This window comes from Lycium ferocissimum, chromosome 4, assembly GCF_029784015.1.
Source record: "Lycium ferocissimum isolate CSIRO_LF1 chromosome 4, AGI_CSIRO_Lferr_CH_V1, whole genome shotgun sequence".
Taxonomy (NCBI): domain Eukaryota; kingdom Viridiplantae; phylum Streptophyta; class Magnoliopsida; order Solanales; family Solanaceae; genus Lycium; species Lycium ferocissimum.
Window position 1 is genome coordinate 15,152,781 of NC_081345.1, and position 72,089 is coordinate 15,224,869.

General features: G+C 36.0%; 1 protein-coding gene, 2 long non-coding RNA genes and 1 other non-coding gene across 13 annotated transcripts; all 4 read right to left on the reverse strand.

The window, feature by feature from the left end:
• Positions 1-1,251: 1,251 nt before the first annotated feature.
• On the reverse strand, positions 1,252-1,324 carry TRNAK-CUU (transfer RNA lysine (anticodon CUU)). The gene has a single exon. It is a non-coding gene; the product is annotated as a tRNA-Lys (tRNA).
• A 6,912-nt stretch (positions 1,325-8,236) lies between these two features.
• LOC132054387 (uncharacterized) lies at positions 8,237-26,881 on the reverse strand. Its single transcript, XR_009414281.1, has 2 exons — positions 26,649-26,881; positions 8,237-8,341 (listed from the first exon to the last, which is right to left on the reverse strand). It is a non-coding gene; the product is annotated as an uncharacterized LOC132054387 (long non-coding RNA).
• Positions 26,882-55,573: 28,692 nt separating this feature from the next.
• LOC132054388 (uncharacterized) lies at positions 55,574-57,326 on the reverse strand. Its single transcript, XR_009414282.1, has 4 exons — positions 57,272-57,326; positions 56,687-56,756; positions 56,479-56,593; positions 55,574-55,965 (listed from the first exon to the last, which is right to left on the reverse strand). It is a non-coding gene; the product is annotated as an uncharacterized LOC132054388 (long non-coding RNA).
• Positions 57,327-57,658: 332 nt separating this feature from the next.
• Positions 57,659-62,775, reverse strand: LOC132051604 (uncharacterized). 10 transcript variants are annotated; one of them, XR_009413784.1, is made up of 6 exons: positions 62,397-62,760; positions 61,001-61,470; positions 60,662-60,717; positions 59,068-59,476; positions 58,552-58,704; positions 57,659-57,910 (listed from the first exon to the last, which is right to left on the reverse strand). XR_009413784.1 is itself a non-coding variant. In XM_059442752.1 (6 exons), exons 3-6 carry the CDS (start codon positions 61,019-61,021, stop codon positions 58,645-58,647), a joined length of 546 nt encoding a protein of 181 aa, XP_059298735.1. In that variant the 5' UTR covers positions 61,022-61,218; positions 61,399-61,470; positions 62,397-62,761; the 3' UTR covers positions 57,659-58,644. The 10 variants fall into 10 exon arrangements, 6 of the variants coding, with proteins under 6 accessions (XP_059298735.1, XP_059298739.1, XP_059298736.1 ...); XM_059442752.1 differs by having other exon boundaries at positions 57,659-58,704; positions 61,001-61,218; positions 61,399-61,470; positions 62,397-62,761; XM_059442756.1 differs by having other exon boundaries at positions 57,659-58,704; positions 59,197-59,476; positions 62,397-62,761.
• Positions 62,776-72,089: the final 9,314 nt, after the last annotated feature.

Here is a 72,089-nt window from a genome sequence, read left to right on the forward strand (position 1 = left end):
ACATTCATATTTATAGGCTTTACTGCATACTATCACATTCACTTCAGAGAATAGATCTGTATTTGCAACATTTATCAAAAGTTTTCATTCTTCTGGAATAAAACATAATTATCTGAATGTACCTTAAGCATATCAAATCGTGATAGCTTATAACCTCGTTTAAGATATTGCTACTACGGAGCAAATTGAGGCATGCATATTTAATTTAGAGAATTTTTTTTTCTTACATATCTTCAATTGCAGCCACAACAAGCCCATAAAAATACTCCCACTTCTGATGGTTATAGAAATAAATAAATTTAATCATAACGAGATTTAATAAATATTACCACTTCTGGTGATCATATATTTCTGGCAAACTTTCATTCTTAACCATGTAAGGAATACGAAATCAATATCATAATTAATCCATCTTATTAGTATTGTTCTTCGGGAACAATTGTAGGCATGACCCACTAAGTGAATCAATTAAGTTCCTCATATTCAATAGCCAAAATCGATACCTGTCTCCTAGATATTTGATATTCGTTATCGTTGAGGCTGGTTTTTAATGTAGAGCGGAGCAATTTCTCATCCCAATCATAAGGCAAGGAAGTGCTCACGCCTTTTAATGCTCTCCTGGAGTGTTTCTCCTTTCCACCTTATTCATACATGGATCCAAAAACAAGGAGAAATAGTCAGATAAAAGCATGATCTTGATACTTATGTTAATATTGAGAGGAAACAGTAACGTCTACTCATCTGTCCAATTAATACATCCTGCATAAAGGAAACTTTGATTTTCCTTTCTTCAAATATTTTTAAAATAAGTATTTAAGGCAGAATCTCATGCTGATAATGTGTTATAAAATAAAGGCTATAAAGTAAATACCAAAAACAAGTATGTAGAGCGAAGCTGATTGTATATATAAATTCTTCAAATGGCCACTATTTATAAGAGAAATATATGCTTGATTGCCAAACCATTTAAGGAAACTTGGTGGCCACGTTACTTGGTCTCCAAGTTCCTTGTTGGCCAAGTCCTTGTGGACATCCACCAACAAATGTTTACAACAATAACAAAATTTAGTTGATTTGATCAAACTCTTAATTATCAATAAAATAATTAAATTATAATTACCAAAGAAATATTGCAATTTTTTCCTCAGCTTATAAGATATGTCTATTTCTTTTTTCAAATAGTGAAACAAATTATCTAGTTAAGCTTTAGAAATCAATCAGGAAAAAACATCACTGCCAGAAAAAAACCATCGCCCACCGTGGGGCTCGAACCCACGACCACAAGGTTAAGAGCCTTGCGCTCTACCAACTGAGCTAGACGGGCTTTTGTTTGTTGCTTAGAAGTATTGGTGTTATTAATTAATATATTTCGTGCAAATTAGTTTACACAGGTGATTTTATCATGGATCTTATCTTACTTCGTAAAAACCTTTCTATCTACTAAGAAATTAAATATTTACCCTATCTTATACGCAAATATTGTTTGAGTTTGGAGAAAGTTGAAAACTCTATATGACCTACAATCTTACTTTCCATGTTTCAATTTACCCACTACAACAATAGTTAGGTAGTCAAAAGGTTTTCTTTTATCATAATTTCTTAAATTTTGCTACATTATAGACGATGTTCATATGAGTTTTGTGGGTTTTGGGCTGAAAAACAAGAAAAAAGAATTCAATATCCTCTATTTATTCCGTTCTCAATGGTTGGATGTTGGCCAGAACACTTTGGTTTATTAGATAAAGCGCATTGGTAAGTGCGCTGAACGACACGATGTTCTCATATAAATAGTACCATCGATTGAAGACAATTATTTTTTAATAGGTTTAACAAAAAATGGTAATAGTTTATCTAGAAATCTAGAAAACCTACCAACGTCGGTCAGTATGTCCATAAATTTTCTTTTTAGTAATTTAGTGTACCTACCGGAGTCGGTCGGTATGGTAAAAAAAATCAGAATTAAAAAAGACCAACAGACTTGGTTCGGTTTTCTCCAATTTAAAAAGTGTTTTCTTTAATAAAAAAGTCTATTGAGTCAATCATTTTTTATTTTTTTCAGGTCTTGTGTAAGAAAAAAATAGATGATTGGTACATTTACCATACCTCAATGTTTTGGATCCACACGCTTCATTCTGACAACCCATTTTCTATCGATAAGTCCCTAAAATCGATTGTTGTAGTCGGTTAATTGGTCGATTTTGAACTTTTTTTAATAATATGAATTATATTGTTGAATCTCTTTATAGTTAAGTATACTCATAACTCATTCACCGTGCAAGTGTGCATTTTATTTTTGAATCACTAGGTATAAAAAAGTTTGGCTTCGCCGCTCTGCCACTGATGTTAAGCACTCGTTGTAATTCATGGTAAACATAAAACATTATTTGCATTCAAGTTAAAATTTGTTGAGTATAATAGTACACATTTAAACCGCAAAATTCAAAAACCACAACATCCTAAAAAAAATTTGCTTCAAGGCAAAGTTGCATGACGTATGTTATCATGATAGTTTTTATGGTAACGCAGTGAGCTCTACAAAATACATTTGTAATAGTAAAAATAGCTTGTAGTCTTGTAAATTGTGAAGAAGATGGATAGTAAAAAGATAAAATAAATTTGATGAAGGGCCAAGAATGCAGCAAAAAAGTTAATTCTGACCTAACCAACCACCCATATCCTACCATCTCACATTTTTATTTTCGAGTTTTGTGTTATAAGATCTACAAATCCAAGAGTCTCACAAAGTCATTAAACACTTCACGTCCAAACCCCCCCTTACCCCACCTTTAAAATATATATATATATATAGAAAGAGAGAGAGAGAGAGGAAAAATATAGAAAATCCTTTGGATCTACTTACGCTCTCACCCTCGACAAAAAAATACTGGTGCTTTTAGAGAGCCATTTTTAACCATGAGAACAAGAAAGCATGCCAAGATTTCCGCTCTCGTATATGTTGTTGAATTAGGAAAAGTTTCTTGGGACGTGTTTGCCAACTCAATCAGTCACCATGGGATGTTAACACTTTCCCCATTGAAGAAAATGAAGACCCACAAACACCATTTCTTTCACAGCCGCCATCTTCTTCTAATTAATCAGTCAGTCCATTAATTAATCTTTAGCTATTTTTCTTTCTTTAATTCTCAGATCTATGAATAAATATTTCTTTCTTTGAAATGTCGACCCTTCATTTTGTTTTGTTTTTTCTGTCTATGTTTTAGGGTTTTATTTGTAACACTCACTAGGGTTCACTAAATAATTTCAATCCCACTATTTTTGTCGTGTGTTTAGCCTTCTTTATTCGATTCTCCATAAATAATTTCAATCCCTCTATATTAAAGATAACAATTGGGTACCAATACTCTTGATCATGTGATATTTTGCCTCGACTCTCCATAGTTTTATTCCTTAGTTACCATATTTAATTTTCCTTAGTGTCACATCAATGAATGAAATGAAAGAGACGATCAATTGTTCTAAATGGGATAACTACTTCAAGAGTAGTGTTGTTGTGGATGTTTCTGTTGATAATTTTGTTTATGTTAAGAAAATTAAGCAAGACAAGGAAGATGATGTAGAGATGGAGGAGCTAGGGTTATTAATGGACGAGAAAAATAATGGTGATAATAATACAGCTATATTGTGCAACAACTCCACCAATGAGAAATTAGAGAAGAAACATGAAGCTATAGTGGATACTGGAAGTCTGCGACGCTGCCCTCGTGCTAAAAAATCATCATCTTCTTCTTCTTCTTCCAATCCTTACGAATACTCCTATTAGTTGGGTTTTGGTTCGTCATGGGGCAAGAAAAGAGGTGCAAGGAGGAATAATAATGCAATGCCGGATTGTGAAGATGCTGAGCAATGTTCATCTTCCAAAATGGATAATGAAGAATTTGATGACTATGTTGAAGACGAGGATGATGAAGAAGAAAATGGCAAGAAGAGACCTCAGAAGCCAATTAAAGCTAGGTCACTCAAATCTCTAATGTGAAATATTCTACAACATTATGTTATGTTAGTGTTTTTTAGCATTGAGTATCATAAGAAAATGTTGTTAGCGTTTTTTGGTAAGGTCATTTTTAGGGTATGGTAGATTATGGTTTCATGATTAGAGTGTTTTACTTAAGAAGATATTAGCTTTACTTGACATGAGTGAGAATTTTTGGTGTAATTCGTGTAGAGCTTTCTATTGTGCGGGTCAAATTCAATTAAGGATAGAATTGTAATTTTCAGTTATAAGGATAAAACTGTCATTTCGGACGATTAGGGCTTTGTTTCAACAGATAATTTTGCTGTTTGAATTGCGGTCTTATCGTCACCGAGCTTTGTTAGGCCGCACCAAAATTGGTAATATAGGACTCTTATTTTCATTTTCTCTAGAATAGAGTTAAATACTCGGAGTGATTATGCCACTACTTTTATAACGATTAGAAATATTACATTAATAAGTAACTATTGTATATTATTAAAAACAAAAATATATTTGGTCTTGTATAAATTATCGGGTGAAAATCATTTACACTCCCAATTTTGCTTAAAGATTAAAAAATCATCCAATTTTTGAGCAATTAACATTCTCCCTCTCATATCTCAATTAAATTTTTCCACGACCAGTAGGTTCAGGGTTCGAGTCACACCAGAAGATTTTGTAACGAGTTCCTAGAAGACTATTTTTTTTTTAATCAACGTCCACTAAACATGATGTTTAGTGGTAATTTATTAAAATAAAGAATGTCTAACTGAAATTAAAGTAAACCATATGAACCACTGGTTTACAGAATCAGAAAAACTGAAAACAGAACTACTACAAGCAATTATCTATTGTAGATCCCTGGACCTTGACCTGATACCATCTCACACACCTACAAAGTTCTCTCCAAGTGCTATGTGTTGACACCTAATTTTTGACCTCTAATAATTTATTTTAACTAACCAAAGTCCTCGAATATTAAACGGAGTGAAATATGTATTTTTTACAAGTCAAAATGATTTAGATAATATTTTGTCATTTATTTGGCAAGGTACCTTCTATAATACTATGAACCATTTGGGAAATTAACCTACATATTTTGCAACAATTATGATATATTTAATCAGGGGGATAATTTAAAATAACTATTTATTTAATTGTTTGAATTATCAAGAATTAATTGGCAAGCAGTTTACTCCATTTAATCCAAGAAATCTGATTAATTAAATGAATCAATCATTTTACCCCTTAACTCTTGATTTTGCATATTTAATGTTGCATTGGTACAATTTATTAGAATTAGTCATAATTGATCAACTGTTTAATTGTGATTAAATTTCATAAATAGCTAATGATGGTTACTTTTGAAATAATCAATTGCTAGCCAATTATGGCCATATTTGAAATAGCCAATCTCATGGCTTAATTCAATTAAGGTCACTTTTGCAAAATTAGTTTCTAATTAGCAAATTCATTTTTATGTGGTCCTCATTTAAATGTTCAATTAATAGACATTATCTAAATTTGGCTATTTGTTAATCAGTGCATATGTGCCCGTCCATATACATATATATACAGATATACACATGTGTATACATATACACATGTGTATATGTAATGACCCATTTCGTTGTTACTGTGAATTTCGAAGGAAGACGACAACTAAGGCCCCTTAACAGTGTCTCCACCTATTCACATCCTGGAAACCTTTCAAGCCAAACCAAGATCGTCGTACGCATCATGTGAGGAATAGAAACATGGGCGAACAGACAGAACTTGACAGCCATAGCGGTCGTATTGATGCTACAACGGTGACGCTGTAGCGGTATACTAACCACCATAGCGGTAAACGCCTATGACTGCACAACCGCCATAGCGGCATATTGGCCGCCCTAGCGGTAAACTTGCCGCTGGGGCAGTATCACACAGTGAATTTTCCTATTTAAAGAGTCATTTCAGGAATTGTCCCATTTTTCATAACCCTAAATTCCAGCCACCCAGTTCGGTGGGAAAGCTCAAAAATGAGATTTTTAGTCCAAATAAGTCCTTCTAACACCCTCCAACCCTCCTCCCACCTAAGAAATTACTCCTAAACATATTCACTTAGAGAATCATCAAGTGGGTGTTTCAAATAATCTAGAGTTGAAATCATCTAGTGGGTGTTTCAAATAATCTAGAGTTGAAAGAGTGATGAGGTAGCAATATTTCCCCCTAAATTTTCTCTAAGCCACCTCCCATGTTATTCACCAAAATTGAGCTAATAACCTAGACCACTACACTCATTTTCCTTCATAAGATATGTTTGTATGGATCTTGGAAATGGGTTCTTCCCAAATATAAGCTTGAAAATGGGAAAATCTCTTAAATAGGTATAGAAGAAAACTAGAGGTGGGTGAAGACCCCCAAACCTCCCTATTAATCCAAAGCCCCTAGGAACGATTCAAATGGAAAGCATTAATCTTAGGTAACATGGTTGTCTCCAACCTATTTTGTGCGGATTACGATGTGGCGATCGATTTAAAGAAATCAATGGAAGTTCGTGGCACCCGCTTGGCCACGAGGTAGGTTATGGCTTCCCTTTGGTAGACTCCGGTTAGTTTTCGTATCGTTGTGATAGAAGGAACGGGGAATGCATGTGTAGGAAATCGGAGATTTAGGATGGAATTCTAGGTTGGTATTATTGTGTGACTTGTTTGTTCGGGCTTGTGGCCTGTAGATTCCTTAGGTATTAATGCGGTTTTCCTTGATCATTGGTGGATTTATGTGACTTGGGAGTAGCGGATAGAACCGGTTTGTGTCTAATGATGAAAACTTCCTATAATATGTGACTGAATGAGTTATGTTATTTAGGGTGAGTCTAACCGTTAAACGAGAGGATAAAATGTACCCACGGTTGTGATTGGGTCCTAAATTTATATGACGGATAACTTCGAGTGTGGAGTGAGATCCTTGTTCTGAACTAATAGGTTGAGGTAAGAAAGTGGTATGGCGTGTACCAACTGATTGACCGATATGTGTGTTGGGACTAGTCGCCCCGCTATATGTGTACCTTAAATTGTTCTATTGTCCCGACTTGATGTCATGAGGAATTGGTAGCTATTGAATTCTACTTGGTCGTCTTAATTTGGATAGTATTGGCATACCCATTGTTGGTACTTGGGTTATTGATGTATATTGGCATACCCACTGTTGGTATTGTGATGTGATACGTTGTTGATGTACCCCATTGTGGTACTTGTGATATTGAACTTGATTGATTTACATATGCATTGCACGCATTCTCTCATATTCATGATGCATGGCCGATACCTGGTGATGATCCGGTAGTTGATTGAGCGAAACTGATATTTTGATAAACTCTTTACTTGAGTAATTGTGAAAAGGCCGATGTTCGAAAATCCATTCAGGAATCGTTGATTATATGAAACCGATATTTGACAAACTCTTTTACTTGAGTGATTGTGAGAAGGCCGATGTCCGAGGTTCAATTCCAGAATCGTTGATTGTATGAAATTGATATTTGACAGACTCTCTTTTACTTGAGTAATTGTGAGATGGCCGATGTCCGATGATATATTCCGGCATGCCGATTCCGATGATATCCCGGAATCGTTGTTAGTGCATGAACTCTGCAGGTCCCCTAGGGTGGTGCCGGTGAGACTCCCCCTATGAACAATTAGCCAGGGTCCTGTCTGTCTATTGGGCAAAGATCCGGGATGGGTGGCACTTAGACTTTGCGAGTCACGCTGGGTTGTGCTACCGAGATGTCGATTTTTCTGTCCGGAGTACATGTGTACACCTCATTGCATGGCATGACATTGCACTCATACCATTATTGCACTACATTACATTATGACTTCATTGAGATGTTGACGATTGATTGTGATGATTGGATTGGATCGGCTATACTCTGTCACACCCCTTTTTCCACAAAAGTGATCTATATGTTAAGTTCAAAAGGGTTTTCAAATCGAAAGTGACCAAAATGTGGTTCAAAAGGGATTATTTCAGAAATAACAAGAGTCGCCACTTGACAATGGATTCGGTGTGCCAAGTCACCTTTAAAATAGTTATCCCTTTTACGAATAGGTTTGACTCTAAAACTGATCAGCGATAAAGATTCTGGTTAAGGAATTCTGTTGACCGAGGGAAAGGTGTGAGGCATCCCTCGAGTCCCGTGGTTTAAGAACGGTCGCTTTAATTAACTCGTTTTAGCTTAAATAGAAACTCAATCAGGTAACCTCAAACAACAAACAAGCACGCGCACCAAGAAAAGTTTGAAAATAAAGTCTGAATTATTACAACCCGAAATAAAAGAAAAAATGCGAGAAAATAAACCTAAACTACGCTATGCTAAACTATACTAAGCTATCCCGACATCCCGGGGTCTTCTCCACAAACGGCCTCCATTTTTTTTTTCACATTTTTATTTTCTTCTGGGACATCCCACCCGGGAATGAATATACAATATTGAAAGCAAGTAAAAGAAAAACACACAAACAATTTAAACGAACCTAACGTTTGCCTACCCAAAATGAATGAAATAAACCGACATTGAAATATTTGTATCATAATTCAATCCGAAATTAAAGCCCCTGCCCATTTAACATACATAGAGCCCGTTTGGATTGGCTTATAAGTTGGCTTATAAAGTTTGTTTTATTTTTTGAGTATTTGGTCAGCCGACTTAAAGTCATTTTGTGCTTAAAATAAGCTCAAAAAATAATTGGACCCATTTAGCTTAGTTTATCTAAAGCGACTTATAAGGCGAAAACAACTTATAAGCCAAAAAAAATAAGTTGGACTACCCCAACTTATTTTTTTTGAAATTATAAGCAAAGCTGTGACTTTAAGCTATAAGCCAATCCAAACGGGCTCATAGTCTATTACTCACTTTAGCCCAAAACAATTTAATAGCTCCTAATTAATTATAGTCAAAGCACCAGTTCATCCGAAATAGCAGCATAATGCTATAACAAACAATTCTTTTCTCAACAAACCATCATTGAAGAACTATATAGACTTAATCAAATCATTTAATCAGTTAACTTGAAATTTGAGATCTAATCATGAATATCAAGGCAATAATAGGAGAAGGATTGAAATGGACTTTCACAATGAGTCTCGTGATTTAATTGCAGATTTCCGACAATTTGTACAATGACCAAGATTGCTCCGCAACGTAACAAAAAATACTATAACACCGAATCGCCGACAGAAAGCCGCTAAATGGAATCCGGAAACTCGACTGGAAAACCCATTAAATTTCAACTCAACGTGACTGAAAAATTAACTGGTGAGGTGGTTGAATGGTAGTGTATTAGGGGTTGTTTGGACAGAAATAAAAATGGGGGGCGGTTTGGTTGCTGGGTTATAGTGAAGGGAACAGTGGTGACCGATGGATTGTTCAGGGGTGGTGGTGGTGTAAGGGCGATGGGGTCTGTTTGGTGATTATTTTTTTTGCTAGGTTTTTCCGGTAGGTGGTGACGGGTTGGATGGAGGAGTGATGGTTTCGTGGTGTTGGTTGTTTCCGGTGAACTCAAAATGAAGAAGATGATTTTTGTTTTTTGGAGTCTGTCCGTTTCTCTCTCTATTCTATAAAAAATAACCCCCCACTTTTTGGAGTCCGGAACAAAAATGGCTTAAATTTTTTTTTTTTAAACCAAAATACCCCAATAAAAAAAAAGTTACCAATGTACCTTTAGCGCGATATTTTACTTGCACTAAAGCACTTGACCGTAACGGTACGTTAATTCTTTAGCGCGAAAAATGCGTGCTAAAGGAGTTGTGTTCTCTCCCCTATAACGCAGTATTTTAATGCGTTATAGATAGATGGATTTTAGCTATAGCGCATTATTTTACTGCGCTATAGTAGTCCGCCATTTTCCATTTCACTCCTTTTTACGTAGTTTAGCCGTATATTAATCATGTTTTGATACTCCGAACTTCAATATTTTATATAGAACCCTACTTATATTTGTACAATTAATAAGATAGGCTCAATACATAAAGAATACGCAATACTTTGGATTGTCGTTTTAGTGGTTGAAAAGTGCTCGAAGTCTTTTTTTGTTTGAAGACTTGTAGTCATTAGCTTTACGTTATTTATCTTTTAGGGTTTCGTCTTATTTTTAAATTAATGCTTAACTTTATTTCGAACGTGTCAGCTTTTTTTTTTTTTATCAATTTAGGATGTGAAACTATAAACAATAATAAAAACTAAGATAATATATATAAATATGCAAAAAATATATAATATTTACGATAAATTGTATAATACTAATGTATATACACTATCGTGGATGGGTCTCACATGTAGTATGCCGGAGACTATCCCTAGGCCTAAGGCTCATGCCATCCCCACCGCCCTCGCCATTGTCTCCATCGTCCTTCTTCCTCTTAATAACCGGACGCTCCAAGTCATGATCATCTCCTCTTCCCCTAGCCCGTGCGCCCTTGACTAGAACATGCTTCTTCTTGGGATCTGTTCCCGCTGGCACGCTCAGAACCTCAGGCTGAGCTAGGTCTGGAGACTCAACCACTTCCTCGTCTGGAGTCGCCACCTCAGGCGCCGAAGGATGAACCTGAAAAGTATATAATAATTAGTACCATTTCTTATTTATATTGAATACATTAACGTTATTTATTTAATCAAACTTGTGTGTCAACGGGCGCACGAGTAGGCTCTGAGATGGGTCCGTAGGCTCCTCGGATGGGTGTGGTGGTGAATATGAGGTAGTCTCCTGGACGAGATGTTGTTCGAAGTCCAAGTAAAGGTTATAAAAATTAAATAAATATTTACCTTATATTGAATAAAAGTAGTTTTAAGTAAAAAACTTACATGCGCCTCAGTAGTCTCATGAGAAGACACCTCTGCCTCGGCAGGCTGACTAGAATGCTCCTAAATGGGTCACTCCTGTGGACCCGCTGGCGTCGAATCCTAAAATATCAAAATAACGAAATAATAAGTAACATACATATTTAAAATAAGTACTTTAAATAATCAAATATATATATTAAATATTGACCTTATGTTGAATAAAAGAAATTTTAATAAAAAGCTTACACGTGGCTCGGTGGTCATATGGGAAGACACCGCCGGCTCGACGGACCCATGAGAAAACACACGAGTGGGTGGCTGCGGTGGACCGGGCGCCGAATCCTAAAATATAAAATATTACTAAATAATGAGTAACATATATATATATATATATATATATATATATATATATATATATATAAATAAATAATTTAAATGAACAAAGAAGCATTTTAAATACTAATCGGGATCAAAAACTCATCGAAGTCAAGAATCCTGGGTCCCTCTAAATTCCTCACAGGCCGCTCATCAGCTAATGAAGCGCGTAACGCCGCCCAATCAACGTTATCACGCTCCTCCATGTATGCATTCTGGCTCGGCTGTGATGACGACCGGGTATCTCAGCAAGCAAGAGCGTCGGCGTAAACGTAGGTGAGTCCCCAGGTGAGCTACCACCGGCACCGAACGCAGTCGGCAGATGGACTAGACCGTGAACGCCTTCGGAATGGGATCGGCCTCATCCGCCTCATCTACCGGATGGTGTCCTCTGCCACCGGTCCTGCGGCGGCGGCACCGCGGCCTCTGTCCTGCACGGCGTCCCCTCGGCGACACGGCGTCCTCTGCGGCACGGCCGCCTCCTCCTCCGGGAGCACCCGGTCCTCCTCCTGGCGCTGCCTGATACTCAGCCTCCGGAACAGGCTCCTCCCTGCGCCTAATCTCGCCTGCCTGCCGGATACCATCCTCCGATATCCGTACCATCTCCACCGCAAGCCCGGCAAGCCCAGGGTAAGGCATATGCTCTAACCCCAACATGCGTAAACGCTGTACGGCCACCAGCTGCATTTGTGTTCAACAGAAGAAAAAAAGTTATTTTTTAAAACGTAACATTCAATGCGATTAATAAATCTAAATACAATAAACTTACCAATGTCTCGTACTGCCCGGCGAGTGCTGAGTATCCTACATCCCTAGGGGGAAGCAAAGCTGGGTTGCCGATCAATCGGCGTGTGATACGATGATACCGAGCGCATGTAATGCGAATGGGAGTCAAATGGCCGACGACGACAAAGTGCCTAACATGTTCTCCCAACGGTGGGCCGAACATGCATGAAAGCCGAAAATCATCATCAACGGCGGCCGATCGTCCCGCTGGTAGTGTCGGAGCTCGCGACGGACGTGAGGGGGTATACTGCGCGCGCGCCCAAACGTCGTAAGACACGCTCGGGCATATGCTCTTCTACGATGTCCGGGTGTATCAATGGACACCGCGACATCCAAACCCCCGACCTACCCTACGGAAGGCCGCAAACCATCTAATATAGCGCGTACGACGTATATATAAATAGCCGCATAACATATACATACAAATCGGTGATCACCAAGTCGAAAAGACGTTTAATTAAATTATTAATGTAAATTTAAATTGTTTTACCGCATCGTCCGTCATGTGATCAAGCTGGTCCGGAATGGTAGAATACTGTGGTGCATATCCACATCCCGATCAAAACCCGCTGTCCACCTCCTCGCATAAGGCATGTCAATGTCGAGGTGATGCCTAGGTACGGGCTGAAAAGGCAGCATCCTCTCCCATGCCCATAACTGTACAGCGATATTAGAAAATACGATTTTTAAGTCGTCTTTTCAAGAGTTTTGTCTACATTAAAGGAAGGCATACTTAAAATATTACCTCGGAGAACAGAAAAAAATTCACACACATCTATGACAACTCCAATAGATGCTCGGCACAGGCATCTGTAAAGATACGCCAAAACAGCCCCCCCTCCCCCCCGAAACCGTAGTCTCCCGGGCGGTCCGGATGCTCCAAGAAAACCAAATAACGTGGGCCGACAAAGGCACCCGATGAATTCGGAACAAGATGCCCCCGAATATAATAGCGGATACAAACGAGCATGACGATCAACAGCATCCTGCGGGGTGCCGTCATCAACCGGATCAAGACCCTCCAAAAAAGTGCAGAGTGCACTAATCCGAACCCGACTACGTCCCCGAAAACGGCCTGGGCAACAGGCACGAAGTGGGTGAGCCTAGTCAACTCTGTCGCCCACGTCTGACCAGGAGGAGGCTCGTACCGAGTGTATAATGGCTCTCCATCTACTCGCAATCCAAATAGGACCTCCACATCCTGAAGTGTAATCGTGGCCTCACCAGTGCGAAGATGGAAGGTATGTGTCTCTGGCCTCCACCGCTCAACCATGGCTGTAATGAGCGCCCAATCATGCTGTACTCGACCAACGGACACGCAACGGTAGATGCCTCCCCGAAACAATATCTCCAAGACGCGAGGGTGTGGGGGGTGCTCGCGTAAAAAGAGCCCAAGCTCTGCGACCTACGGGGCGGAGCCTAGTAGATATCCCTATAGTACCGACCCATAATAAGTACGATCTATGATTGTCTTGTAAAGACAATGCGATCTATCGAGAGGGTCCGGGTGAGCGAAGGCCCCGCGTGAGCAACAGGCCCCGGGGGAACATTCGGATCCATGAAAGAGTCCGGTCTGTACAAAACTAAATTAGTCATTATTCTTGAAATGAAAGATAAATTATATTAACTAATTAATAATTTGTAGGGAATATGTAAATTATGTAGTATTATATCTTGTGAATAATTAACATGGATATGCAGTAAATTTAATATGTGATAGTAAGGACACATATGTGATGACAAAGACTTTTTTGAGAATCATCTTAAGTTAATTAGTTTGAGAATCGAAATTCAGCAGTAATATTTGTTTAGAACTCTATTTTGAATATGTGATATATTTTTAGTTGACCAAATAACCAACACAGCTACGATAAAATTAGACTAAAAGAGTATATTCGTCGACCACATATTTTTCTACATACTTTACATTTTTATCGTTAACTTATATATTTATGAAAAAAAGTACTTTAACTATTCTTTTTTGGATAATTTTTTTTTTTAACATATATATATTCATGCTTTTAAAATTATATAGATAACAATTCATAATCATTTACAACTTATCTGGATGGTTGATTCAATGCTATTGTATTATATTATGTTTTTAATTTAAATACAATGTTTGTTTTGATTGTTACTTTTTTAGATAATCTTTACATTTTTATCGTTAACTTATGTATTTATGAAAAGAAGAACTTTAACTATTCTTTTTTAGATAATCTTTTTTTATTTAACATATATATATTCACGCTTTTAAAATTATATAGATAACAATTCATAATCATTTACAACTTATCTGGATGGTTGTTACCTATTGTATTATATTATGTTGTTAATTTAAATACAATGTTTGTTTTGATTGTTACTCTTTTAGATAATTTTTATGTAACGACGAAAGGTCATATTTTATGTAACTATTGATTTGGTCCTATACAATATGACACAATACGAAAAATGTCAAAATAATACATAACAATCATCCAATCAAAGTGTTAACAACATAATAATTCATTACCAATCAATTTCTTTCAATTCATAAACAATATTTAACAACTAATAAATTCATAATTAATATTTAACAAAATAATAATTCATTAACAATTCATAAATAATTAAAAAATTAACAACTCATAAACATATAACAAATTAACAATTCATAAACATTTAACAAATTAACAATTCATAAACATTTAACAAATATTGAATTAAACCAAAAAAAAAAAAAAAATCGAACAGGTAAAAGCCAACGCCGGAATCGAAAAAAGAACAACAAAAAAAAATTGTTTTTTTTTTTTTGAAACATAGCAAGGATTAAATGTTAAGCATGCTTAGAATATAATGTATATAACAAAATGGGATAAGGCATCATTACCCCCCTCACCTAGTAGCGTTTTTGCTACGACACACCTTACCTAATGTTTGGTCCTATCACCCCCCTAAACTATTTAAAACCGTAATATTTTACCCCTAAAATGCCGATGTGGCAAGGAGAGTGTGTTTCACTCTCTTTGAGAGAGTGAAAACATAAAAAACTGAAAAACTTAATTTTTTCTTAAAAATTTGTATTTTCTTAAAATATGAATATAAATATAGTTTTTCACATTTTAAAAAAATAATTAATTTTTTTCAAAATTTTATAAAAAATCAGTTTTTTTTTCAAATTTTGACAAGAAAAACACTTTTTCCGATTTTTTTTTGAAAAATAAAAGTGTCCTAAGAAAATGAAATCATGAAAATCAAGATCTTTTAAGACATTTTTTAAAAAAATAATCAAGCTTTCCATATTATTAACAAATCCATTTTTCCATATTTTAAAGAAAAATCAGTTTTTAATTCGCATTTTCGCTTTTTTTTTTTTAAAACGGGTTTTAAAAATGAATTTTTTAAAAGAAAAATGAGTTTTTTTAATTCGACTTTTCAGTTTTTTTTTTTTTTTTTTTAAACGGTTTAAAAATAAATTTTAAAAGAAAAATCGAGTTTTTAATTCGCGTTTTTTTTTTTTTTTTTTTTTTTAAAAAACGGGTTTTAAAAATAAATTTTTTAAAAGAAAAATCATTTTTTAAATTCTCGTTTTCAGTTTTTTTTTTTTTTTTTTTAAAACAGATTTTAAAAATAAATTTTTTAAAAGAAAAATCAGTTTTTTAATTCACTTTTTTTTTTTTTTAAAACGGGTTTTAAAAAAATAAATTTTGTAAAAGAAAAATCAATTTTTTATTTTTTTATTCTTAAAAATTGACACGTAAGCCGAATATTAAAAAAATAAAAAATAAATGCACATGTGGCAAGGAGAGTGTATGTCACTCTCCCATATGAGAGTGGGCATCAGCGTTTTGGGGGTAAAATATTACGATTTTAAATAGTTTAAGGGGGTGATAGGACCAAACATTAGGTAAGGTGTGTCGTAGCAAAAACGCTACTAGGTGAGGGGGGTAATGATGCCTTAATAATAACAAAAGTTCATAGTAAAAAACCTTAATCGAAGATTTTTTGTAGAGTTATTTAATCGAGTTCTACGCCGCTTTTCCCCAAAATTTGAACTTAGAATCTTGCTCCTCGACTTGAATATCCGAGAATCTAAACTTTCCGGACGAAATTTAATAGAAAGTGGCGTTTTTGGAAGTGGGACCACCTCTTTTTCTCCGTCAATGGCGGTTTCCTTTTTTTTTTTTTTAAAGCATTTGGGAGGGGACCGGTGGTGGAACCCAATCGGTTTATGTTGAAGAAGTATAACACGAGATTTTACTACGCTATAGTATAACGCGATAAAATATCGCGTTATAGGACACCCAGAAAACTCGGCTTTTCGCATTTTACCGCGTAAAGTGCTTAATGCCGTTATGGTTAAGTGCTTTAGCGCAAAAATACTGGTAAAGGTACATTGGTAACTTTTTTTTTTGTTGGGGTATTTTGGTTCAAAATTTTTTTTTGACACCATTTTTGTTCCGGACCCCACTTTTTGTTATGCGTGTGTGTATATATATTTCTATATAAAAAAAATATGGAACCACCCAAAATAATATTCCCCCTTCCATTTTTTGTCACGTGTCCTCTCCTCCTTTTAATATCTGTTTTTTTCTTTCTTGTGCCCTTTTCGTGTGATGTGTATATTGTGAAGAAAAGTGGAGTAGTGAGCAAGAAAAATCCTAGTGGGCCCCACGTATGGAATGTGCTCAAGGTGTGATGGTGTATATGTGCAGATGTATGAAAACGTGTATTGTAAAAGGCAAAATACATCAAAATACCCCTAAACTATACCCAAAATGTCGATATCACACCTAAACTATACGAGCGACCTATTACACACCTTAACATCTTAAAAGTGAATTTAATTCCCCCTGCAAGCTGATGTGGCACAAAATAAAAAAATAATTAATAAGTGGCGCGTTTTTTATAAAAAATTATTTTTTTATTTCATTTTTTATTAAAATAAATATTTTTGTAACCCCCTCACCACCCTCCTCCCCCACCCTCCCTTACTTCTTCATCCCTACTCCCTCTCTTATTGCATAACCACCATTGTTTCCAATGAGCTTCAATATTTTCCGGTGAACTTCCATTTTTTCTGATCTTATTTTTCCGGTCACCAAATTTGCATCTAATCTACCTATAAAATAATAATGAGCTTCAATATTTTCCGGTGAGCTTCCATTTTTTCCGATCTTCTTCATTTTTCGATCACCAAATTTGCATCTAATCTACCTATAAAATAATAATGAGCTTCAATATTTTCCGGTGAGCTTCCATTTTTTCCGATCTTCTTACATTGCACGAACTGCCCTTCAAATGGGAAATGAAGAAATTGCACGAACTGCCCATTGGCAATGCAGACATTGCACGACTTCCCTTCAAATGGGCAATGAAAAATTGCAGGAATTGCCCATTGCAATGAAGACATTGCACGGCTGCCCTTCAAATGGGCAATGAAAAATTGCACGAGCTGCCCTTCAAATGAAGACATTGCACGGCTGCCCTTCAAATGGGCAATGAAAAATTGCCTAGGCCACTTTCATACGGGCAACAATTAAGAAATTGCACGAGCGCCCTTTGGGGGTGGTGGGAAGGTGGTGAAATGGGTGGTGGTGCAAATTTGTGTAGTGGCGGATATGGTTATGGTGAAATTGGTGGTGGGGGTGGTGGGTTTTGTAATGAGTGTAGAAGAAAAGGAAAAAAGAAAATAGTGCAAATTAAAAAAGAAAAAGAAAAAGTACTTGAAAATAATAAAATTTATTTTATTTCCACGTGGCGCTGACGTGGCATGCGCGTGTGGAACACCACACGCTGTGAAAGTGGTATAATACCTTGCAGGGGAGGAATTAAATTCACTTTTAAGATGTTAAGGTGTGAAATAGGTCGCTCGTATAGTTTAGGTGTGATATCGACATTTTGGGTATAGTTTAGGGGTGTTTTGATGTATTTTGCCATTGTAAAATGGAGTGGGAGGAATTAGTTTGTTGGAAGGAATTTTATGAGGTGGAACTTTTTGGTTGGTCCATTTTTTTGTCTTTTCTTTGTTTTAATAAAAATCAAAATACACTTATAAGAATATTAACCACCTAATTTTAGACTAAAAAAATACAAACTTATACATTTAAATCCGATAAAAAATAAAAGAATATTTTTTGAAATTTTCTCTTTATCTTAAATATGACTCTATTTTTTGTATTATATTTTTTTTATTTTCACAAAATAAAAACAACTAAAATGAGATAAATTCCAGAATAGCAAGATTAAGCCGAAAAAAAATATTTAATGTTAAAAATCGTGTAAAACAACTCGGGGAGGGTAAAAAATTATGTGTCTACAACCTGTCCTTCTGTGGTTGGGAACACGAAGAGTTTTCAGACAAAGACGTAGACGACGAGACAAATTTTTGACCCGACCATTATTTGGAGGAAGAGAATGGAACAGAACAAAAAAGTGTGACCGAGCCCTGGTCTTGGACATCTTACATATCCCGGGTTATAAGGGAATCAGATCTCGTGTAGTTCAAAAGGTAAGAAGGATGATGGAACATACTGAGTTGGAGAGTCGATTGAGGTCCTGTCGAGGTTCCCGTCCGCGGCTCCTGTTATTACATCAAAATGAAAACAAAAGTTAAAAAAAAAATACAAGTACAAGATCCTACTATGCCGCTTCTCTTGAATATTGACTTGAATTTTCATGCTTTCCCAAGTGGTGAGATAAGCGTTCTGATCTCGAAAGTAAACCCTATTCTTCAAGCGAAGCTCCTGCTACTTCTGACTGAACTTGAAACCAACTAAAGGTATACCCTATTCTTCAGGCGGGCTCTTGAACTTGAAATTGAAAGATGTCCCTATTCTCCAAAAGTGTTCATGACTTGCTTCCCATTCGTCAGCCAGGTCCTGACTTTCTTCCCATTCTTCAGGTGGGTCCTGACTTGCTTCTCATTCTTCCGGTGGGTCTTGTATATCACCAAAGACAAACAATACGAAGAAAATTTTTATGTCCCAGTTTGCACCAGGAAATTTTTTTGAGTGTTAGCAAAATCATAAACTATATGTAATGCAATTCAAAGATGAAAGTAATATCAAATGTACTAACTAGGAAGTGCGTCTCCCAGGGGTGAATCTGAAAACTCAAACTAGAAAGCGCATCTCCTAAGAATAATGAATCCAATTAGGAAGTGCATCTCCTAAAAGCTAAATGTAAAAAACCCAGACTAAGAAGTGCGTCTCTTAAGGGCTAAACTGCAATATTCTGATGAGGAAATGCGTCTCCTAGGTGTTATGGTTTAAATTAGGAAGTATGTCTCCTAAAAGCAAAAACCTGAAAGACCCAAACTAAGAAGTGTGTCTCTTAGGGGTTAAAAATGAATTACTTTGACTAGGAAGTGCATCTCCTAACAGCAAAACTCGAAAGACCTAGACTAAGAAGTGTGTCTCTTAGGGATAATGGTTCAAATTAGAAAGTGCGTCTCCTAAAAGTAAAAACTGAAAGATCGAAATTAGGAAGTGCGTCTCCCATGAGTTATGATTCGAATTAGAAGTGCGTCTCCTAAATGAAAAACTGAAAGACCTAGACTAGGAAGTGCATCTCTTAGGGGTTAAACTGAAAAACTCGACTAGGAAGTGCATCTCCTAAGAGTAGAGCTTTGCATTAGGAAATGCGTCTCCTAAAGTCAAAAACCTGAAATATCCAAACTAGGAAGTGCGTCTCCTATGAGTTATGGTTCAAATTAGGAAGTGCATCTCCTAAACATAAAAACTGAAAGACCCAAACTAAGAAGTGCATCTCTTAGGGGTTAAACTGAAAGACTCGACTAGGAAGTGCGTCTCCTGGGAGTAGAGGTTTGCATTAGGAAGTGCGTCTCCTAGAACCAAAACCTGAAAGACCCTGACTAAGAAGTGCGTCTTTTAGGGGTTAAACTAAAATACTCTGACTAGGAAGTGCGTCTCCTAAAGAAAAACACGAGACCCTGACTAAGAAGTACGTCTCTTAGGGGTTAAACTGAAATACTCTGACTAGGAAGTGCATCTTGTAGGAGGAAGACTTGAAATACTTTGACTAGGAAGTGCGTCTCCTAGATGTAATGGTTTAAATTAGGAAGTGCATCTCCTAAAATCAAAACCTGAAAGACCCAGACTAAGAAGTGCATACTAAGAAATGCGTCTCTTTAGGGGTAAACTGAAAGACTCTGACTAGGAAGTGCATCTCCTAGGAGCAAAAACTGAAAGACCCGGACTAAGAAATGCTTCTCTTAGGGGTGACAGTATTCATAATTGAAAATTTGATCATTTTTGTTACTTTCAAACCTATGTTGTGACATTGCCTTTTGCATCGGCAAAAATGAGACATTGTCCCTTTTGAAGCTTTGAACCTTTGATTTGAGGATAACATCCATTCCTGTTTCAAACAAAGAAAAATTGTGAGTTTTAAAATGTGGTGGTTGGTTTGTGTCCTTGGTTCTGAAGGTGATTGCTCATGCACTTGTCCTATTTAGCTGTGATTTCAAATAGTCAGTGCTCGTTGTCAGCTTGTTGGACCACTGACCCAAACTCTGGCTACCGGAGTGACTTTCAGTAACTTTAAACAAAACCACCACCAACACGTCTGTTTCATGGTGCCCATTAATTCAAACTCTACTGATCCTTTATATTTTCATGAATCCAGAACCTATTAACAAACGATAACTCATCGGGTACTCTACCCCACTTTGAATCATGTTACCTTGATGTGCTAGCCAAATGTCTTGCTTCGCAATTGGAAAAGCTAGTAGCAAGTTTTGAAATCCTTTCTCCACTCGTTCTAACGTGAATTGACTCAACGAAACAAAGCAAAAGAAGTAAAAGATATAGAAATGGAAAGAGGCAATATTCAACAAGAAATATCCCTTATTGGGAGAAAAGGAAAAAAGGACATTTATCTGAATGTGGTAGCTGGCCCCAATGGTCATGACATGCATTTGGATTGAGCGGCCTGATCTGTTCAACCAATCTATCCTTTAACTTTTGTTGTGCTCTCATAACTTGTTTTGACACCAGAGTTTCATATCCCGACCTTTTCAACATGTTCATGACTCTCATATCCGAAGAGTTTTTACCACTAAGCCTATCTCATTTGTTTGTCTCTCGTCTTACCATCGCCTTACGGTGCCCGTGAGGATTTTCACGAATAAAACTCTCTCATTTTCCATTCTCTTAACTCACCATCGCCTTATGGTGTCCGGGAAGGTTTTCATCAGTAAGACTCTCTCATTTTTAATTATCTCAACTCACAGTCGCCTTATGGTGCCTGTGAAGGTTTTCACTAGTAAGACTCTCTCATTTTCATTTTTTCTTCCTCTTCCCTTATGCTTATGCAGACAGGTGATGCTTGTTAGCAAATGTCTCATACTCATAGCGTGCTTAGCCTTGACATTCTCAATGATTGATCTAAAGGTCTTTTCTTTGGTTGTAACGTGGCTTTTGGACAGGGTTGAAAAGAAAGGATGGCGTGGAAGCTCGAAGACAACACAAAAATAATAGGGGTGAGACTTACAACTTTTGAAATCGACTCAAAAGGAAAAATAACTTCTGTCCTAGTTTCTTTGAAACGGAAAATTTTGAATTTTCTATGGTTGGACCGAACCACAGAATAGGGTTGCCTACATATCCTGTCAAGATAAGAATCAGGTCAGATGTAGTTCCGACAGCTCATTTTTTGTGTTTTCTCTCTTTGTTTTTTTTTTTTTTTTGTTTGTGTGATTTTGTTTCCTTCTTTCTTTTTCTTTTCGTTGTCCTTCTCTTTTCTTTTTTTTTTGGTTTTTTTTCTCTTTTCTGATTCTATTTTGATTCCAAAAGAGGGGTATGAAAGAAAATAAAACTAAGGCTCAACAAGGGTAAGAAATGGTGACACAACATTTAGATAGCAGAATGAAATGCCTTCGTCATACCAATCCTTAAAAATGTCAAAGTACAAAACACACAATTTGAGAATGAGAAATGAAAATCACATGGCATCTCTTCACAACAAATGCATTGTTGGATATTGTCTCTCACTTTTCTTTCATATTTGTCTCTACTTGTTTCCTCAAATGTTCTTCTTCACAATTTTCAAGTTTTGGCGCATATGTCCCTTGGCTTTTAACTGGCTCTAAACCCTCCCACCAGATAAAGGAATGGAATTTCAAGTTCAAGGAGTCGTCTACACTTAAAAGCTTTCTTGTCTTCACTGATCAACATTTAGTTTGGCCTAAGATTTTCTAAGTCCAACGCATCACTTACTTTTCGTCATCGTGGGTCCATAACCATTTTTTCGTGTTTCAGAATACGGTTAACCAACATGTTAACTAATCGATTATGATAAATTGGATCGGATTTTGTTGTTTTTTTTTTTCTGCAGAATCCTTTCTTATCTTCTTTCCCGAGAGGGAAAGAGAAAGAGGGTCTTATGGAGGGAGGGGGAGGGAAAAAGGCTTGGGCCTACCTATCCCGATAGGACCCCATAAAAGAACGGGAGCTGTTGAGAGGTTCCATATTGCCGAGAGACCAGGTTTTCCGAGCTGATCAAAAAATCCGCATGCATGCCATGTCACCAGAACTAGCCTGAAACAAATTGTATAAAAGAAAACTAAACAAAATGAATTAAAAATTTGACAAAAACATAAACTCTTTTTTCCTTCATTTTTCATTTAAAAAAAAGGATAGAAGGGTTTGAACATTAAAACAAGCAAAGTAAAATCTAGGTTACAACCGTGAATAATCCGGATAACAGAAAAAACATCAAAACAAACTAACAATACTCGTTCCTAGTGGGAAAATGAGTGATTTCCCCAACTGCTGAGCTTGACACCTTAGCTACTAAGTTGCACATAAGCGTTGCTTGAATCATTATCAATTTCAATCAAATTATTCTCAACAAACAAGTTCTGGGTCCCTTTTACCAATTCATCATTATCAACTTTTGAATATGGGTCGAGTATACCCGAGAAATTTTCCGTGATCCTGCCTTCTTTGTTGTCTCTTTTTTTTCGGAATAAGGTCGTATAAGATTCTCCAATTGGTATGCTTGTGGGAGCAGGTAAGAACCATGTGGAGCTAGTGTATCCCATCGTTGGTAAGGATGTGGTTGAACATATGGCTGCACACCACAGGAAAAGTATAGGAGAGGTGGCATGGGATATTGAGGGTCTTGTGAAGAGAATCGTGTGTTGATTATATGGAGCTTGGGGACGTTTGAGATTGTGGTGGGTATATGACGAGGCGGATCCATCACTGGTCGCCGACTTCGTCCCGATATAACCATGGCTACATCGTCATTTTCCATCATATCCTTTAGATTTCTTGAACCATTTTGAGTTACTTTTGCATTTACTTTCATGTCAGCAAAACTCATGATACGCCCTGTTTTGATTCCATCTTCTATCATTTCGCCCATTTTAATAACCTCAATGAACGATTTGCCCAGTGCTGAGAGCATGTGTTGATAGTATTCTTTGGTTTGAGCTTGAAGAAAAGTATCCACCACCTTACCTTCTGCCATTGGAGGCTTTACTCTAGCAGACACACTCTCTCCACCAATGGCAAATTCACGAAACTTTCGGTAGATTTCTTCGCAAATTGGTCATGGACATTTTATCTGTAGTAATGTCTATATCATACTGAAACTGTCGCACAAACTCTTGAGTCATATCATCCTAAGTATGCCATTTAATGATATCCTGATCGGCGAACCAATTTGAAGCTATTCCTGTTAAACTCTAGCTAAAGTAGGCTATAAGCATTTCGTCCTTACCTCCAGCTCCTCTTAATTGATTGCAATACCCCTTCAAGTGGGCTAGAGGATCACCATGCCCATCAAACTTGTCAAACTATGGAGTCTTAAAACCGGAGGGCAAGTGAACATTAGGAAACATGCACAAGTCTTTGTATGGAACACTCTTATGACCATCTTGCAATTTTCTTATGGATCGCTCCAAGCTTTTCAATTTCCTCATCTTCTGCGGTACTAGTAAGCTTTTCAGTGTTAACGGGAGGCTCAACGTGAAGGTACGGATCAGAGACTTTGAAAGTTGGTTCTGAAGTATAGGGTTGAGTATCTGGGGATTTGAACATGGGCTCACTGTTAGATGGGTCACCTGACACAGTACGCGAAACTTGGATTGAAGTTGGCATAGTAGGGGAAATGTTTGGGAAGCCAGGAGGCGATGGAGGTAGTGCCTGACCAGTCGTCCAAGCCCGATACATGTTTTTCATGTGTTGTTTTAATGATTCTTACTTCTTCAGTTAACCCTGTGTTTTGGTCAACCAACTGTGATTGAGCACTTGCATCAACCAAAGCGACATGTCCTCGTTGGTTGCCATTCCCTTTTTGGTTTTCGACCTTGTGCTGTATGGATGAGTTGCCAGCTTTAAAACCACAAACCAACCACCTTCTAAAACATTATGAATGAAAGACAAGTGGGTTAGGATATTTTATGCACATATTCACAATAATCAATTCTAGAATGATTCTAAGGGTAACAATGTCATTTTGGTATCATCCCAATTCCCGCTTGATTTGGCCTTCCTCTCTTTCATTTTTCATTTCCACACCTATTGGTTAACTCATTCTCTTTCCTCTTTTTTTTTTCTTTTGTTCTCCGCTCTTTCACTACTCTTTTTTGCATTTTTTGAAAATAATTCGATCGAACCCGACTTGGGTTGCCTACGTATCATGTTAAACATGAATCAGATCTTTGCGTAGTTCGGGAAGATTGGACATAGAGTAATCAACAAACTCTTTTCTTTTTGAATTTTGAAGCAAACGAGACTCAAAAAATATTTTTGAATTTTTGACTTTCCTAACAAAGAATCCTAAAAGACAAGTAAAAGAAAATATTTTTGATTTTCTAAGTTTGAAATTCCTACCAAAGGGAACCTATAAACTACCGGAAGGAAATATCTTTTTTTTTTCCTCTCTTTTTTTGGATTTCTTGAATCAAAAATAAAACTCCTTTTTTTTTTTTTTGAATTTTTGAATAAAGATGACAAAGACTCTCTCTCTTTTTTAATTTTTAATAAGGATCAAAACTCTCTTTTTTGGATTTTTTACTAAATATCACCGAACCCAAACAGGGCTGCCTATGTATCGTCGCCCCGAGGGACGGGAATCAGGTGTGCGTAGTTCGTGCCAATTATACTGTTAAGGACATTTTGAAAAACTGACCCCTGACTCGAAAAGAACAACTATTTCTCTTTCTTTTTTTTTTCTTTTTCTCAAAAACATGGAATAAAACAAAAATAAAAATCTTTTTGGGTTTTTAACTAAGACATGTACTAAAGAGACTAAAACTAAACAAAACACTTTTTTAAAAAAAAAAAATAACGAACGTAAAATCTTTTTGGAATTCTATTTTTTCAAACAAAATGCATAGAAATAAGAAAATCTTTTTTTTTTTTCTAATAAATGAAAGAAAGGGAAAAATCTTTTTTTTTCTTCTTTTATAAAAGACGCTAAAACTCCTAAAGCTACGAAATTTCTTTCCAATACCCGCTTACTACTTTCAAGTCATCTCATTTTCTCATTTTTCTTTTCAAACACTCCTTACCAATTCGGTCCGCTAAATGACCTTTTTACACTCAAAATGCAACAAGTTGCACATAGGGATGATTAATGCCTTTTTATATATATATATATATATATATATATATATATATATATATATATATATATATTAATAATATATATATATAATAATAATAATAATAATAATAATAATAATAATATATATATATATATATATATATATATATATATATATATATAGGCCGCGGGCCCAGTTTGACATTATTTTGGGGTAAGTCTCCTACAAAAGAACACGATACCAAGGATCGGGTCCTGCTAGGTCCAAATGACATGATGCAAATAAGAGTGTCCTAAAGGCTGACCGAAGTTGGGGATTACTAACAAAGGCTATTCGAGGAGGCACGTGGTCGATAGCGGCTGCTTTGCTTTCCTCCTACTCCACGCTTGAAATGCCCCCTCCCTAAAAATTTGGATGACTCTCGAAAAAGTCGTGTACGCTTACAACGTACTCCGAAACTTGTTGCAGAAAGAATTGAGGGTTATGCAAATGATGCCAGATATAAAGCGGTATCAGGTAATGAAACGCGATAAACAAATACACTCAAGCAACTAGCAAATAAGGCAAAACGATTAACCAAACAAAGTGTTCACCCAAGAGTTTCTAACTAAGCCAATACGAGTCATTTTAAGAAGTTCGAATTCTAAAAGTCCCCAGCAGATTCACCAGAGCTGTCACACCCCTTTTTCCCACAAAAATGATTTATATGTTAATTTCAAAGGGGTTTTCAAATCGAAAGTGATCAAAATGTGTTTCAAAAGGGATTATTTTAGAAATAACAAGAGTCGCCACTTGACAATGGTTTCGGTGTGCCAAGTCACCTTTAAAATAGTTATCCCTTTTAAGAACAGGTTTGACTCTAAATCTGATTAGCGACAAAGATTCGGGTTAAGGAATTCTGTTAACCGAGGGGAAGGTGTGAGGCATCCCTCGAGTCCCGTGGTTTAAGTACGGTCGCTTTAATTAACCCGTATTCGCTTAAATAGAAACTCAATAAGGTAACCTCAAACAACAAACAAGCACGCGTACCAAGAAAAGTTTGAAAATAAAGTCCGAATTATTACAACCCGAAATAAAAGAAAAAATGCGAGAAAATAAACCTAAACTACGCTATGCTAAACTATCCTAACCTATCCCCGACATCCTGGGGTCTTCTCCACGAACGGCCTCCATTTTTTTTCACATTTTTGTTTTCTTCTGGGACATCCCACCCGAGAATGAATATACAATATTGAAAGCAAGTAAAAGAAAAACACACAAACAATTTAAACGAACCTAACGTTTGGCTACCCAAAATGAATGAAATAAACCGACATTGAAATATTTGTATCTTAATTCAATTCGAAATTAAAGCCCCTGCCCATTTAACTGGTGAGGTGGTTGAATGGTAGTGTATTAGGGGTTGTTTGGACAGAAATAAAAGTGGGGGTGGTTTGGTTGCTGGGTTATGGTGAAGGGAACAGTGGTGACCGATGGGTTGTTCAGGGGTGGTGGTGGTGTAAGGGCGATGGGGTCTGTTTGGTGATTATTTTTTTTGCTAGGTTTTTCCGGTAGGTGGTGACGGGTTGGATGGAGGAGTGATGGTTTGGCGGTGTTGGTTGTTTCCGGTGAACTCAAAATGAAGAAGATGATTTTTGTTTTTTGGGGTCTGTCCATTTCTCTCTCTATTCTATAAAAAATGACCCCTCACTTTTTGTTATGCGTGTGTGTATATATATTTCTATATGAAAAAATTATGGGGACCACCCAAAATAATATTCCCCCTTCCATTTTTTGTCACACTATCACGACCTAATTTCACTAAGTCGTCTGGGCACCCACCTTTCCCAACTCGGTAGGCGAACCCTGAACTCAACATTCACAAATAAGAGAAAATAGCGGAAGAAGTAAAATAGCGTAAGTCTCACAAACTAAATACTACAAGTTTGAATCATAATAATACATAGTAGTCTCAAAGATCATGTCTCAAAATGGAAATAAAGACATAATGATTGAAAGAGTCTTTGGGCAGCGAACGTCCTCATGCTCACCCTGAAGGACTCGGATCAGCAATCCTCGAATATCAGCCACGAGGAGCTAACGTATCATATGCCGACTAAGACTAGCTAACGTATATAAAGACAACAAAGTAAGATAAACACATAAACCAACAAGTACAAGTCAAAACGAATCCATATCCATAGAACAAGTCATCTCCTATGTCATAGCATCTAAACCCAACTGTGTCAAGTCTCAGTATAATCAATCCAAATCAGTATATCACAGTAGTATCACAACAATCAACAGGAACCAAGATACAATGCAATGCAATAATGTATGTAGGATGAATGCAATGCATATGTAGCTTTGTACAACATGTCCCGGGCGGAGTAACTCCACATCTCGGCGATCATGACCCATGGGGGACCCGCGAAGTCCATGTACCACTCGCTCCGGAATATGACCTCAGATCACGAGCACACTCTCACGATCCCAGCAAAGACCTCGGCCATCGGACACTCCATCATTCCCGGCAAGAAACCTCGGGCAACGAACACTCATCTCTCTTTTACACTCTCCGGCAAAGACCTCGGAGACTACACTCTCTCACATATCATCATTGGTGCCATAACCATGCATATATCAATGTATCATGGAAATGAGTATGAATATGATGAAATGTAATATCAACAACCAATTCAATCCGAAACAGTACCACACATGGCATACAAGTGATATCAGCAGTAAGGCTACAAAATAAGCCATAATGGAATCACCATTCTCATCTCAGTATTAATCAAGTAAAGTACCGCAATATCATGGCCATGATATATCACTAGTCACAATTACCAATGTCTCCACGTGTCAACGAGCCAATAAGTAAATAGATCAAGATGACTCAGCAACACAACGGGGTGGCTAGCCCCCTAATCATACAACAAGGCCCAACCTAAGACAATATCCATCCCAACTTCGTACCCGAAGGCTTACATGCATTTTCCGACAATATCATCTAAACATACGCTTCGCTAATCGAAGTCTCACCATAAGGTAAACCGTAACCTACCTGGAAAGTCGAACAGCAAATCTCCAACAGTCAAACTTTAGTCTTGCCCTTCCTTTGTGCCTCGATATAATGAAAGTCTAGTCATATCCGGATTAGGAAATTAGAATCAAGAAGAATCAATATTCACAGCCTTACTTCTATTCAAGACCCAATTTTATAAACAAATTTCGATCTTGCTACCAATTAATTAGTCAACCCGTCAATTAACCAAAACTGTAACTTAAGATTAAATCTCACTCTACAAATCTCCAATATTACAAATTTAAGAGTAATAATCCCAAAGAGAAAGTTTCACTAGTATCTTATATAAGCTCATTATTTCCATGATCTTAATCCTGATTGGTAATCGTAGTACATATGGGGAGATGACAGTGTCAGAAAAAGAAAAAAAGAAAATTTAAAAGCTGGACAGTGACACAATTGGTACCTCACGTAAGAATTTCTCCCTAATTCTCTAAAATCAATGGTCATGGCTTTGGTTTAAATGCACTCCTCTGTAATCATGGTGTCGTCATTACTAAATGATGGAATCCACTAATTCTTGTCCCTAGTAGTACAAGTACTAAGCACCAACCTACTATGATAAATGTAAGTTGGAGAGGAATTCTTTTCCACCAAAATAAAATACTTTAATACTTAAAAACAAAAGGCATTTCTCATAGCACTAACTATATAAATCAAACATTAGAGCTTAAATGAAACTTCTCACACAGCAGTACACGTCGCCCTTCTCTCAGTCATTTTCGTTCCGCCCCGCGACGCTGTCTCTAGTCTTAGTAATTTTTTCTTTTTTTTGATGTTGTTGCTATGCCTCCCAGATGTCAACCTTACTATTTTTAATTCATTCATACACATGGGCCTTATAACATAGGATATTAAATGAAAGGTGGACTTGGCCCACTAGCCATCAACTAAATTAATTATCCAAAATAACTTTTATTTTTACTCAACCAATATGTATAAAACGTAGTCTTGACCCACTTAGTCAATTACATTATTCACCAACTTATCCCTCATATGCGCGCAAGTAAAATCCCCGTCAATCAAATATTCACATACATTAAATAAATTTAAAAAAATTACCCGCCAATTAAATAACTGTGCCACCTATTCTCGCAAGTCAAAAATACCATTTTAAAGCTATGAAAGGGTATTTTGGGGAAAAGAAGTCAAAAGCTCAAAACGACCAAACGGGTCGTTACACACCTGCCCTCTCCTCCTTTTATTATCTACTTTTTTTTTCTTGTGCCCTTTTCGTGTGATGTGTCTATTGTGTAGAAGAGTGGAGTAGTGAGCAAGAAAAATCCTAGTGGGTCCCACGTATGGAATGTGCTCAAGTTGTGATGGTGTATATGTGCAGGTGTATGAAAACGTGTATTGTAAAATGGAGTGGGAGGAATTAGTTAGGTGTATGAAAACGTGTATTGTAAAATGGAGTGGGAGGAATTAGTTTGTTGGAAGGAATCTTATGAGGTGGAACTTTTTGGTTGGTCCTTTTTTTGTCTTTTCTTTGTTTTAATAAAAATCTAAATACACTTATAAGCATATTAACCACCTAATTTTAGACTAAAAAAAATACAAACTTATACATTTAAATCCGGTTAAAAATAAAAGAATATTTTTTGAAATTTTCTCTTTATCTTAAATATGATTCTATTTTTTGTATTATATTTTTTAAAATTTTCAGACAAAAAAAAAAAAAACAACTAAAATGAGATAAATTCCAGAATAGCAAGATTAAGCCGAAAAAATATATTTAATGTTAAACATCGTGTAAAACAACTCGGGGAGGGTAAAAAATTACTTGTCTACATACTCAGACTTGGCATAGTCGGGCTAGTTGCCCGAATTAGGTAATGATGAGTGTTTGGGTTTGGATTCGTCATTGTACTTGATGAAGTAGCTATAGATCGTCCGGAATCTTATTTGTGTGTTCAGTCTTTATGTGCTGTAGGATAATGGGTGTCCTAGTGATGAGTTGACCATTATGCTAAACGAATGATTAAGAGATAAGGAAAATGTTACAGAAGTGACAAGATTTTTATGAGTCAGATTGGTGAGTACTGTAGTGAAATTAATGACAGAAATGGTATTGTTGTAAATTGTTGTCACGACCCAATTTGGGAACGTGCGGGCACCTACCTTTCCCACCTCGGCAGGCGAACGCTCTCATTCATTTTTCACATCAATAAAACAACAATCCATTTAACTGACAAATATTTAAGGATAACAGCAGAACTTCGTAAATATATTCATTAACTCAAATGTTTACATAATTTCAACAATACATATTTACAGACTCGATACAATTTCCCATGACCTGGTCTAGACTAATACAAGAGCGACTAAGTAAATTTCAGAATGACACTATGTTCTAAGACTCAACCTCCAATCCCGGAATGAAATGAGGAGGCCGTCCAGACAAGCACTGCGTAACTCCGCATATACTTCGATCAATCACCTGAAATAATCTACACCCCAAAAGAGTGTAGCAAGTGCAATATCAGTACAACCACGCGTACCGAGTAAGCATCATAGGCTGACAATGGTTAGTAACACATAATGGTAAGAGAATTCACGGATAACACTGATAATCACTTAAATCAATCAATACATTGCTATGCTCTAGGCCCCAACTATACACTAATGAAATTACAAGTCATAATCACTTCACACATATTTCCAATACCTAAATTCCTAGTTGTTCATTTTAAATTTAGGGGTAGGCTTATAGTTATAACGTCCTCATTCTACCTCACTTAGAACAATTCACAACAGATCATAGAGTAATCCAATAGGCACATGTCAACAATACAGAGCACATGTAACCGGGGACCCGAGGAGTCCATGCACTAACAACATTTCGAGATATCATCGGAATCAGCCATGCAACAACGATGCCGAAATAGATCATCAGTCATTGGCCATCTCACAATCACTCAAGTAAAAGCGTCTGTAAAGTACCTGTCTCACACAATCAACGATTCCGAAATTGAACTTCGGACATTGGCCTTTTCATAATTACTCAAGTAAAGAGTTTATCAAAATATCAGTTTACTCCATCAACGATACCGGATCATCACCGGGTATCGGCCATGCATCATGAATGTGTGAGAATGCGTGAAATGTGTATATCAAGCATCAACAATCAAGTTCAATATCACAAGTACCAACAAAGTGGCACGCCAACCATGTATCATATCACAATACCAACAATGGTATACCAACAATATACTGATATCACTAGTACCAACAACGGGTACGTCAACAATGTATCATAATTGCAAATACCAACAACGGTTATTAATCATATCTCAGTCAAGACAGTAACACAGATTCTGATATCTCCTACTACTCACGGCGTCAAGCCATCATAATGGAACAATCAGCATACATAACGGGATGGCTAGTCCAAACACCAACAGATCATTCAATTAGTATACATTATTACCACTTCCCTAGCCCAGCCTATTTACTTAGAACAAGTTTCTCACTCACACCCTAGTCATTCACCACCACTAATTTGGGACTCATTCGCGACCGTAGTATATTTTATCATTTCATTAAGCATTTAAGTTCACTATGAGTAATCACGTGTTACAATAAGTTCTCATCGTTAGGCAAAAAATAGATTTCATCCGCTACTCCCAAGTCACATAAATCCACTGATAATCGAGAAATAAACCATATCAACACCTAAGGAGTCTACAGGACACAAGCCCAAACAAACAAGTCACGCACAATACCAACCTAGAATTCCATCCTAAATCTCCAATTTCCTGCGCATGCATTCTCTGATTCATCTATACAACAATACAGGAAACAAATCGGAGTCTACTGAAAGGAAGTCATAACCTACCTCATGGTCGAGGGGGTGCCACGAACATTCATTGATTCTTCAATTTGACCACCATAGTGCAACCACACAAGAAGTTTGGAGACCCCCATGAGGCTCAAGAGTAGTATTCAGTATTTAGCGCGTTTATCGAGGAGCCCAATATTGATAAGGTAGATACGGAGTCTATTCCGTCTTTAGTTTCACTTTCACTACGCTAGTTGATCAATCAACCTTTATTTAGGACAAACATGGCTATACTCAAGTCACTAGTTTGGTCAATTCGCCATTTTAAGCTTATTCTCCAAGAAACCCATTTTCAAAATCCAAGGTAGAGACTCATTTGTGTTTTGAATGGGATAATAAGGATTAGATCCAGATCTAAGTGGGGAAAATGAACAAAAAGGAAAATAATCTAAGGGTTTATACCAAGAGGACAAAGGATTCATCTTTTTGGGAACTAAGATGTTTGAGATGCCTATTTGTGATTCTAGGCAAATGACCTTTGATGAGAATCAATACTAGGAAGAGTGATGGAAGAAGTTAGGGGAATAACCTTCCACAAGAAAACATCATTTTGGCTCCAAAAAGCGCCTCAGGGGCGGCTGGACCCTTTAGGGTTTGAAAAAATGAAGCCAAATCCCGAAATATCACTTAAATAGGTGGAATCACGGTACGTGACCACTGGGGCGATCTCTCCACCGCTTCTACGTCAAAAGGATCGCTGGGGCGGTCAACGAGGATTCTCTACTACGCCGCTTTTGCAGGTGCCAAGCCGCTGTTGCGGCATCGTTGGGGCGGCCTGGCTGGCGCTGAAGCGACCAAAACTGGGCTCGAAGGCCCAGATCTAATTCTTCACGCGCAACTCATATGATTTCCCAATCAAGTTAACAGTTCCCAAGTTGCAAGGGAAGGCTCAAGCATGTCTTCAGGAGCCGGTGTCACGAATATTTCAAAATTAACTGTAACGATGGAGCGGGTCGTTACAATTGTGCGATAGATAGATGTATGAATTGGTAGAGTTGTCATCATGTTTTTTTGTGAATTCTTTACTGATATGTGTTACAAACCATTGTCGGCCTATGATACTTACTCACTTGCTACACCATTTTTGGGTGTAGATTGTTTCAGGTATTTGGTTTGATGTGAAGTGGAAATGTGCGGTGCCTATCTGGAAGGCCTCCTCCCACTTCATCCGAGACGGAGGTTGAGTCTTAGAGTGTAATGGAAATTCTAAAATTATTAGTCGCTCTTATACTAGTCTAGACCAGGTCATGGGAATTTGTATCGAGTCTGTAATCAAGTATTGTTGTAATCACGTAAACTTTGAGTTAATGAATGTATTTCGAAGTTCAGTTGTTATTCATAATTATTTATCCGTTAAAATGAATTGTTGTTTTATTGATGTGAATAATAAATGAGAAGGTTCGCCTATCGAGGTGGGAAAGGTAGGTGTCCGCACGGTCCCAAATTGGGTCGTGACAGTATACATATACACATATGTATATCAAATATACATATGCAACAAAATGGGCTTCTCCTTTATCCTTTTATAAATTGGTCGAGTCCAGCACAAACCAGGGCCAGACCTGACCCATTTGATGAAAATATATGTAGAGGCCATTCAGGCCAAACACGTCTTTTGCCTCATTTTCAACTTAAGGAAGGGTTTCCACTGTGAAACCCTAGCCGCCACTAGGCGACTTCTCTCTCCTCAGTCATGCATGCCTGAAAATGGCAAAGTTTCAGAGTGTGGCAGGCTTTCTCAGTCGTGGTATGCCGATTTCGAGCAATTAAATGCTTTGCCCTCTTTCCACCATATCGCAACCGAACAGGGTATTACCTTCCCCCTTTTCTTTATTTTTCTGCTTTTGATGGCAAAAGGAGTACAAATCCCATTATGGGATTTATCTCGACTCGTTTGAATCCCTCAATCCCAATTGGTTCATGAAGAACCTGTTGGATTACCTTATTTTGGGTCAAATCTGACGCTTCGCACTTTGTTTGGTTTAGATCCTAGCCGTTGATGCTAGGATTTGAGGGATTTTGTTCCCAAAGTTGATGAATTTCCACATCGTTGGAGATTAGGTTTTTCTCAAATCACACATTTCACACATTTCACAAGACCTGGATCGAATATTACAGATATTCACCTAAAACTCGATTTTTCTTAAGTTTTGGCAAATTGCTTTGAAACTTTGAATTTTGGGTTAAGTTAAAATTTTAAATAATTTTTCTTTCTCTTTGTTTGTGTGGCTGAGTTGTGAGGTTGAGGAGCAAAAAAGGTCTCCGAAGGTTCAATCTCGACAAAGGCTGCACTCAAAAAGGGTAATCCACTTTCCTTTAGTTAATTTTATTATTTTGTGTTTTAAACTGCTTGTATGTGATTTATTTTCTGTTCTGTATAGTCTTTAGGGCTTAGTTAATCTTAGTCTAAGTTTGCTTTAGTGTAATTCTGTAGTTGCTTAGTATTAATCATGTTGCTTAGTTAGAATTTACATTACTTTGTCATCTATTAGTCTAGATTAGTAGTTAGTTAATCCTGCCAATATGCTTAACTAGGATTAGGTGTTTATAGTCTTTGATAATCATGTATCTGTGCTTAATTAGGATTAGGATTTTGTAGTTTTTGTTGATCATATCAAAAGTGCTTACCTGCTTTGAGATTAGTTGACCTATAGTCTGTTAATTATGTTTAGTTACTTAACTATTTTAAGGTTAGTTGGCTCATAATTTTTTTAACCATGCTCATATACCTAATTGATTGCTTACGACTATCTAATCCATATTTGTTTCATTCAAGTTTGATAAATCATTGGTTGTAGTTGATTAAGTAGAGTCTGTGTTAGTAATAGTTAAATCATGTTCACTAGTTTAAGTTTGTAACTTTGTTTAAAAGGTGCCATACATGTTTCATTTAATTAACTACAAACCTGTAGCTTATTGACTGTGTTTCTTGTGTGCTTTTAACTGGTGTCTTTTCCTCTAAGTATTTGCAAATATCTTGATTACACCATATGAATCAACAATGCATTATTACTTCCTTTGGAATCTGGCCTAACTAAAAACAAAACTGATATCCTATTTTACCTTGTTAAGTATTGGTGTTGAATCTCTTGTTTGCATTAACTTGTGGTTTGTCAAAGTATCCATGCCCCTTCCTATTTAAAATTTTATGTAATATTTCCTTGAGAATATGTTGTTGTCTGTTTTGAGTACCCACACTTATTTTGAACATAGCCAAGAGTCTATTTACACTTGAGTAAATGAAGTAGGATTTAAAGGTCACATTAGTAAGAGGTGATCACTTAAAATGTGAAGGATCATGGATGTGACTTACCCAGGATCAAGAAGGAAGGGGACAAGACTTAGAGTTTCTAGTCAAGTTCAGTTAGTCCTTTTTTCATCTTTGGTTGCTGGGGTTCCCCTATGTGAAATCACACATTATGGGACCCTATAGGATAAGTAAAAGGATTAATATGTCAAAGTAATCCATTGTTGTTGAAGTAGTTTTTAAAGCTTAAGTCTCATTTCAAAAAAGTGTTATGAATCTTGGATTTTCTCTTTTAACAAAAGTTGTGTGTTACTTGTTTGAAGTTGTTAGATTGTGCCTTGTTGAGTTCACCACCATGAAAAATCCCACCCCCTTTCCATTGTTTGTTGCTGATATACATTCCATTACTAAATATATATACAAAATATACATGACATATATACATCATGGTGTATACAAGAAGTATATTTTGAATACCATACCAACCAATCGTGGAATCTGTTTATGTTGGCTTATTAACACTGTCTGAGCTAAATGGGGGTACACCTTTGTACAAGATTTTATTTGTGCTTGTATGAGTTTTAAAAAAAATGTTGTTAATTGTCCCTCCTATTAAACCATGCACCTTAATTTCTTCCTGTAACCCTATGAAAGAGAACCGCTCAGCATTGTTTGTTTAGGTGTCATAACGGAGGCCTATGAGCTTGCATTATGTATGACCCCCGAAACATTTAAGTGTTGTTCTTTAAAACTGTGGTTCAATTCATCTCATTTCGCACTTTTCTCTTTGATCTTTCAGTGCATTCTTCTGTTTTCCTGAGCATCTGTTGTGTGCCCTGTTAAATATGGACCCTTTATGTGTGTATGGTTGATTATTTTGTTCAGTATTGTGTCCCTTTTTTTTGTGGAATATTACTTGTATATTTAGAAACAACCCCCTATTCATGTCAAATAAATTGAAATACTCATGTTGTTTATGTCTATATAGGAGTCAATATTTGAATATGTATGAGGTATACTTAAATATATCTAGGAAGTACAGCTTTTGTGTACCTTTGGTATATAAGGGTTTGTATTTTAAGGTATATGTGAGGCATATCACTGGCATGATGTCTTGTAAATTCCTTTAGATGTATTATGACATGATAAATCCTTTTATGAATTCGTACAATGGTCTATTTGAGTGTAAATTGTGTATACAGAAGGTATACCCAGAATATACTAAGTATACTCAAGAGCTCTGTATACCCTAGGTGTATATGAGTCTCTGTACCTAGTATATATGAGGTATATCCTCCGTTGTAATTAATCTGTGGACCATGTTGTTTTAAAACTTAGTATGAGTATATCTCTTTATTTGACTTCAATGTATTGGGCCTCTATTTGTTTTTCTTTCCTTGTCTATTTTTCCCTTCCAATAGCATGTGGGCTTTCTGCCTTTTTCTTTATTTCCTTTAGTATTGGGTCCAATTGGGTCATTTGTGTTTTGGGCCAAACCTTCGTGCCATTCTAATTTGGTTGACTAAGTATATGATTGCATATATGTGTATGGATAACTCCTTATCATAGTTTGGTATACAAATCTCGAACATTTCCTAATCTTTATCTGTTTTTTGTGTCCTATGTGATTGTACCGGGCCACTTGGGCCGCCTCTATGCATTTGAAACCTGTTGGGCCTGAGGCCCGGCTCACCTTCTTCTATCGAGTCCGATTGGAAAGGGAAGCAAATATTTATACTTTGAAGGCCCAGTCATGGGTGAAAATGACTTGAAGGCCCAATTATGAGTAAAAATAGTTCACTGGTGGGCTTAGGTAGGCTCACCAGCCTAACTCTTCCTCATTTTCTTTATATTGCGTGTAATGTAATTTGTAAAAACTCACGTATATAGTGAAACCCTTTATATGCTTAGAATCTAGGAAAAATGTAGTATTATTAGGAAAGTCGTCCACACGAAAATCATTTTCAAACTCAGCTAAATTCCAACTTTGCATGAAATCGGTATTTAACCAATTTTTTAAGTATAAAACTGGTCACTTATGTTTTAAGCTTAAATGATTTCTAAATTAATATTAAGTATAATTTGGGCCCTCCGCCCTTTGTAAAGAACCTGGTAACAAAAATGGCAATGATTGAAATTGTTTTGGGCCTTAAGCCCGTTATTGAGAACTTTAATTGCTGGACTTTAAATCTGATTTGTGCTAAAAGACGGAAAAAATGGTTTGGAGGACAGTTTTGTGATTGTAAATGATGATAGACACTCTTTAAACTTGGGTTAAAAAAGTTAGAGAATAAGAGATCAAAACTTAGAAAAATTTTCCAGAAAAACAAAGAGAATTTTTTATGGTTGGGACTTGAGTAATTTTTAGAAAAAGAAATATCTTCGGGGCCAAAAGCCCAAAACTTTATGGACAAAATCAGAGCGAAATCTACTTGGACCGGACTTAAGGATAAGATGGATTTGGTTGGGATACAAATTGACTTATGGGCTTCAAAGTGAATAAAATTGGACTTAAGTAAAAACACTCTCACTTTTCCTTATATACATGTACAAAACCGGAGATATACTCCATACTTTCTTATATTATATGTATAAAACCCATAAACCATAAACTCATTTTATTAGGACTAAAATAGTAGCAACTCTACTCAGGAGAAATTTTGAGTGTGTCTTAGTTCGGAATAAAGTGAGTTGAATACTTATGTGGATTTTTGAACCCAAAAACCCCTTGTCTAAGGGCACTTTTTGTCAAAACTTTTCTTGAGTTTATGATAAAGAAACGAATGACATTTTGCGGAAAAGACTAAACACTTTTAAGCAGATAATACATTAATCACACATTGAAGCTCGTAAGTTAACCGTATTCTACGGATCTTTAATACTAGGGTGCGTAAAACCTTCCCTAGGGGATCACCAGAACCCTTACCTCAAACTTTAGTCAAAAAGAATTTTTCTCTTATTTGATAAACCCTTTTTAACTCGGTTTTCCTAATTTCCCTTAATAAATTAGGTGGCGACTCTAAAAATAGTAAAATCCAATTAGAGCACCAACAACGTCGTAGTAGCTTTTATGCGCCCACGTAAAAGTGAACCGTAACACTATGGATCAATAGTCTAGAGAAGTAAACTTCATGCTATCAAGGATGGAGTAAAATTTATACTGTCATAATACAGCTTCAGAAGCAATCTTCATCAGCATTAACTTTGTGCCATATATGTAATATTTGCCAGAAAGTACTGTTAAGCAAATTTGGTAATGTAACAACAGAATGAGCATGAAATCATGCTAGTACCTCACATTGTTACAAAACCAAAAAGGTTTTCAATCATTTCCAACTGATGATAATAGGGGTGGGCATGGTACAGTATGGTACGATATTAGAAACTTCAGTTTGATAATTTCAGTTTTCGATTTTTAAAAAAACTATACCATTAGTCCATTACCATACCAAATTAATTTGGTATGATTAGGTATTTTGAAGTTCGGTTTCGGTATTTTATGGTACGGTAAATTGGTAACCATAGTTTGTTCGATTTTGACTTATATATACTCATATAATAGAGAATTATGACATCGGCTATTTAAGAAATATCTCAATAATATCGTGCTAACACCTTACACATGTAAAAATATTCAAAAGAAAGCACAAGAAATCCCCTTCGTAAATTAATTTGACAAAAAAGACATTTCAATCAAGTTTAATTAGTCAAAATTCCAACATCTAAACAATTAATTTTGTACTAATACTAGATTAAATAGTTGTTAGTATTTTAATTCTAATATATATGAATTGTATATGTAACTATATACTTCGGTATGATATTTGGTATTTCAGTATATTTTTTATCAATACCAAATACCGTACTGAATACCAAAAATACATACCAAATACCGTACCGAATACCAAAAATGCATACCAAATACCATAATACCAAAACCACGGTATAAAAATTTTCGGTTTTGGTATGGTAATCGATATATACCGTACCATGCCCACCCCTAGCTGCTAGAGATACATGGCCAATCAACTTTTAAGTTGAGTCTATATTGCTCATATATAGTACTAGCCTCATGTTGTGTTTATTCCCTGATCCTTAGCAGTTCTGAATCTCAAATAAGGAATTTGAACTTTCTTAGTGTTTAAGATTTTTCTGGCCTTCAGAGGAAGATCATTGAATGTGTTAAATTGATGTTCACCTGCAAAATCAAATACAAAGTTAGTTAAAAAATATGACCCCTTCTGAGTAGATTAATGTCTTGCACAACCATTTCAATACTCCAAGACACCTCCCATTCTCCTGTTAAAATCAACTTCATTGCCATAGAATATGTTTCCATTACCAATGGAGTACAATGATGAGTAATGCAATATCTCAATCCCATCTTGAAGGCTAATGCCTCAGCAACCAAGTTTGTATCATCACCTGTTCTCTTTGTTGCAGCATATACTAGATCCCCTACCTGATTTTTGACAGTAAATACCACTGAACTTGGCCCTGGATTTCCTCTAGAAGCGCCATCAGAATTACATTTATACCATCCGTCCAAAGGAAGAATCCATTTCACCATTCTGCAACTAATTCTGGGCCTATAATCTTCAAACAGTTGAATGATTTAAGGTAGAGTCTTTGACATGTTATGCTGCCAAGGGAATCTAACTCTACACAAAAGATGAATGCTCATATTGATCTCATAGATAACTTTGTTGATGGTCATTTAACCACCATGTAACACAGTTTTTCTCTATTTCCAAATCTGTCAAACTATTATAGCTGACACTACAGTAAAGATGTGCTTAAGTTTTGAAGGACTTGCATTATTCCACCATAAATGAATCTCCTGTTTCAACAACGCATTAGTACCATGAATATATGCAGCTGCATTAAAGTATATCCAAACTTCAGTTGCTACTGATCCTGTAAGAAACAAATGATCAACTGTTTCAGACTGATCACCCCTATAACATCAACATCTAGCCTCTACCTCTATCCCAATTGTCACGACCTATTTCAGCCTAGGTCATGCTCGGTAAGCGAACCCTTAACTCAACATTCACTATCAATAAAATAATAGCGGAAGAAGTAAAATGACGTGAGTCTCACAATATAATATAATATAATATAATATAATATAATATAATATAATATAATATAATATAATATAATATAATATAATATAATATAATATAATATAATATAGATAAGTGCGAAAGCAAATGAATCCACCCCGATTATACGTCCGGTCATACAAAGCATCTAAATCCGAATTCTAAGGTCTGAATAATAATACATAAAATGTCTCAAATCATGTCTTGAGTGAAAAGTAAGACATAAGCAATAGAAGACTCTTCGAGGTCAGCGGACACCATGCTCACCCTGGAAAACTCAAGTGGAAGTTGAGGAGTCGATCAGCCACGAGTCAGAGAAGTAGATCCGACTCGATACTGCGTTCATAAAAGAATGCGAAGTGCGGTCGGTACAAACAATAGTACTGGTGGGCATCCTAGGCCGACTAAGCATAGTTAACACAATTCAAAAAATAACGCAGATAAACAAGTAAACCAATCACGCATGAAACAATATAATCTTAACCGAGTATCCGTCAACACCTATGTAAGTATCTAAACCCTAATATAATAAGTCTGAGTATATCCGATCCTGAAACAATCACCACAATAGAATCATCACAGTCCAATCATCAACAAAACAATCGTCACAATACAGTCATCACAACATCTCACTCAAGTCATAATGCAATGCAATGCAATAATGGTATGAACGTGATGCCATGCCATGCTATGCAAATGAGGCGTACATATGCACTCCGGACGGAAATATCGACGTCTCGATAGCACAACCCAGTATGACTCGCGAAGTCTAAGTGCCACCCGTCCAGGATCTTTGCCAAACGGACGGACGAGGACCACGGCTAATTGCTCGCGGGGGAGTCTCCACGGCACCACTCACGGGGGACTGCGAGCCCATGCGCTACAATCGATTCCGAATAACATCGGAATCGGACATGCAACAACGATGCCCGAATATAACCATCGGACGTCGGCCTCCTCACAATCACTCAAAAGAGTTGTCAAATATCGGTTCATAAATCAACGATTAGGAATTGAACCTCGGACATCGGCTTCCTCACAATTACTCAAGTAAAAGAGTTTATCAAGTATCAGTTTCATATAATCAACGATTCCAGAATGGATCTTCGGACAAAGGCCTTTTTTACAATCGCTCAAGTAAAGGAGTTTGTCAAATATCAGTTTCGCTCAATCAACGATACTGGATCATCACTGGATATCGGCCATGCATGATAATTATGAGAGAATGCGTGCAATGTATATGTCAACCATCAACAAGCAAGCTCAATATCACAAGTACCTCAATGGGGTACGCCAACAATGTATCACATCTCAAGTACCAACAGTGGGTATGCCAACATATATCAATAACTTAAGTACCAACAGTGGGTACGCCAATAATGTATCAAAGTACAAATACCAACAACGGGTATGTCAATCCTATCTGAATCAGGACAACAAGCGACATTAGATTATCTACCAACTACATGGCATCAAGCCAACACAATTAAACAATCAAACACATATAACGGGGTAGCTAGTCCCAACACACATCGGGGCCCAACCTAAGGCAATATCCATCCCAACTTCACCTGAAGGTTCCGTCTTTCTCCGACATCATAATCTAAATATGTGATTCACTATACTAAGTCTCACTAAAGGTAAACCATAACCTACACGACTGCCGAACCGCAACACTAACAAGTCACTATATCGCCTTGCCCTTCCTCTGAAGCTCAGAACCAAAGTAGTCTAAGAATAATCGAATTCTAAATTAGAAATCATGAATAATGATACTAATATTGTTATGATATCAATTAGGTCCAATTTAACCCTAGAAATTGGGGAAACGGGCCCACAAGGGCGAAACGGGAAATTCACGAGTAAAATACCAAATTGAATCCTAGGTAATCATAACCCCATCATTAATTGTTGATTTAGCTCAAGAATTATCCACAAATCTGATTTCTAGTAAAAACCCCCAAATTGGATATGAACCCTAATTCTCCAAATCCGAAATTCAACGTTAGAAGTGAAAGATATATGATTACTAAGCTTAGATTCATCAATTTTTAGCATCAACATCATATAGGAATCTAAGGGAAAATCTCCCAAAATCCTTCTTTAAATTCCAACTCTAAGGGATTGTAAAAAGGAAGGGGGACTTCTAAGATGATTGTGATTAAGGAAGAGTAAAGGACTGGGCAAAGTTTACCTCCAAGAGTTTCTTCAAATTATCCCCAAGAACAGCTTTCCCAAGCTCCAATATCAAGATATGATATAAATGAGGGTCTAAGACTTATATAAGTCACATTAAATGAAATATCACTGCTCGTGACAGCCACGGCGGAGGGAGTGCCGCTACGGCGGCTGGGATACCGCCGCAGCGGTAGGGCCTCTATTTCCCACCACCGCCCCAGCGGTTATCACACCGCCATAACGGTGCCGCCGGGGAGACTCTGGTGCCGCCATTGCGGGCACCAGACACCAGATTCCCCGAATTTCTCTAAGTCTTCAATCAGATTTTTGGGTTATTCTCGAGGCCATCTGCTCACAACCCGACCACCTAAACCCATACAAAATACGCTACGAACACACTCGTGATCTCAAAATTTCAAAAGAAGGTCTCGTTGACCGAGCCACCACCACCAGTGCCTACTTCCCATTTCCCATCCAAAGTCTCGAGATGCACCAAAATGCATTGGGAACCAAACCAATCATACATACAAGTTCTAAACAATCATCCGGACCTCTCGGAGTTGACGAAACTCCGGAAAAGGTCCGTTCGCCCAAAAGTCAACCTCGAGTCAAAAGTGAGTCAATCAATGCTCGGAAGTGGCGAAAGTGCCAAAAGAGCTATAACGACCAAACAGGTCGTTACACCAATACTAGAAAGCACTTCACCAACTAGAACTTTTGAACTTCCATAATCTCCATAGAAGAAAGAAATCTTAAAAGGAAAGCCTTTTACCCACATGTTCGGATAAATATCAGAAGATAGAGATTTCTTTCTAAACAATTCCCATGCACTTCATACCTAAAATTTACGAGAACTTGTCATTATCCACCAAGGTTTGTCCCATTGATCTAATTTCTCTTGTATTACCAATTCCTAGGTAATATATTCCACAATGTCCTCTGGTAATAACTACTGAAGTTTGTTCACATTCATTTGCCTTCAACTATTAGTTCTTCCAAGTCCTGCACACTTTCATCTACTGGGAAATCATGAGGAATGACATAGTACGTGCCCCTAGTCTTGTCCAGCTATCAAACCAGACATTTGAAGTCCCACTCTTAGGCTCCTAGAAGATTATCTATTATACTTTAAATGAATTTAAATTATTTTAGAATCTATTCAGTGTTGGATGCCTATATTACATCTTTTAGGATGCGGCTTTTTCATGGATTTTTTGTGATGCAGAATGCTTTGTGCTAAGGGCTTGATAGAGAATAAGAGAGGTGTATTTACGATTTTAAGAAGGTGGGTACACTAGTTTTCGGGGTGACCTTTAGGTTCTTAGCGTGAACTCAACAGTATCCCTTTGAAATATATTTTCAAAACTAATTTTATTGAAAATTTTCACATAAGTATATACTATGTATCTAAAATATTAGGATTGATCATTGAACCCATTGACTTATTATACCCTTCACCGCTGCTCATTTTAATATAAACAAATGGTTTAATTGTACAAACTTGAAAAAAATGACAGAAGAAGAATATGGATTTCAATGTGTCAATTTTGGGAATTTCGAAAGCAAAGAAAGAAAGAAAAAAAAAAGTACTTAAGTAAAATACAAGATGAGACACAAAACATGCACATCCTAACGGGTGGACTCCATTCTAGAAAAAGAAAGAAAAATACAACAAGTCAAACGTGAAATATGAATCTCGGGGCTCAATTCTAGAAAAAGAAAAGCAAAACAACAAGATAGACGTGGGATTTGAAACCACAGTTTCATTTATAAAAGTGCACCCAATAAGTATTGCCCCATAGGACTCTTTGAGCTTGGGTGCACATATGCATAGTTAAGTAATTTTAGAAATGTACTCCCTCTATTCCAAAAATAAATGAATTTTTTATATGTGGCACACCATTAAGAATATTTAATTAATAGCATTAATCAAAGGATTATTTGACTATATTCTCTTATGTCTTACTAAAGTTGAAATGGCGAGTGCTGGGATTTGAAAAAACTATAAAAAGAAAGATAACTTTGAAATTTTTTACTTAATAACCTCTTGGTGAAAAAAATTCTGAATCAAAGATAAAGTCTCAAAAATGCATTTATGTTGGGTTGGAGGAAGTAGCATTATTATACATGATCTAGAGTGAGGAGTCTACCGATATGCCCCTGTGTGTGTACACAACAACGAAAGATATTCATATCTACTTACATACTCCCTCCGTCTCATATTAGTTGTCCACATTACTAAATATATCAGTCCTAAAATGTTTGTCCATTTACAAAACCAAGATAGAATTAATTAAGATTTTCCTATTTTGACCCTAGCATTAATTGTTTTTTAAAGTAACCAATATTGATTAGAGTGCAATTTATTGGAGAGAGATAGGAGTAATGTGGTAAAAATACACTTTTATTTATGATTTCTTGAAGGGCGTGTAAAAAGGAAAGTGAACAAGTAATATGGGACAGAGGGAGTATATACTTAATGCACATAATATGTTAAAATAATAATTATAAGAAATAGTAGAAGATTTTGTAATAAATAAATAAAAGAAATGCATTATTTATACATGCTAATGAACTCAAATTAAAATCAATGATAATATGTATTAAAAACCATTATAAGTAATAACAGTAGATTTTGTAACAAATAAATAAAAACATTACATTATTTATAAATGTTAATGAACTAAAATCAAAATCAATAATAAGATATAACATTATTTAAATTGGAGGTAAAACACATAGGTGGAAAAAATAAAACATCATATATAATATAAAAATATATCATATGGATAGATAATTGAAAATGTCAAAAGCATGAAAGACATTGCATATGTAGTGGTCTAAATTTTATTAAATTCAAATCCTTACAATAATTTTGGATTATATTAAATTCAAGATATATTAGTCCAAATAAATCGTGGGCTAATGTAATTGGATTAATTGTTTAACTCCAATATATATAGATTTAATTATAAAGGTCCAAATGCATTGGGCTAGCCCAATTAATTAGGCTATAAATGACGAGCTCATTTTTTTAAGCCCAAGATGATGTCTTTTCCAAGAGGCCCAGCTTGGTGCCACGTGTCAAATGACGTGGTACGCCAAGTCAAACGAAGGAGCCAATAGGATCATGCCACTTGTCAAATGATGCAGCATACCTAGTCAAATCAAAGGCTAATGAAGATGCGCCACATGTGCAAGTGACATGCTCTGACCAATCAAATATCGTCATGTCAACTGAGATCTGATTGGCCTAAAGGAGTTCGCCTTATCACAGCTCCTCCATCCTACAACTATAAATAGGGGCCTCATAATATAGTAAAAAGGACCGTAAAATTCTAACAAGAAGCCAGAGAGAGCTCGTGAATCAAACGACGCAGAATTCTCTACAAGCTAAAAGCATTCAAGTATTTCTCTAGAAGTTCTAGAGATCCAGGCGAAGATTCAAGATCAAGCTTCAAGCCCCTAAATCCAAGCACAAGTTCAAGATCAAGACCACCAGATTCAAGATTAAGCTTAAAACCCCTTGAATTCAAGTATAAGTCTAGATCAAATCCATCAAGTTCAAGATCAAGCTCAAAAGCCCTTGAATTTATTATTGAAAAGACGAATTAGAGGAATCATAGAGATTGTAACACTCATATTTGAAATCAAATATAACGATTGTTGCAATATTTTCCTGTCGTGATTACTATTTTCGCGACGCGAATTTTATTGTCTACAAATTCTGGCACGGCCAGTGGGACAATGTCTACCTCTCATCTCAACTTTTCTTTCATCAAAGCTCAAGAACATTGAAATGACTTCAGAGAAGATCAACTCCAAATCAATTTCCTCCAAGGTTGCTAACTCCAAGTTCTCTGCTAATGTCGAAAGCATCCTCGACATTACCTTCGGTAGCATTGGACCAGTTAAGAGGAGCAAAGCAAGCATGTTGGGACAACAAGCACTCCAAGCGTCATCCGCAACAACTCATGTTTTCGGATCTTCACCCCCAAAAGTAGCAAGATCCTCTACTAATGCATCGGAGGAAAGAAGCAGCATTGCTGAAAAGATTAAGAAGACTCTAGCTCTACTTGATCCCTCTGGATCCAAGATTTCTGCTATGAAGAAAGATGATAATACTCCAAGTGACAGATCCTCTCCACTCATACCACATGAAGTAAGCCAGTCAAAGATCAACTTATGCGACAATCCATGCTATTCTCCAACATCCCCAACAATTATGCAAGCAATGGTAACTAACGCTTCATCTATGGAGGAGACACTAGCAAACTTGACAAAGGTAATCGACGGCTTGGCCAAGCATGTACAAAATCAAGATGCTCGGATTGAGAAGTTGATGGACAAGATAGATGGATTAATGGAAGGAGAATCCAGCCACGCACCTGGGAAGGGTCCAGAAACACAAGAGACTGAACCTCATGCAAAACAAGCATCGCCTACCAAGGAAATTCCAGTTTCTTCTGAAGGGATGACTTCACTTGACCGACTAAAGGAGTTCATCGAAGGGACTATCAAGGATATGTACGAATTTTCTCCCAAGTCTTCTTTTACTTACGGAAATCCGTACACTACAAGAATTGGTAGCCTCAAGATGCCCGCCGGTTATAAACCTCCCAAATTTCGACAATTTGAAGGTAAGGGAAATCCAAAGCAACATGTTGCACATTTTGTTGAAACATGTAACAATGCTGGGACCTATGGAGACTATCTTGTCAAGCAGTTCGTCCGCTCCCTCAAGGGAAATGCCTTTGACTGGTACACTGATCTTGAGCCTAATTCTATCGATAGTTGGGAGCACCTAGAGCAAGAGTTCCTCAATCACTTTTATAGCACAAGGCGTACCGTGAACAAGGTCAAACTTACAAGCACTCGCCAAAGGAAGGACGAACCAGTTATCGACTTCATCAATCGATGGAGAAATGCAAGTCTAAACTACAAAGATAGGCTCAGCGAAGCTTCTGTGATAGAGATATGTATCCAATGAATGCATTGGGGGCTTCATTACATCTTGCAAGGAATTAAGCCAAAGTCTTTTGAAGAACTAGCTATTCGTGGTCATGACATGGAGTTGAGCATGTCTTCCAATGGAAATGAAGTAATGCATGTCTACGACTCTCGCAAAGGAAAGGACAAGCAGGAGCCCAAGAAATGGAGCAATTTCATTCCCAAGAGTGACAACAAAGAGTCCATGAATATCAATGTCTCGCCTGTAATGTTTACTACGAAGGTGAGCAAGAAGCAGAGTATGAAAGCAACTTCCTTCCAAGACAACACAAGCCGAAACTCGACCTTGAAGGAGATGCAAGAAAGAGAATACCCCTTCCTGGATTCTGATGTCCCTAAAATTTTTGATGAACTGCTTGAACTGAAACTCATCGAGTTACCAGAGATGAAGCAGCCCAATGAACCTGGAAGAACAAACGACCCGAACTATTGCAAGTATCATCGACTTGTGGGTCACCCTTTTGAGAAGTTCTTTGTCTTCAAGTACAGAGTTATGCAGCTGGCTAATGAAAATAAGATTCTGCTTGACGATGAGAAGGCAAGTTCGAATCAAGTCTCTATCATTGACTAGTGACAACTCATCATTGACTACTTGAGTTATGGGATACTACCAGATGACTCAAGAAGAAGAGCTGAAATTCATCGTCGTGCACCTCAATTCCTTTACTACAAGGATATTTTATATAGAAGATCTTTTGAGGGAGTACTCTTACGATGTTTGGGGGAGGATGAAGTAGTCCAAGCTTTGCAAGAAGCACATTCTGGAGTATGTGGATCACATCAATCTGGACTAAAGCTCCACTTCCACATAAAAAGGATGAGATATTATTGGTCAGAAATGGTGAAAGATTGCTTGGACTATGCTTGAAGATGCAAGGCTTGTCAGTTTCATGCGAATTTTATACATTAGCCGCCCGAAGCATTACACCCGACTATCGCATCTTGTCCATTTGACGCTTTGGGGTTGGACGTCGTTGGTCCGTTGCTGAAATCATCTGGTGGACACTTGTACATCTTGGATGCAACTGATTACTTCTCAAAATGGGCCAAAGTTGTCGCTCTTAAAGAAGTGAAGAAGGAGAATATTACGAACTTCATCCGAGTAAACATCATCTACCGTTTCGGCATTCCTCATTACTTAATAACGGACAATGGCAAGCCATTTGATAACAAATTGATGAACAAGATTTATGATCTCTTCGATTTCAAGCGGAAAATCTTCTATGTATCACGCCGCCAACGGTCTAGTCCGAAGCGTTCAATAAGACTTTGTATAACTTGTTGAAGAAGGTTGTCTCCAAGTCCAAACGAGATTGTCATGATCGAATGAAAGAAGCTTTGTGGGCATATAGGATGACTTACCGCACACCAACGCAAGCAACCCCATACTCACTTGCTTAAGGAGTTGAAGCAGTACTACCGCTTGAGCGCCAATACCTTCTTTACGACTTACTATTCAAGAAGGGTTCACCGAAGAGGAAAATGCTCGATTGTTTCTTGTAGATTTAGAAGCACTTGATGAGAAAAGGCTGGAGGCTCAACAAAATCTTGAATGTTATCAAGCCCTTCTATCTTGTTCCTTCAACAAAAAGGTTCGCTTGAGGTCCTTCCAAGTGGGAGATCAAGTCCTTGCAAAGAAGAAGACCCGTCATCGATTCCCATAAGTCTGGGGGAAAATTTACCTCAAAATGGGACGGACCATATGTCGTACAAGAAGCATATTCAAGTGGCGCTAACAAATTTGTTGATACGGATGGCATAAGGATCGGTCCTATCAATGCAAAGTTCTTGAAGAAGTACTATCCTTGAAGCAAGATGATGCTCATTGACGTACGAGCATAAACTGCATATTACTCCTGGCCCGCAAGAGTATAAACTGTGCACGACCCCAAAAAAAAATCAGTCTGTTAGATTGAAAACCTCGCGAGAGGTGACCTAGGCAAAAGTTAGGACACAAAAAAAAAATGTCCGCTAGGTTGAAACCTCGTGAGAGGCAGCCTAGGCAAAAGTTAGGACACGAAAAAAACTCATTTTTCTAAACTACGGAATGACTTGATCCTCTTCACCGAGGTACATAAGCCGCTTAGAGTTTCATTCTAAGCTCAGTCTCATGAGTTTAAAAACAAAAAAATCACTCTATATGTTGTTTGAGTGAAGTATGACGGAATAAAATCCACCCGGCCAGACATATGTAAATCATATACATAAGCACCATTTCATTGAAATAGGGACCTTCACTAAATGCTGATGGTTTAATGGGGGCAAATCTTCATAGAAATGAGTTTCTCCAACGGGATTACTACAATCTCTTAGCAAGTGGTCAATTTAGCAAGTTGAAGTCCTCAAATCCACCAATTCTTCAAATTGAAGTCCAAAGCCACTACATCTGCAAGTTGAAGTCTTAAAATAGAGGAAGACTTCAAGTTGAAGTTTCAAATCCACCACGTCTGCAAGTTGAAGTCTTAAAATCGAGCAAGTCTTCAAGTTGAAGTTTCAAATCCACCATGTCTGCAAGTTGAAGTCTTAAAATCCAGCAAGTCTTCAAGTTGAAGTTTCAAATCCACCATGTCTGCAAGTTGAAGTCTTAAAAGCAAGTCTTCAAGTTGAAGTTTCAAATCCACCATTTTTGCAAGTTGAACTCTTAAAATGTGGGAAGTTTTCAAGTTGAAGTTTCAAATCCTCTATGTCTGCAAGTTGAAGTCTCCAAATCCGTCGAGTCTTCAAGTTGGAGTTTCAAGTCCACCACGGGGCAAGTTGAAGTATTTAAAGTTCGCCAAGTATAGTCTTCAAGCTGAGGCCTTCTAAATTTCCAGTCTTAAGGTGGATAATTTATATTCCTTTGCACCTTAAGATGTCCTTTTTGCGGATCCGTCAATAAAAGGAGCCAAACTTGTCAGTCTCAAGGTGTCGGAGGCAATGCTAATCTCTCGCACCCTAAGCTGATTAGTTTGTGAATTTGTCTTTGATATTCCGTCGATATGGACATTTAGCATCGTGGATTTATCCTTTGATATTCTGTTGATATGGTCATGTGGCGTCATGGATTAGTCCTTTGGTATTCCGTCGATATGGACATTTGGCGTCGTGGATTTATCCTTTGGTATTCCGTTGATATGGTCATGTGGCGTTGTGGATTAGTCCTTTGATATTCCGTCGATATGGACATTTGGCGTCATGGATTTATCCTTTGATATTCTGTCTATAAGGGCATTCCGTCGATAAGGACATTTCATCAAAGTGGGCATTCCGTCAATAAGAACACTCCATCGAAATGGATTTTCTGCAGATATGAAAATTTCATCGATAGGGACACTTCGTCAAAGCGGGCATTCCGTCGATAAGGACATTACATTGATAAAGATACCGTCGATAGGGACACTTCGTCGATAAGGACAATCCGTCAAAGTGGGCATTTCGTTTCATCGATAAGGACACTATCGATAAGGACATTCCGTCGATAAGAACACTCCGTTGATATGGGGGGCATTCTGTCGATAAGGACATTCCGTTATTGTGGTTCAAAAACAGATCCTCTGCTGCAAAAGAAAAAGGGAACATTAAACGAAAAAAAAAAAGGGAAGAAAATTACCTTCGCTTCAGCAATTCTTGATCGTCAAAACTCGAAGTTAAATTGACTTGAGGACGTGTTGAGTGATGCCAGATGAACATGAAGAGGGATTTATATAGTTGGTGAAAGATAGGACTAAAATATATCTAGTCGATGTGGGATCAGATTCGGTTGCTGGACACTCCATGTCCAAGCAAAAGTTCCCTGAAGATTTGATTCCTTTTCGGCTTTGAAAGTCTAAGAATTCATCACTTGAAGAGTATGCATAACACGTGAAACAAGTTAATGACCTTCAGATGCAAAAGTGGTCACACGCAGACGTTAAATACCATGAACAAAAGCTATAAGTCATCTTAGTTTTCGACAAGGTGAGATGTCTAAGTTGTAAATTGCCTCAATTTACACACAGAAAAAAAGTGAATTGCCATTATTAATACTTCAAGTCTAGTCTTTAAAAGTTTACACTTCAACAAGACTTGAAGCAGGGGGCATTTGTAATGGTGTAAATTTTATTAAATTCAAATTCGTACAATAATTTTGGATTATATTAAATTCAAGATATATTAGTTCAAATAAATCGTGGGCTAATGTAATTGGATTAATTGTTTAAGTCGAATAATTATGAATTTAATTAAAAAGGTCCAAATGCATTGGACTAGCCCATTTAATTGGGCTATAAATGACGAGCTCATTTTGTTAAGCCCAAGATGATGTCTTTTCCAAGAGGCCCAGCTTGGTGCCACGTGTCAAATGACGTGGTACGCCAAGTCAAACGAAGGAGCCAATAGGATCGTGCCACATGTCAAAATGATGCAGCATGCCTAGTCAAATCAAAGGCCAATGAAGATGCGCTATGTGTACAAGTGACATGTTCTGACCAATCAAATATCGCCATGTCAACTGAAATGTGATTGGCCGAAAGGAGTTCGTCTTTATCACAACTCCTCCATTCTACAACTATAAATAGGGGCCTCATAATTCAGAAAAAGGGACCAGAAATTCTAACAGGAAGCCAAAGAGAGCTCGTGGATCAAACGCAAGTAGATTTCTCTACAAGCTAAAAGCATTCAAACATTCAAGTATTCCTCTAGAAGTTCTAGAGATCCAGACGAAGATTCAAGATCAAGCTTCAAGCCCCTAAATCCAAGCACAAGTTCAAGATCAAGTCCACCAGATTCAACATTAAGCTCAAAAGCCCTTGAATTCAAGTACAAGTCGAGATCAAATCCATCAAGCTCAAGATCAAACTCAAAAGCCCTTGAATTTATTATTGAAAAGACGAATCAGAGGAATCATAGAGATTGTAACACACATATTCTGAAATCAAATACAACGATTGTTGCGATATTTTCCTATCTTGATTATTATTTTCTCGACGCAAATTTTATTATCTACACCATAATCTAGGACAAGAGATTGTCAATTACTCAAAGTTAAAGAGGGACTTTGATTCTTAAAACAAAATTAAGATGTGTGAACGATTTTCACCCATAAATTATATAACAAAGAGCATATTCATGGTTATTTACTTTTTGGAGCTTATAACAAGCATGTTAATTCAATAAAAGTAAATAAATCTTCGGGACCCTTCTAAATTTGGCATATTTTATTTAGTAGGCATTTGGCCATGGAAATCAAATATTTTTCACTTTTTTTTGGAATTTTGAAGTTGGAGTTTAAGATGGAGTTGTGTTTGGTTATACTTTTTGCAAAGAATTTCTGGTTGTTTGAACGTATTGAAAGTGAAAAAAGTGAAAATAGGTTTTTAGGTGTTTTTTTCAAATTTCAAATACAATTTCAAGTTGTATTTGGAATTTTCATGGCCAAACGCTAATTCCAGGAAAATAATTCCGAAAAAAGTGAAAAATTCTCATGGCCAAACGGGTCCTTAGTTGCACAGTTAAATTATCTTTTGTTCTTATTATCTCCCTAAATTTGGCAATTTGATTGTCTTAACCCCCTAGACATTAATATAGCAAAGAGCATGAATACACTATCTTTTAGGCGCGTCAAATTTTAAAAAAATGGAATTTCAATTGTGTTCTTTGTCTTTAAGATGCAATAAAAATTAATTTCAACTGTTTGTATTTTTTTAAGGACCAAATCTATTAAAAATTTGATTGAAGCTCCATCGCTCTTATCTGAAAAAACAAGCCATCCTAATTAATGAAGTTCAATCCAAGTTCCTTATAATTTTGACCTGCAAAGTAACATAGTTAAAAGATAATAAAATAGATTTAATTTTTAAAAATGTTATGTATGACAAATTAATTCACGCCGTAACGCATCTGTCTCCCCCCATCACAAGTGAGATTGATAAAGAGAGTTTGAGGCTACATATGCCCAAAAGTAATTAGGACTGAGCAAAATTTTAAATTTATAATAAATAAAACATGCCAATTTTGTCGAGATTCGGAAACATTTTACCTAAATAAAATTTAAGGTCAACAATATAAAAACTAAAAAATGTAATTAATTCTTTCCAACTAACAACTATATATGCCAAAATATATTAGGTAAAATGATTTGAAAAGTCAATGTTTTCCAATAGTTGCAATTACATAAAATATGTGATTTTTAGTATTTATGCATCTCGTTATAACTATGTAAATCCTCCTTCATAAAGTTAAAGAATCCATGTCTTAACTCACATAAAAAAATAAAAAAAAATAAAAAAAAAAGTTTAAATTATTCGATTCTTGTTCCACTTTTGGAACAAATAGAGTATCTAAAATAGTACTTCCTTCTATCTGAGCTTGAACATGGTTGAGAAAATTTATGTACAAATCCTATAGACCTTTTCCTTATGTTAATTAAATCTAAAAAAGTTTGTTTGGCCAAAATTTTAAGAACGGCTTATTTTGATATTTATCAAAATAACTTTATATAACAGTGCTTTGGAAAATCACAATTTTTTGGTCAAGTTATCTAAAAATATTTTTGTTATATTTGATAAATATTTTGTAGTTTTATCAATAACATTAATAATTACGCTTCAGTCCTTAACAAGTTAGAGTCAACTATATAATTCTTCATTAATCATGTTTACCCATTTAAGCTCAACTCATGTCATGAATGAAAGTTAAAGTGAAAAATACATTAATAATAATAATATGTAAAAATGAGACCTTCATTTTATTATTTGCATTTCAATTTGAGCTTTGAGTATGTGTAAGTTTATTTTACTATTTAGCACTTGCGGATATGGTTTGGATAGAGACCCGAGTGCATGTAGTGAAAACTCCTTTATATCTCCTATTATTTTAATGCTAGTGACACCTTCTCATGCCATTTATATGTTTAACTAGGGAATTTGTCAGCGCTTCGCGCGGTTGTGAAAATAAAAGAATTTCTAACTAAAGAATTAATATTGTTTACTCTCCGTAATGCTATATTTACTCTATTCTCCAACCATAACATTATCAATTAATTTTATTAAATTATCAAAGTAAATACTAAATGGTAAATAAAATTAAGCTAAACAAATTTAACCTCGATCGAATGAGAGATGATATATTCTTAAGCAATAAGCTAAAATATGTAGTCCTTTATAACCAACTAGTATACTTGTCCTCGCTTCGCGCGGTCGTAAAAAATAATTCTCAACAAATATAAAATCATAGATTTAATGAAAGAAAAATGGAAATAACAAAAAAAAAAAAAAAAGTAAATAAGTAAAATGGTGAAGTCCACACATTTAATCTAAATTACCCCCTCATCTTATTTTATGTAATGTAAAAGTATTGTTGTTTGGAAAGTTAAATAATTTTTGCTTTGCCTACAATTTTTCCAAACTTAAAATATTTTAAATCATTAGCTATGTTGAAAAGTCAAAATTGAGTGTTTTGACTCAGAATCCCTTCACATAGATTGACACAAAGAGAGTAATTATTCTTACGAAAATAATATTTTACGATAATAATTGTACAAAATATAAAACTAACATGACTAAAATGAAAAAAAAATTGTAGATATACTGAAATGTAAGTGAGCAATATGGAGAGCGATAAAAAAGGGAATAAAAACACAACACGTATTTGTTAGCCTCAAGCCTCTTTCTAAGAACATCAATTTGATACAAAAACAAAGAAAATTAAAATCTCAGAAGAATTGCAATGCCAAATAAAAATAATAGGTATATAAAAAAAGGCATATGCTTCTCATGAACACATATAGATTGATACTCAAATAAGAGGTCAAGACCCTTACAGTATTATATCCTCCAACACATTTCAATGGACCCTTGAAGTGTTCATCTGAAATTTAAAAGCTTAGACACATCTTCTTTCCTCTCCTTCCTCTGTTAGGTCTAAAATTCCTTGTTGCACTCTTCAATCCATTAAAAGAGAAGGACTTAACATTGGAGGGAACAAACTTTCGCCTTCAGATCTTGGAGTATAAAGGGTATCAACACTGCTTTTCCAACAACTATAAGATGGAATACTTACACTTGTTAGAACACAAAAATGGAAATTTTAGAGGAATTAGAACCTGCAAGACGAAATAGTAGAACATGACATTGCTCAGTCACATTTGCTAACAATATAATCATAATTTAACCTAAAAAGCCTCAAATTGTAATCAGAAGAAAGTATATTCATATACTAATCAACTTAAGTCACGGGATTTAGTAACGATAGTAACTTCTTATAATTGCTTTTACTCTCCACTAATTCTTTATTCATTAATTTTCCTTTAATTCAGTTAATGAATGTGGACAATTATAGACTAATTGATAGAATGTTTTTAATTTTCAGTAAATATTTTGAGGGAATATAAGAGAAAAATGTCAAAAAGCTGACAAAAATAAATAAATATCAATGATGATCTAATAGGGGTGCCACATCACTTATATATATATATATATATGGCCACATGTTATGTTGATGAATTCATAATCATGGTATATATTCATATGTTTGTCCGAATGATTCATCCTACCGTAACATTCATCCTTCTCGCCTAACGAAATCATCCAAATCATTCTCCATGAACAGTACTGTGGTGTAGACCATTCCTTCCATAGGCGTTACAAGTAACTTGCAAGCTTAAAACTCTGAAAATAGTGCATGTTTTGGAAAACTTAGTCAGGCAAATACATACCAAAAAATAACCAACAATCCTTATAAACTTGTAACAGAAGTTATACTCTATTTTGTTGTCATTCAAGTTTGGCATAAACGCTTGATTAGTTTGTAGTAAATCCATCGAACCAAAATCTGAAAAATAACAAAATAAATACAAACAACAAATTAAGTCGTAAAAAATGATAAGTTAATTTATCTTTTAAAGTAAGAAAAGCTATCTTTATCCATTTAGTCTTTTGAAAGTAAGACCGTTTCGAAACATAACCAAGCTAATCTCTTATAGGGTGGGAACATAGATTGCACTTAATACATGAAACATCATATATAGTAGTACCACCTCGGCACCTCCATAGCTAAACGCCAAAAACAAAAGTACCTAACATGGGAGGAAATTTGACCAATAACATATATTGCAAAGAGAAGAAAAATAAAAGAAAACATGTTTCGGATAATTATAAGGTGAAACGCTAGAAATATTCTCTTAAACTCGGTGACTATTCATCTTATGGTCACTTTTGATAATTGAGAACTCTGACCTGAGCACAGACTAATTGGATTGAGGGGATTAGCACTAAATTTATTATTGAAAGTAACTTGATTTTAACAAAGTAAAGCCAATACTGATTTTAACAAAGTAAAGCCAATACCCTCCAGACTCCAACATGAGTATTTCAACCCTTAGTGAATAAACAAAGAAGTTCCACTACAAGAAAAATGACCTTTAGCGAAAGGAAATCCAGTCGTTAAAAGTCCAAATCCAGTCGCTAAAAGTCTATAACGACGGGAAAAAATCCGGTCATCACCGGTCATTAAAAGCCTCGACGTTAAAAGTTAACGACCGGATTTCAATCCGGTCGTTAAAGATCCTTTAGTGACAACAAAAATTCCGGTCGTCATATTTTCTTTCAGCGACAGGTTTTCCCTTCGCTAATTGCCCGTTAATTATTTGTTAATCCCGTCGTTGAAGATCCAGTCATTAGATATAGGAACCAAATGCTAACTCATATTTTCAGATGCATTCAGCCATTCAGATATAATATATCCAAAAATTTGTAAAATAATCAATTTCTATATAAAATTGATAGTTAATTACAAAAGAAATAAAGCATCCCAATCTGTCAGTTCCTAACTCTATTGTAGCATGTACAAATGTAAACTTCAAACAATCCCTAACAAGAACAAGCATACTGGACATGATTGTTCCCACTAACTTCAATTTCTTCCGTTTTAGCAGCAAGTGACAAACAAGCTACATCCAGTTACTTCATCTTCCATGCTTTGCCCTTCTGTGAAAACAAGAACAAATGTTATCAATGTGAGTGAATGAAAGTAAAAGCAGAGTAGTAAAAAAATATCAAAGAACTTAAAAGTAATTCATACACCAAAATGAATTGATAAAAGTAATTGAACCACACATTGGCCCAAAGTTGAAATATGAATTAACTTGCAAATGGCAATCCACAGACAGGCCTAATCATAATATATACTCAAAAATTAATCAGTAGGGAAGAGAAACTTATATAGTCACAAAACCACATCGCAAAACTCCAAGAGCATACATAGAGGGTCTGCTTATAAAATAAGAAAACAAACACATAATACGGTAGGTAAACAAAAGGACATGAGGCAAGTCTTTCGAATTTAGACAAAGCTAGACAGAATTTAGTTTAACCATTAGAAATTGTATAGGGAATTGTAACTAAGTAAAAGTTTAAGAATGAGATATAGAGACAGAAAATCTCAAACAAGTCTCTAAAGTTCAAAAATTCACAAACTGATAGTAAATTGATTTTGTACTCCACTAACTTTCTCAAGGTATGACAAATCATTATCATCTTAATCTATGCAATTAGATAGGTGTAAAACTAATGTTAGGAAACCAAATTGTATATTTACACAAACAAAAAGAAAAAGGTTCCAAAGTTACCTTCTTTTAAAAAGGATGTCGTTGGGGAAGTCTATGACTTTCACTGGGCACCTGTTGGAGGCCCCTATTAGGGATATTCACGCTTGTCTACTCTCATATAGTGCTACGGATTTGGGTCAGCTCATATACCTCTTTATTCAGCTCAGAATTTGCCTTCATATCAATATCACGTGATATGATTATTTAGGATACGACGGATCATCTGGTAAGCCATCTATGTCCAATGAAGATTATGACATAGAAGCTATCTATAATCATAAATAACCGTCACTCTAAACCCAAAGCTAAGCCAACTAATAAAAGGTTTTGGAGATCACAAAGATAGAATCCGAGATAGAATCCAGAAATAACAAACACACAGGTGAAAACAAAATAAATTGTGACTTCTCTATGATTTTGTCAGCTTTCAATTGCAATTAAATGTCATTGGAAAAGCAGCACCTCCACATGACAGACAATCGATTAAAACGTACATATCCAAGAGCATAAATAGGACTTTATGAAGAAGTGACTCACATAAGCGACGTCAAAACTTTTTTTTTTCTGCATCTTCAAAATTGTCAACATCATCAGCGTGGCACTTGAGTCATAGGCCGGGAAATACTGACTGTACCAAAAGAAATCAGCAAAGCATGACATACTAACCTGCTTTTTATTAGAACTAACCCTCAACTTCCACTCGATCCCTTCCTTGGTTAGAGACGGTTGTTTATTCGTACTCTGGCTAGAATTCTTACAGCAATTAGTCAACTGATGAACATTGCTCTCCAGCTCCCTAGACTGCATTTGTTCACCATTTTCATTCTGGACTTCCCTTGAAGGATGTGCATGAGTCTGATTATTTCTGGAATCACTGTTCCTACTGTTTTCAGAATTACAGCTTACTTGACGTACAATGTTTTCAAATATGGAGCTAAATCCTTCCCTGGTTGAGACAAAAGATCAACAACTCATGAATTAAATTGACAAACATTATCATTTTTCAACTAATTAAAGAGCTGATCAAGATTTGTTGCATGTAAGAAACAGTCCCTTATTAGGACTAGGAACTGAATGTCACTAATGACCACAGAAAATATCTCATACAGAGATGTAACTAAGCATGAAGCATGTGGTTTTAAGTGAAACAGAACAAACAGAATGCTTATTTCAGCGAGGCTAATTTCCTCTAAGTCTGTAGTATTTTCCAGATCATCTAATTAAATAAGTACAAAAGTTGAACAAGGCAACTATACAAGCATCAGCACGCGCACTAGCAACAACACCAACAATACCAATAATAATCATAATTATTATAACTAAACATCAGTATAATCAGGACAACATTTAGTCTTACATGCATGCTAAGACCATAAAACATTTTAGAGTTTCCGTAAAGTTAGTTTGGCGGGAGTCTGGTGGAAGGCTAGAAACTACTTTTTCTTTTACGACGCTGGTGTCCGGGCCAACTTGCCCGTAAGGCTAGAAGCTACTTATCTTTTATTTTATTTTAGTTTTTAGAAACTCCTTTTAATATTAATATATTTACTCAATTCACAGACAGTAAACCCATATCAAGTCATCTCAGATGTTTTTAATGTGTGAAAGAGAACATTTGAATCCTTCCATCAATTAATTATACGTTATTGCTACACAAGAGAAAAGGAGGAAAAATCATTTTACACTGAGACAACTGCTCCAATCTCACTACTTGCTTCATCCCAACTTGATGTCCAGATTGATCTTGTGACAGAAGTTTCTTGAACAGAAGAAGTGACAAAAGAACATTATTAGCCACATTTTCAGGAAAATGGACATTTACTAGGAGTAGTTTTCTTTTCCTTTTTATCTTTTTTTTTTTAAAAAAAAAAAAAAACTATATTGACTAAATTGATCAATTAAGTTTTATGGCCTACCAAAATCAATTCGCTTCCTGGTGTCAGATAATTATTAAAAACTGGAAAATTAGAAAACCACCGATACCAATTTGGTAGCATTTTTTGAAGAGAACTCCCAAAGTGATGCTTCAAAGCAACAATTTTCATTTTATATCCTTTACTACTAATTTTGACTAACACAATGGCACCAACTAGTTATCAATTTAAAGGACTGAGAATTCTCTGGGAATTACTTTGATCTCAAATGGACAAGAAACTTAGGAATCTGGTTCTTCATTTCCCCGAGAATCTGAAATGATCATGTGAGTTTGAGTATTTGACTAAAGATGTCACAATGCTTAAACTGTGGGAAGCTGCATTTCATCACCACCACATTGCTGAAAGCTCAGTAGCCTAACAGAAGAGGAAGAAAACAAACACCGATTGTGGAAATAAGGAGATGATCTGAGTGCACACTCAGTCAAGTCTAGAGTCAACTCGATAAGCCAATAGTAAAAATTTATGCATTATAAATTTTTTACAGATGTAATAACCAAAGTAAATCATTGCATCAGAAAGAGAAAGGATTGTACCAGCTCCAATGGCATATACATTCTTGAGACCACCCATGACTCATGAGTTACCAGGTCACCATTGTCCCATATAATTAAATTTGGCTGCCTCAAAAATCTTCCAAGTGCTTTCCACCATTTCTCAAGTCCACATATCAAAGCATTCGCGTATTCTCGATTGTAAATATGTGCAATATTAAGTACACAAAGATACAAGATGTTTTCAATTGAAACTCCAACTGCAAATAATAGGTGTCACATGAGCAAAAAGTAACACTAATGAAGAACTTACCAAACATAAATACTCCGAGGAAAAAAAAAAAGAACAGACAAAAAAAAAAAGAAATAAGAAATAAGTGGATGAATTCATGAATGGTTAAAAAAAGAGCAATTAGTTCATTTTGGACTGGATTCTATACCAGTTGAGTGTTGCCATGTATGATTTTTGAGGTTCCATTTCAACCATATATGTCAAAGCCTTGTCGCTTTCGCTATCAACAATACAGAACAGGTGAAGAACCAGAGTCACTTGATCAGGTTGCTAATAATATTTGCATGTAAGAGAAAAATTAATATATTTCAACATTTAATCTAACTGGATATTAACAAAACAAGACGGCACAATCATTGGGGGAAAAAATGGAAAAATGTGCATACAAGTACATACATGTAATATAAAAAGCAGTTAGAGCAGAATTTAAACCTTCAAAGATCTTCCATTAGGATCTTGTATATACCCCATACAGATTTTGACTCAGGAATAACTATATCTAGAAGAAGGAAATCTCTCACTGCTCTGTAGCTAGTTAGGATGAAATAAAGGCATGAAACCATGCTTATTTTCATAAATCTGTATGTAGTGAAACCTCAATCAATCAGTTAAGAAGAGTTAAGTATAACCAAACCAATAAAGGTAAAAAACTCTTTTTTTAGTAACTGAGAAATCTTAGAGGGCCAGCAGTGCACGGTTCAAAACTCGGTAATAATGGTCCTGCCCCTCTACCCTTCTCCACTTAAATATCAGCTTGTATCTGTGACAGAGTTCGAACACGTGACATGCGCCAAACCACACATCACTTGTTGCACTCTTACCACTAGACTAAAGATCTGGAGGCATAAAAGTCAAGTACTCTTAACAACAAAATTTATATTAAGCAATAATTATTAAGTATCAGTTCTTTTTTCTTAAAGGTGTTGCTGAAAGGCGAACTGCTCATAATGCTTGCAGTACATAGCAAAGTCACAAATTCTTGCTTTGTAAGCCCAAATTAAAAAACCCTAATTATGATAATTGAAACCAGTAATGCCGCAAATTCATAAGCACCAACATCAACATCCATATATTTCCAAGTGTAATCATAACCCTATTAATTTGAACAAAAATTAACATATAAAGGGGTAAAATTTCGAATCTTACCTTGAGAAGAAAATCTAAGATGACCAATTGATGCCGACAGAGGTGACAAACGGTTCTTTTATCTCCCAGAACGTACTTTTTATAGCAGTTGCGGGTGAACGGTGTTGGTGACGAGCAGACCGGTTGTTTCTTCTCCCAGAACGGTTCTTTTATTCTTGTGTGTGTTTTGATGAGTTTTGATCGACGACATTTTGGAGGAGGAGGGGGTGGGTTGGAAAAAGAAAAGAAAAAGAGGGAAAAAGTAGCGCGTAACTTTTATTGATTAATTAATTTTAATGACTGGCTGTTATGCTTTTTTATGACAGAAAATTTTCCCCTCGTTAGTATTGGGCTAAAAATTGGCTTTAACGACTGGAAAAAAAGTTGGTCGCTATAAATGTATTTACAACGACCGGTTTCATGTCCCTTCATTAAAAAGTGGTCGTTAAAAGTCATATTTCTTGTAGTGTTCCCTGTGACATTGGTTGGGCTTATCCAAAGCCTCATCATAATGCCAGCAATCACTATGAATGAAGAAATCGAAAGTAAGATTGCTGTTCCAATGGTATGAACTGAATATACTCTCCGTGAAGGCCAATTTATGTAGTGGGTAGAGAAATTTTATTTTGGGAAAACATGACTATTTGTTTCGTCGTTTAATGCTACAATAGTTGCCCTCAGGAGTTATAACTCTTTATTGCCTCAACCGTTATGTTACAACAATAAATAAGCAGTCAATTATAGAGGAGGAGAAAATAACCCACTAATTTTAAAAGTTAAAAAATGAGAGAGATTTAACTAACAGATAGATAAGAAACAGTTGTAACTATTAGGAAAGCATAAGCCTGTAGACACTTTTGGACTATTAGTAACGGTGATAAGTGGTAACATGTGACACAGTGATAGTGACTTTTGAATTATGTAACCGGATGTTTCTTTATTAATAATGGATTTTGGACTTTTTCAAAATTATTAAATGAGAAGAATTAGTGAAAATGCAAAAAAATGAGAAAAAAAGAAAACTATGAATGGTGGCCATTGAGAGGTGCCACATCACCTTATCTATGCCTAGCTTTATATTAGGGAAAAGGCTTCAAAATACACTCAAACTATGGCCAAAATTGCCATGACACACCTGAACTTTGCGGGGGTCCTATGACCCCCCTGGACTTATTTTTTGTGTATTATCTACGCTTTCAAATGGACAAAGTCACCCAAACTCGTTTGAGTGTATGCACGCGCTCCACTACAGGAAATTTGATTTTTAGCGACCACTTCTTAACGAAGGGAGATGAATCCGGTCGTTATAAGTGCACTTATAGTGACTAAATTTTTTTCCAGTCGTTAGAGCTAATTTTTCTTTCAATTATTGTGCCTTTTCCTTTGTGCCTTTTGTGTTGAGTTTGTGCTTGTTCAAGAATTTGTGTCTTTTGCTTTCCTTTGTGTTGAGTTTAAAAGATTTAATTATTCTTCAATTGGGTATTTTCAATATCTCCACTTTCCAAAATTTCAAACCCAAAAAAACTCCATTGTAACGACCAAATCAAACGGGTCTTTTTCGATATTATATAGGATTTGTGACATTGTCGACATTGAAAACATGATTAATAATAGTGGATTAAGACGGTAGAACCGATAAACAAAAACTCCATTAGGGACGTCGAGTTTCGACTTGAAGCTTTCGGATCCGGGTCTTCAAATTCGGATTTGATGAATAAAATTCTTGGTTCTTTGATTGTTTGAAGTCGAACTCGAGCTTAGAAGACGTACGGAACGTGAACAAGAACTGCGAACGACTCCATAATCTGCCATGAACAAAGCTTGAAGCTTCGAATTCGAATTTTCGGGTTGCCGCAAATGAGCTCCATTTCGAGTGGGTGATATATCAAAAGAACCGGAACGTCGAGAGGAATTCGAATCTGAAATTTGGTGATGTTTGGTTGAGATTTGAAGTGCATTAGGATCAAATTTCAGTCCAGTTCTCTATGAAGAAGATGAACGAGAATTTGTCTTTCCAGATTTTGCCAAAGTTGCCATAACACACATGAACTTTGCGGGTCCTACGACCCCGGACTTATTTTTTGTGTATCATATACACTTTTATATGGAATCTTACGCGCTCAAAGAGAGTAGATACAATCGCTTGTACAGGTCACCATATAAAGGCGTACAAAATACACAAAAAATAAGTACAGGGGGGTCATAGGACCCTCGCAAAGTTCAGGTGTGTTATGGCAACTTTAGCCATAGTTTGAGTGTGTTTTGAACCCTTTTCCCTTTATATTATATATAGATTGGTTCTGAAACAATTCAAGAACCTAAAGTTTCAATACAATGTTCATTTTCTTGGATAATAAATTTGAACTTTTAAACTGCAACATATACTCCGTGTATTGTTTTCCTTGTGAAACGAAAGAGGTGTTAGGGTTTTTGCCCTGATTTTCTTATCATATTTGAGTTTTAATTTTCTCACGAAGGAAAGTTAAAGTATTATCAAAATTGTTTTTACTTTTCCTGAAAGGAAAATATAATTCTCTTCCATATTTGGTTATTCCTTGTCTTGAGAACAAAGTTTTGGACATCTATAAATTGAAGATATCTTTCCCACAACTAGAACATAGAAAAGCATCCACAATGTAGTGCTTTAGAGAGTTTTGCTTAAGTGGAGATTTATTTTCTCAATAGTTTTGGAATATTTTTAATATTAGTATTATCATGTGTAGGTCAATTGACCAAACCCAAATCATAAAATAAAGTCTTTTTTATAGGTTTCTTTGTTGTCTGATTTATTGTTATTCAAGGTTTGCAATTATTAGCATCCGCATGATGCCCTGATTATTTCGATCCCAACAAGTGCTATCAGAGCTAAGTTCAACAAGATTGAAGACAAATTCAAGGCGGGTTCAAATCAAGAGCAACCATTTTGAAGATAACGAAGTTTTTTGTCAACCAAAAAAAAAAAAAGGGCCAAAAAAACTACATGTGGAGATGAATTTTTTAATCAGATTTTCAACAATCCTGCTGCTGCGTATCTTTTAAAACCAAAAATTATATTTTTAACCCATGCTTATTTTTCATGAGATAATACTCAAAATACCCCCCAACATTTGACCAAAATCCCAACTACACACCTAACCTTTGCGTTGGTCCTATTACCCCCTGGACAAATTTTTTCAGTATTAAAATGCCCTTTTTTTCTTGATGTGGCGGATCCCAATATGACAACCCCAATTATTAACAGGTGTGTGTCCACACGCGCCTGGCCCACGTGACATATCTTTAATTTCCCCCATTTTTTTATTAATTTCCCCCTTCCTCCATCCATCTACTCTTCTTCAAAAAAAAAAAAAAAATAATCTTTCAATTTTTCATACTCCATTTTTAGTATAGGATCCGAAAACCCATACCCAATTCTCCTTCATCTTCATCATCATCTTCATCAACATCATCATCATCATCATCATCTTCTTCTTCTTCTTCTTCATTAGGAGTTGAAAAAAAAAAAATCACACCAACTTCCTCAAATCTAATCCAAAAAAACCCAAATGTTAAAGGAAGCTTCCTAACACCAAGTAGAACAAAGTTCATCCATTAATTTGATCAAACAATCAAGAATTTAAAGAAACCCACTTGGTGTTCTTCATAGCTTTCTCCAAAATTCCTAGCAATGGAGTTTAATTTTCTCCCCAAATCAACTCAAAGAATTAGTGCTTAAACAACTCCAACCAAGCAACAAGTAGCAACTCCAAACAAGCAACTTCCAATCAGATTTTCTTTAACAAGATTAGATTTTCGTTTTTTTTTTTTTTCCAGAATTTCGTTTTTTTTTTCCAGATTTTTTTTTTTTTTTTTTTAATTTGATTTGGGAAAACGAGGATTATAAGAATAATCACTATCCTAGCTCTAAATTTATAATGGGTATTATTTTGACAAAAAAATGGAGATGAGTATTAAATAGGGTGAAGAAGAAGATGAAGTAGCCTAAAAATGGAGGGAATTTAAATTTACCTATGTGGCATCTATGTGGCAGTCTAGTTGGCGCTCAAAAACACGTCGATCTTTGTTTTTTAAAGGCTATAACGCGCCACGAAGCGGGTGTATTCACGCTCTTGTCCACATCAGCAAAAAAGGGGCATTTTAATACTGAAAAAATTTGTCCAGGGGGGTAATAGGACCAACGCAAAGGTTAGGTGTGTAGTTGGGATTTTGGTCAAACGTTGGGGGGTATTTTGAGTACTATCTCTATTTTTCATGCTTGGGCTCCAATTTTCAACTCATACTTAATTTTTTAACGCATAAGCTCCAATTATTAACCCTTGCTTACTTTTAACGCTTGGGTCAATTTCAACCCATGTTTACTTTTAACGCATGGGCTCCACTTTTAACGCACAAGGCTCAAATTTTTAACTCATACCTACTTTTAACCATAGCAAGCAGCAGTGATGAAGATCATGCATCAAGTCTTGTCCGAAAATCAAGCCAAAAAGGGGAGATTTATTCTCTCAATAGTTTTAGAATATTTTTTATATTAGTATTATCATGTGTAGAATTGACCAAACTCATATCATAAAATAAAGATTTTTTTATAGTTTTTTTTGTCGTCTGATTTATCGTTGTTCAAGGTTTACAATTATTAGCTTCCGCATGACGCCTTGATTATTTCGATCCCAACAAGTGGTATCCATGCCAAGTTCAACGAGATTGAAGACATATTCAAGGCGGGTTCAAATCAAGAGCAACCAATTTGATGATAACGAAGTTTTTTGTCAACAAAAAAAAAAGTCCAAAAAAATTACATGTGGAGATGAATTTTTCAATCAGATTTTCAACAATCCTGCTGCTGCGTATCTTTCAAAACCAAAAAGTATATTTTAACCCATGCTTATTTTTCATGCTTGGGCTCCAATTTTCAACTCGTGCTTAATTCTTTAATATGTGAAAATGATAAATGAAAATAAAATATTAATAAGTTAACCTTAGGTTCTTCAATTGCATCTGTAACAAAAGATAAATGTAGTACATAATAACAAAGTAATAAAATTACCACATTTAACATAAATAATACCTTGACAATTTCTTTTGAGTCGAGGGTCTATTGGAACAGCCTCTATCCCACAAAAATAGGGGTAAGGTCTGCGTACATGCTATCCTCATCAGACCCACTTATGGGACTACACTGGATTGTTGTTGTTGTTGTAATTTACCATAACAATTACTCAAAGAAATTTGATGTGCATGATCTATGATATTTTTATCCATTGTTGAAATTTTGTATGACAAAAAGTTGTATTTTGATGATATAAGCATATGAAAAACTACATTAGTCTGTTTGAATTCTATAAGAACTTATCATCTTGGCGTAAACCTTTATGTTTTATTTCAACGTCAAACACCAAAAAAAATGTACTCTCTGTCCCATTTTATGTGTTACACTTTCCTTTTTAGTCCGTCACAAAAAGAATGATACAATTCCTTATTTAACCAATATAAATATAGCTAAACCAAGAAGAGGAAAATTACAAGAGAGTTGTATTTATAAGATATATAGCTGAGTTGATATATATACATTTTTTATATAAATACCTTTATCTTAAAAGATACTAATTCTTTATTTAAAAAAAAAAAAACATAAATTTGTATCTTTTTCAACAAAGCAGAAAAAACTGCCTTTGCTGTTGTGCGAAAGCACATTTTAATTTTGATCAAACCCCTTAAATGTTCAAAAAAGTATTTTAATTTCTACAAAATGTTTTTGCTTCTAAAATTTTGAGCAAACTGGCTATAAATAAGGACAATTATAATTTCAAATGTGACGGGATTCTGTGCACATATTGACTGTCACGCCCTATTTTGAATAGGTTCAAAATGGTTTGCAACTTCTCAGCTCTTCTACCTGGTTTTTAAAGGGGTTAGAGTCACCACCTAATTCTAGAAAATATTAGGAAACCATTTGTTAAAAAATTTGAACTCCATTTTAGTCTTTGAAACCTATGTGTTAAAACTATGTATACACGATGAAATGTGATCTAAAACTCCATTAGAGAGGAGCCTGATCGAGGAAGAGAAGAACAGATATTTTGGGAAATTTTCAACTGCTTCATTCAAGAGGGAAATGCCCTATATATACACATTACAAACTAACCGACTCAACCTATATATACACATTACAAACTAACCGACTCAATCTCTAAAATATCTAGTTGCTAATTTGATAAGTTGGTATTTTCCAACTTATTTCTTCTTTAATTTTAGACTTTTGACTTGTTTGAAAATAGTGAATTTAATATTGTTTACTTCCATTTTATAGGTTTTACATGATTGAGAAGTGATCAGAAAGAAATCAAGTGAAAAACAAGTCAAAAGAGGTCAAATTGAAGAAAACAAGAAAAGTGGCTAAATTTGCAAAGAATGGACAGATCTGAAAATCTGAAATTTGAAGGCCATTTTCGACACTTTTTATTGGGGAATTTTTGGGAACTATAAAAGAAACGCTTAAGAGATTTTATTATCATCTTTGGCCATATTTACAAGCTTGGAGAGCTACGGTTTTTGTATCCACACTTGGGGATTGAAGATTTGAAGATCTTGATAAGAAATTTCTTAATCCTTTACCCATTTCTTCAATTCCTTGCTTTGTATTGACTATTTAAGTGTGTAGTTTTTCATTTCAATGCTTGAAACTTGTTTATGGAAATATTCTATGATTAAAGTGTTGGATGAAACTCTTGTTCTGCTTATGTATTGAATGATTTTTATTGCTGATGAAGTGAGTTAATGTTGTTTTAATTAATTTTGTTCTTTAATGTTTCTTAAGGGATTAGCTAATCCTAAGACCCGCCCATTTACTTCGATTTGAGCTCGAGAGAGGAAAATTGAGGTTGGGAAAGATCAATTAACAAGAATTTGGGGCTTTAAACCTCATCTAATAACTTGAGCTAGAGATAGGAAAGTTACTTGAGATTATATTGATTATTCACATGTTCTACATTCTAAGGCTTGAGAAAGCTTAGTAATGACATTTATCAATTTGGTCGAGAGACTTTTGATGAGATTTTAGAAATCATTATCTAATTAGCATAAACTCACTCTTAGTTGTAAAATCGTGAAATACATTAGATCGTTACTTGAGCGTAATTTCCTTTGTATCCATACTTATGGCCATTGATGATTTTACCCGCTTTCTAGTTAGTTTTATCTTAGTTAGTTGTTAAACCAAAAATCAAATATTGAAAAATTGTTTGGCTTAGCTTAGTTGGTGATAATTCCTTACTTGTTTAAATTGCCTTTATATTGTTCCCTGCGGATTCGACTCCAACTCATAATTGGGTAAATTATATTGCGACGACCGTGTACACTTTCTCTTTGAGGAGTGGATTTGGACGTTATCATAATTCACTATACATGAGCTAACTAATCAATTAACTTAGCACTAACTAACAACTGTGCACAGCTGTCAACATACAGCTGGACAGATCCTAACTAACTAACTAACAGAAAACTTGAAATGGCTAAGTAACTAACTAACCGTAGGATTAGAAATGACTTAGTCGTGTTGTATTTCGATATTCCCCCTCAAGCTGGAGGGTGAAGAATGTTGAATACTCCAAGCTTGCCAAGTAAATGATCATGTTGAACTCTTGTAAGACTCGTAGTCAGCAAATCAGCCTGTTGCTCTTTAGTGTTCACATAAACTGCCTGCACTGGTCCTTCCTTGATTTTGTCTCTAATAAAGTGGCAATCAATCTCAATGTGCTTAGTCCTCTCATGAAATATAGGATTAGCTGCAATATGAATTGCAGACTTACCATAACTGAAAATAGTGACAGGCTTGTCAATTTGCACATTCAGCTCCTTCAACAATCCTTGTAGCCATGTAATTTCTGCTACTGCTGCTGCCAAACTTCTATACTCAGCCTCTGCTGAGCTTCTAGAAACTGTTTGTTGCTTCTTTGACTTCTACGATACTAATGAATCCCCAAACTTGACTGCAAAACTAGTAACAGATCTTCTTGTGTTTGGGAAAACAGCCCAATCAGCATCACCAACATGTGAGTTGCTGTGTGTAACTTGACTTCAACAATATCCCTTGTCCTGGTGCATTTTTCAAGTATCTTGTAGTTCTGATGGCAGCATCCTAGTGTGATGTCTTTGGCATTTGCATGAATTGACTCAGTGTTTGAACTGCATAACTGATGTCAGGTCTTGAGATAGTCACATACAAAGAGTTTTCCAATCAGCTTTTGATATGCACCAACATCATCCAACATTTCATCTCCTTTGATGTCACTTGCCTTGTCATAGTCTATAGTAGTGAGCTTGTGGTTGAATTCTAGTGGTGTGATTGCAGGCTTTGAACCACTCAACCCCATCTCTGAGATGAGTTCTAGTATATACTTCCTTTGATTCAAGAGTACTCCCCCTGCAGATCTCAGAACTTCAATGCCAAGAAAATATTTTAACTCTCATAAGTCATTTACCTAGAACTTGTTATTCAGAATTTGCTTAGCCTTTTCCACCATCACCATGCTGCTGCTAGTAATTAGAAGATCATCAATATACACCAATACTATCATAATGTCATCACCTTCCTTCATTGTAAATAGTGAATAATCATGTTTGTTGTGTGAAAAACCTGCATCCACCAAGGCATCTGTGAGCTTTTTGGCCATTGTCTTGAGGCCTATTTCAGGCCATATAATGACTTTGACAACTTGCATACTTTGTGTTCCCCTTGTCTTCTAAAACCTTCTGGCATTTCCATGTACACTTCTTCCTCAAGATCACCTTGAAGGAAGGCATTATACACATCCATTTGGAATATATTCCAGCCTCTAGAAGTAGCTAGTGCTATAACATACCTTACTATCATCATTTTTTCAACTGTTTATCATGATAGTCCAAAACTTCCCTTTGACTATAGCCTTTTTCTACTAGTCTTGCCTTGAATCTCTCTATTTCCCCATTGGCTTTATACTTGATCTTGTTTATCCACTTGGATCCCACTGTATTTTTCCCTCTTGGCAAGTTAACAACTTGCCATTTCTTGTTTTCCTCCAGGGCTTTCACTTCTTGTTTCGTTGCATCAACCCATCTCTGATCCTTCACTGCATCTCTATAGTGTTGTGGTTCAACTGTTCTGATAACTTGGCTAAATAACTTTGGTACTTGGGGGTAGCTTTGTTATATGATAGATAGTTTGTGATAGGATACAAATTAGCATGTACTATCTTCTGAGTGGCATAATCTTTCATCCAAATAGGCTCTTTAGTTTGTCTTTGAGACTTTCTTGTATATGCTGGTACATTTGTTGGTGCATTTTGATACTTGGCGCTTCAACTGGTACTTGTGGAGCTATAGGTCCATCATTGTTATCATTGGGATCATCACTGTCTGCACCATCAGTATCAGTAGAATTTGAGACATCAGCAAGTGAGTTATATGGTTCATGTTCATGTGGTTCATCTTCTGTCACATTTCCTTCAGTAACTTGATCAAAGATTGCCTCTCTTTGCTCTACAACTGCATCAGAATCATGAATGGACTCAGGTTGAGATAAGATCTTGTACATCAGTGGTGAGTGTTGCTTCTCCAAGAATTGAGAATTCTCTATCCTGCATTGATCATCCTGGCTTACAGCAGTATTTCTTTCCTTAAAGGAAAAATTGATTCTCTGAATGTGACATCCCTGCTAACAAAGAAAGAATTAGTGGTAAT

Excerpts from the sequence above, each read along its gene's own strand:
- LOC132051604 (XM_059442752.1), bottom strand. The coding sequence starts at position 61,021 with ATGTATATGCCATTGGAGCTG. Across the intron at positions 60,718-61,000 it reads TGTATATGCCATTGGAGCTG|ATTCTCGGGGAAATGAAGAA; the intron begins GTACAATCCTTT and ends TGATCATTTCAG. Across the intron at positions 59,477-60,661 it reads CTTGTCCATTTGAGATCAAA|GGAAGGATTTAGCTCCATAT; the intron begins GTAATTCCCAGA and ends TGTCTCAACCAG.